The following is a 72,089-nucleotide window of genomic DNA, read 5'->3' on the forward strand; positions in this document are numbered from 1 at the left end:
TGTGCAGACCTTACATCCATCCTGTCTGTCTGGAACTGCTTTGGTTTTATTTCAGTCAAAAATCAAGAGAAAGGGACATGGAAAGGTCTAAGATGGACCAGCAGAGCCTATCTTCTAAATGGCGAGGGATCAGCATGCAGAAAAGGCGCTTCTCTTTAGATTCATTTTGTAACAAGCAAAAACTGCTCTGAGGTCCCTTAGGTCTGATAAGTCTGGATTCTTGGTGCAGTGATTCTTACATGTATAATAACAAAACAAAAGAAAAAAGCTATGTCATTTGAGTTCAAAGGTTTTCTAAGAGTTAAAATCTGTTGAAAAAAAAAAAGGCGTTAGAAACGATAAATATAATGTAAAGTAAAAATTGTCCTAAATGTTTGTCTCAAAGTGGAAAGAAAATAGACTAACAACTAAAGCTCAAGTAAGTGACAAATAGTATATGTCTTAAATTTATAAAATAAAACCTATCAGTAAAGTTAATAAAAGTTGGTATATTAAAATTGGCTGTAATTTAAATAAGGTTAAGATTTGGGAAGGTGGCTCAGTGGTAGAGCGCTTGCCTTGCATGCATGAGGCCCTGGGTTCAATTCCTCAGCACCACATAAGCAAAAAGAAAAAAAAAGCGGGAGTGGTGCTATGGCTCAAGTGATAGAGTGCTAGCCTTGAGCTGAAGAGCTGAGGGACAGCGCCCAGGCCCAGAGTTCAGGCCCCACGACCGGACACCCCCCCCCACACACACACAAATAAGGTTAAGATTAATATGCTGGAAAGTCAACATCTCATTCTTTATGTCCATCCATAAAAGAAATTGTGAACTAGTAAGTTTTTATTAAGATGAAACTGAGAAGTACCTAAACCAAAGTTCACTCAAGTGTTATGTCAAGGTCCAAATGTCAGGCCGCAAGGGGAAAACAGGCTGCTGCTAAGAAAGACCATGTCCCTATTAAAAACACCATCTGAGTCAACCATTTTTTGGGTACACTGGCCTAAGACCACTCAAACTGACAAAACAAGTTACCTGCCCCAAGTCCCCACTCACTACAATTTCTGCTTTTACCCCACTATAAAAGCTCTGCTACAACTACACTCAAGGTCACCTCTCTGATCCTGACCAGGGAGTTCACCCAGGATTGTACCCTAATAAACTTTCCTGTTAATCTTTTTATTCCTCTCTGCATGGCCCTTTTCTCGCCTAAAACCATATGCAACTTTTAACTAAACTGCTTTTACTTTTTAATATTGTTGTAAGGTAAATCATCCCAGAAGCCACATTTTAAAATATAGAATATGGAGTCTTATTATACAGTTAACAGGCTGTAGGCTGTCAGTTGTTACTAAGGCTTGTAGCACGCAAATACACATGACACAGCCAGGAAACATGCTAAAGAGGAAAGAAATAACAAGAACAATATCAACAAGCCAATTCAGCTCCATGACAACTGGAGACAAGCCAGGACACAGGGCACAGGGCACAGGGCACAGGGCACAGGGCACAGGGCACAGGACACAGGGCACAGGACACAGGACACAGGACACAGGACTCGATCACAGAGACACACATGGCATGGACTGCAGCAGCTAGGCTGGTCCCGGCCTAAATAGGTCGGCGTAGGGGGCAGATTCTCAGGCACTAGACTGACAGATTCAGTAACCTATCAGCCAAGTGCCTGCCCCTGCCTCCAGGGGTCCGGGCACGCCCATTACCTGGGAGGCAGGTGCTGGGGGCGGGGGTTCCCCTTCCCCCAGCATGAAGACAAAATGCCAGACCTACCATGCACCATGTGGCCAATATGGCGCCCGCCAGACCTGGCCTCCTTACTTCATTATGTCTGTTTCCAGACATATAAACCACCTTAAATACAGAGCTTCTGCAACAATTACAGACAAGCTCACAGAGAGACAGATAACTTTTACAAGTTTGTTTGTTAGATTTAACTTAATTCTTAATAAGTGAAAGGTATTTCTTTTGAGCTCCTTGCTGTTTATTCTCACAGGACTTGTCAGTCACTCCCCTACTCTTATCTAAAAACCTAAATATCAGTTAAGTCCTTCCTCAGAAATTCTAATCTATAAATTGCAGGGAGATAGTGATCTAAATAATCCTTGAGCATTAACTCCCACAGGCTAAAGAGAAGTTGCCACTGCTACAGTAGCATACTCAAAATATCCAGTTAAGGGCTGGGAAGGTGGCTCTGTGGTAGAGTGCTTGCCTTGCATGCATAAGACCCTGGCTTTGATTCCTCAGCACCATATAAACAGAAAAAGCCAGAAATGGCACTGTTGTTCAAATGGTAGAGTGCTAGCCTTGAGCTGAAGAGCTGAGGGAGGACAGTGCCCAGGCCCATAGTTCAGGCCCCACAACAGGTCACATGGAGTCACGTGACCCCAACCACGTAAACCCATGTCACATAATCCCTGGTCATGTGACATCCTGTCATGGGATTCCCAGTCAGGTGACCCCCCTCTCAATCGTGATCCCTGGTCATGTGACTCCCAGTTACTTGAGACCAGGTCATATGATGCCTGGTCACAGGACCCCTGTGACACGTGACCCCATGTGATGTAATCCCCGGTTGTGACCCACAGGACACCCTGTCGTGTGATCTCTGGTCACATGACCCGCTCCCATGCCGCGTGACCTTCAGGTCACACATGGTCCCCTTTCATGTGGTCCCCAGTCATGTGTGTCCTGGTCATGTGGCCCCTTGTCACATGATCCTGGGACATATGACCCATGTCTCATGACCCCTTGTCATGTGACTCCAGGTTCAGTGACTCCCCTTGTCACATGATTCCTTTTCTTTGTAACAGCCAGTAAATGGCCAGCTGAGCTCAGTGGGTCCATCTCCCTCTACAGCTCCTGTTTCCTTCACTTTGTTAACGGTCTCCTTCCTGACCCTGGAAGGGTTTTAAGAGACAAATATCAAGTGATTTAAAAGGAAATGAGAGAGCCAGACTGGTTGCCCATGCATGTCATCCTAGGTACTCAGGAGCATGAGATTTGAGGATTAGTATTCAAAGCCCACTGCGGCAGGAAAGTCCATGAGACTCTTTATCTCCAATAAACCACCAGAAAACCAGAAGTGGAGCTGTGGCTTAAAGTGATAGAGAACTAGCCTCAAGCAGAAATGCTTAGAGACAGTGCCCAGGCTTAGAGTTCAAGCCACATGTCTGACAAAGGAAAAGAAAGGAGAGAATGAAAATTTTGGGGTGAGAGTAGTGTAAGTTATATTAAGTAGGTAGGTTTCATTAGGTAGCCTATGAAAAGAACACCATGCAATATGCAGGCAGGAAAACAAGTTTATTTATGGAACTGCTGCCCTGCCATTGATGGTGGAGATGACCTTAAAGGGGAGACCCACCCCAGGCCAGAACTTAATGAGGCCAGGGGTAGAAAGAGGTGCGGCCGATGTGGGGAAAGGTGTGGACACATTCAATCTGTATATTACCTCCGGGCCTGGGACCCTCCTATGGTCAGATGGGAGGCGTTACCAGAAGCAGCCCAGGATCTAGCAAGTGGAGTAGTTGTCTGCTTCCAGGTGTGCCAGTTACCTAGGTAACACAGAAACTGGGCAGAAGTTAGCCAAGAGCTGGGAAGATGACTGCACAGGGCCCTGGGCAGACTTTACAAGAAGGAGGAGAGATTGTTGTTGTAATGAGTTGAGGGACCTACAGGCCAAGCTGGTGGACAACCAGCCCCATGCCCACAGTGGGATCTGAGTGGGCATCTAAGAGGATAGCCAATTGTGCTGTGTGATCACAGGCTCCACTCTGAGTTCTCTGTCCTGCACTAGAGATTAGGGAAGTTCCAGCTCATGTGATCACTGTACCTCAGCTGCACACACAGGGAAGACCCCAGAGGGAACTGTTCTTAAGGAGACAGAAGGAAGCTGTCTGGGGAAAGTTGGCAGTTCCTGACACAAGCAGGATTATGGGGGCAAAGGGAGGGGCCTTTTCAGCCCAGCCCTTCTCCCCAGAAGAGCCTTTGGACTCTTGTCTGTAAAACAGAATTCATGCTCACATCGCTCCACCACCTGCCTGAGCTCCTCCTGGCTAAGTACGAAAGCCATCACAAGGGATGGACCTCTTTTCCCTGTTGGGGTAGTAGCTCAGGCTTCCGTGACGTTCCACTGGCTGAGTTACAGGCATCCTTGAATGGTTTGGGCCAGGAGAAGAATTGGATAGATTTATATTTGATTTCCAATTACATTCCAATTTACATTTGATTTCCAGTTTGTTGGGTCAGTACTAAGACTTGAACTCCAAGCCTAGGCAACTGTGCTTTACCTTTGTCACTCAAGATTGGGGCTCTACCACTTGAGTAATACTCCACTTCTGGCTTCTAGATGATTACTTGGAGCTAAGAGTCTCAAGAACTTTTCTGCCCGGGGTGGCTTTGAACAGTGATTCTCAGATCTCAGTCTCCTGAATAGCTAGGGTTACAGGCCTCATGAGTCACCAGTACCCAGCTAGATTTACATTTGAAATATAAGAGAAAACCCAGAATGGGGAAGTGAATTGTTAGGGTGGCTCACATAGCAGTAAAATTAAAACCTCGGACTCCAGATTAAAGTTCAACACTGCTTGTCATGCAGGAAAATCCGATTCTAATTCTAGTCAGCTCTGTGACCTTAGAACAGATCCTTGAGCTCCCCTCACCATTGGCAAGGCTGGACTTGCTGTAACCTTACTGGACTGTGGGAAGGAGGGATGGCACTGATAAAGACTTCCTCAGTAACAGGATTGATGGCCCAGAGCAAAACCTAGCCAGCCTCTTGCTGACCCAGGGAGCTAGCTCCTTTCCCCATGCCCCTGAATTTATTTGATCTCATTCCTACCTATATTCTGCCTTGCACTCTACCACACCAGCCCAAAGAAAGACTCTGTGTGTGTGTGTGTGTGTGTGTGTGTGTGTGTGTGTGTGTGTGTGTGTGTGTGTGTGTGTGTGTGTGTGTGTGTGTGTATTTATATATGTGCCAGTCCTGGGGCTTTAAACTCAGGGCCTGGGCACTGTCTTTGAGATTTTGTGTTTAAAACTAACTCTCTCTTTCTCTACCACTTGAGCCACAGCTTTACTTCTGGCTTTTGGGTGGTTAATAGGAGATAAGAGTCTTAATGGACTTTCCTGATCAGATTCGCTTCAAACCACAATCCTCAGATCTCAGCCTCCTGAGTAGCTTGGATTACAGGCAAGAGCCACTAGGCCTGGTTTACTATGGTGATTTTTAAGTCATTGTGCTTTGTGAACTTGGGCTAAGGACAGAGCAGACACAAAAATATCTCAGGTCATTTCAACCAATAGCCGTGTCTTCCTTCTGAAGCCCCAATGGGCTTGGCTTGTCCAGTTGTTAAGGGTGTCATTTCCCCTTATTCCTAAAATAACAAGTGTGAAGCCCCTTCTCATGAACACAGGAAGTCCATCTGTTCTTGGGTTTCCATTCCCAGAAGTTGCCCTGGCCGTCCACGGCCCATCTCTGCAGGCTCAAGGCAGGGGCATCAGGTCAGTGGTGACTGGCTTTAAGCTTGGACACAGACTGCGTCATCGCTTTGAAATGCTGCTGGACATTTTGCAAGAGACACAAGCCCTCCAGGCACTGTCCTCTGCAGCGGCTCTCCCCGCACCTGCGAAGTCTGAACAAAATATAGCAATTTTAGGTTTGGATTCCATTTTATCCGGGGAATGTGACAGCAACTCCCCTTGATCCCCTGGAGCCCAAATTTCAGGAACAACCCTCTTTACAGTAAATTCCACTAACTACAGCGAATCAGCAGATAACAGGAAAACCCCAAAGTTCCAGATGTTCCTTCAAGTTAAAGACCACACGGTTGCAGCTCAGACCATCTGCTTTAGCCAATCATTTCGCAGAGCATCAACCCCATGAACCAGCCAATCCCCAGTACCTGGTCGGTTCCCACCACTGGTGAGGCTAATTATCTTTCAGGATTATTTTATGATTTTCCTGTGGTATAATATGATTTTTTAAGTGTTGCAATGACGCATAGAAGTCCCTAAAAACCCTATAAAAACCCTGCTAAAGGAAGGGTCGGGGCTCTCAACTCTGAACCGCTGTGTCGGGGACAGTTGTGAGTCCAGGCTCAAGCTTGCAATAAACGACTCTCATGTATTTACATCATGTACTTGGTGGTCTTTGGGGATCCTTATCTGGGCACAAGACACCCACCAGCTCAATGCCATGCTAAGCTTCTCTAACTGAGCACCTGGAAATCTCTATGCTAGTGAGACCAGCACGGAGATTTCCATATCAAGAAAATCATGGGAAAGAGGAGATGAAGATTCAGACATCCACATTAGACTGCCTTTGCTTTAAGCCCCCCATCCCCTGAGCTGCAATATACAGCACTCGCTCGTGCTCTTTCTCTCTCTCTCCCTCCCTCCCTCCTTTCCTCCCTCCTTTCCTCTCTCTCTCTCATTCTCTTTCTCTCAGAGCTGAACAAGATTATGATAGAGATATTTTGACCATTGCTAGTAGCTAACGCCTATAACCCTAACTACTCAGGAGGCTGAGGATCTCAGTTCAAAGCCAACCTGGGCAGGAAAGTCTCTGTGAGATTCTTATCTCCACTTCCAAAACTGGAAGTGGCGCTGTGGCTCAAAGTGGTAGAGCAAAAGAGCTCAGGGACATCCCCCAGGCCCCAAGTTCAAGCCATATGACCAACAAAAAGAAAAATGTTAACCTTGGGAACAAAACATTTGGTAAAATGACTCATTTGCCCACAGATGGGATAAAAAAAAATTATTGGAAGTGGCGCTATTGAGGAGCTGAGGGACAGCACCCAGACCCAGAGTTCAAGCCCCACGACCGACAAAAACAAAACAAAACAAAACAATTCTCTTAAAGACCTGGCTTAAAAGGAATAACGAGTAAAAGCCAAAGGGTGAATTTAGCCAAACCCCAACCTACAAATGTTTTTACCTTAAATATCATGCTGACAGAGCACCCAGGGCTTCTGTTACCCAGGTGCTTGCACCCATTCTTTCTTGGTCTCTATCTTGATGTGTCCTAAAATTCTTTTTTTTTCCAGTTGTAGATAGGGCTTGAACTTGGGGCCTGGGTGCTGTCCTTGAGCTCTTTTGCTCAAGACTAGTGCTCTACCACTTTGAGCCACAGTGCCACTTCCAGTTTTTGAGTGGTTAATTGGAGATGGGGACTTTTCTGCCTTGGGGTGGCTTGAACGATGATCCTCAGATCTTATTCTCCTGAGTACCTAGGATTACAAGTGTGGCCACTGCTGCCGGGCTTGAAAATTCTTTTTGATGACAGTACCATGAACCCAGTACCCAAGGGCCAGGTCTGGCCCTTCCCTTTGTAAGCGCTCCTAGGAGCCTTGGTGATGGCAGTAGCAGGAAGAGAGTTGGCTGATTCTTGCACATGGTTGTCCCTGGCTCTCTGAACACCTTTTTGCCTGAAGAGGAGGAACAAGTGGCCTTTTTTTTCCTGCTCAATTCAGGGCAAGGTCAGCCATCACCATCCTTCAAGAGAAATTTCCAGTCATACTTCAGGCTGTGATCTGGCTCTGGCGGTCCACCTGCGGTTCATTGCTTATTCGTCCTTTGCTGTAAGTAATAGCTTGGGTAGAACAGAAGCGAGGTGCCCAGACTATGGCAGATGAGGCCCAATTCAGGGCCGTTCTTTAGCCGTTCCTCCATGGAGGGGAAGAGATGAGCTTCCTACTCCTCCGGCCTGAGCCTGGACTCTGTGTTCTTTTGCACATATTGTCTGGACCAAGTGTCGTGATCTGCAGACCTGGGACAGCCAGGAGTTAGAAAGCATTTCTGTCATTTCTGCAGGGCACATTGCTATTCAGGAGACTCCCGTTTGCATTGCTGAGCCACACCTTCAGCCCCTCGGCATGGACTCACAGTGGAGAACCAGAGCTCCTTTCAAAGCAACGGACAGGTAGGCAAATATGGCATTGGATTCCACAGACCTATATGAAAATGGAACAAGGTAACTTGAGGGTGTGGAGGGGATAGGGGGGAAGATGGGGGAGAACGATGGAAGGGGTGGCATTGATCAAGATGCAGTGTATCTACAAATGGATGTGTTGAGTTGAAACCTCTTTGTACAACTCCTTAAAAGACGACTAAAGCCGCCAGTGACTCATGCCTCTAATAACTTTGGGGTTGATTCAGACCTGCAATAAATAAGATTAATATGCTATGAGAAGGGTCAGCTTAGGCAGAAAGCATTGTGTACGTGTCAAGTGCGGTGCCAATGTGGTGGGTCGTCTGTCTGGAGGTGAGTTCCCTGCTGAAGCAAGTTGTGTCTAGAAAGTCCCTGGCTGGAAGCCACGTTGTGTCCCCAGCTTCTAGCAAGCCTTGTCGCCTGTATAGAGCTTGGAATCCTTCCTGCCTGGGCCAACTCACTCACCGCCCTGCACCGGTCCTGGTCCAGCACTTGCCCCAGGGCATTCTGCAAGTTAACATTATTATTATTTTTTCCTTTTTCCCAGAGGTCAGCCAGAGGTCAGCCAGAGAGGGCAGCGTGGGGGTCTAGTGTGGGAGAGGGATGGGGAAGAGGGAAGCTGCTGTCTAGGGTGGACTTGAAGTTCTTATTTAGAAGAAAAGGAAAGCCAGAGGGAGAGCAGCCTCAAGACAGTATGGGTTCTCACCTCTCCCCCATGTCTGTCTGTGGCAGCCTGGCCTTGGAGGGCAGAAGAACTGTCAGTCACTCAGGTTCTTTTCACATTCTTTTTCCAAACTCTTTTTAAACCAGACGCCATCGGGGTGATTTTGAAGCAGGCTTCAGGAGTCTCTGCAGATAGCTCCCCTGCTTTCAGTCCTCTTCTTTTCTGAATCCAAAGAAGCCAAGGGCAAAATTCCCTGGGCTGGGGACAGAAAGCCATTATTTCTGCTGCTCAGGCTTTAACATCCTTGTGTTCGGTGAGGTCGCTTTTGCACTTTTTAAAACTTTGGAAAACAAGCATTCATAACCCAGAAGGAATTCTCTGATCAAGTAAATTCGTGTTCCGAAATCCATAGAATTACGTGGTATGAAGTTGTAGAGGGGTGGCTCCAGTGGCCTGCGAGGCATCGTGGAAATGCTGAACTTCCCTTGGGAAAGTGGAAGTCGGTGACTGTATGAGATTCAAGGTGTTCTCATGAACAGTCGCTCTATGGACCCCATTTATAAATCACAGAAGGGTTTCTGAGTATGTACACAACCCACTCTTATTCCTTAGACATGCTCCCTAGCCAGCCACGAGGGTGTATGGTTTATCAAGGGGCCTGCCCTAGCTCAGGGCTGGGACTAGGCCTCTAAACTTCAGTTAACAACAACAGTAGCAATGTAAGAGTGGAGGGCAAGGCAGAGGTATTTTGGGAGGGAGAGTCATGATTCTGTTTGTTGAGGCAGTGGCTGAAGCATTTTCTACCTGGATGACTCAACTTCTGCTGCCCAATGTCTGTGTGACCCTGGGAAAATGACTTACCTCTCTGTGCTTGTTCAGGAGCTCCTAAATCTGGTTCCAGGGAACCAGACCACCTGAATGGGGGGGACCACATACAAGTCACAGCTCTCCAGGAGGAGGGAGATAGAGAAGATGCATGTCCCTGGAGCATGGATGCATCTGACCTTCTTTCCTTTGAGAATGTTCAACACTGTCTACAGAGAATTCTCCTTGATTTACACTAGCCATTCTAATCTCCTAGAATGTTCTACATTTGGAAAGTGCTATTTTGATCAACAATTTTCATCTACACCATTGTTCATTGGCCACTATTGTTAGGTATCGCTACTTGGTGTGTGTGTGTGTGTGTGTGTGTGTGCGCTGGTCCTGGGGTTTGAACTCAGGGTCTGGGTACTGTCCCTGAGCTTTTGTGCTCAAGGCTAGCTTTCTATCACTTGAGCCACAGCTCCATTTCTGGCTTTTTTTGGTAGTTAGTTGGAGGTAAGAGTGTCATGGGCTTTTTTTGCCAGATGACTTTGAACCAGGATCCTTTCAGCCTCAGTAATTAGGATTACAGGTATGCACCATCAGTGCCTGGCTTGATTTTGTGTTTTTAAATGAGAGTGGTTCTGGTCTTTCATCAAACCATCCATGTAAAAATGGCAAGAGAGAGGCAGAGAACATGCCGCTGACTTACTAGATTGTGTTTATTAAATTACTTCCTCTTTAGGTTCTGTGTCCACTATACACTGTGCTGAATTCCTGTAGGGATTCTGGGAAAATCCAGTAAGGTTCTGCATCATGGTGCCCTGCATGAAGCCTCGGGCTGGTGGTGAGGAGGGAAAACCTTGAGCAGTGAGTGGTTGAACTCTAGCCCTGGCGGCACCTTACTAAGTCCAGGATCCCTCCTGCAGAGGCTGCGGTGGGGACAGCGGGTTAACCGTCCAGAGTGGTGAGGGTTGGTTTTCCTCTCCAACCAGAGTGACTTTCGACTCTTTAGTACACTTCCTGCCCTCTCACCTTTTTGCATCTGGGTGGGGGTTTTTGCTCAGGGTGTGAACCAGGACTGCTGAATGTCTCAGGCCCAGTGAAGTGGGAGCATTGCATTTACCCTGTGCGAGGGTGGAGGTGCTGTAGGGGCTGCTATGATGCTCAGGGTCTTGCCGTCTGGGGCTGAGCGTTCAGGCACCTGTGGGAAATCCTGGGACTAGATTCTGGGTTGGGGGTCTACAGTGGCGATTCAAGAAGGCCCAGCAGGGAAGGGAGGAGGGGTGACCATGGAGATAGGTGGAGAAACGTGATGAAGAAGAGGAAGTAAAGAAGAGCTCATATCAGCATCACATCTGGATGGACAAAGAGGCTCAGGAAATTCCCCCAGTCTTCATGGCATCTATGCAAGGCACCCACACAGATAAAATGGAGCTCACGGGCATCTCTCAGCCTTAGTTTCTTTATGCATGAAATGGGTGCAGTTATACTGGCTTCACAGGGTTACTGCAAGGATTAGAGGAAATAAAAGAATGGAAGATGCTTAGCAACAATGCATGGGGCAAGTAAGTGTCCAACAAAAAGAGTTAGATACTGCTTTTTAAGAAAATCATCTGGAGGGCTGGGAACGTGGCTTGGTGGTAGGGGGCTTGCCTAGCATGCTTGAAGCCCTGGGTTCGATTCCTCAGTACTAACATACGCAGAAAAAGCCAGAAGTGTTGCTGTGGCTCAAGGAGTAGAGTGCTAGCCTTGACCAAAGAAGCTCAGGGACAGTGCTCAGGCCCTGAGTTCAAGCCCCAGGCCTGGCAGAAAACAAAACAAAACAAAACAAAAATCATCTTGAGATGGTATCTTCGTGGGGGGAGGGTGGGCACTGTCCCTTAGCTCTTTTGCTCAAGGCTGGCACACTACCATTTGAGCCACTTACAGCGTTTTGGTGGTTAATTAGAAGTAAGAATCTCACAGAATATCCTGCCTGGGCTGGCTTTGAACCCTTGAGTCTCAGATCTCAGCCACCTGAGTAGCTAGGATTATAGGCATAAGACACTGGTTCCCAGCTATGTGTGTGTGTGTGTGTGTGTGTGTGTGTGTGTGTGTGTGTGTGTGTGTGTGTGTGTGTGTGTTGTGTGTGTGTATAATCTGTAGATCGATGGCATGTCATTCAAACCTTGTACTGACAATTTGTGTTTCCTCTAGTTTTGTCCTAGTCAATATAGCTAGAGGTTTATCAAGTGTATTGCTCTTCTCCTAGGACCAACTTTTGGTATTATTTCCTGTTTGTTTTGACTGATTTTCTTTTCAATTTATCCTTTAATCTTTATTATTTTCTTCGTTTAGGGTTAATTTTTGTTCGTTCCCTTCCTCCCTTCTTCCTTCCTTCTTTCCTCTTTCCTTCCTTCCTCCTCATTAATTCCTTTCTTCTTTCCTTCTTTCCTTCCTTTCTTTTTTCAAACTTCCTAAGGCGAAAGATGATTCTATCTGCTTAGTAATTCTTCTGTAAGAAGAAACCCGGTACTCTGAATTTCCCCTAAAGTTCTGCTTAGCAGCCCATACATTCTCATATATGTTTTCATTTTCATTCAGTTCAAACTATTTTGTCATTTCCTTTATAGTTTCTTCGTTGACAAGGGGTTATATAGAAGTAGGGGCTTCAGGTTCTAGACATTTGGGGATTTCTTTTGAGCTAACTTTCTGATATTAATTTCTTGTTTTTCCACTATAGTTGAAGAACCTATTTGCATGAATTGAATCTTTTAGAGTTTATTTAGACTCGTTTTATGGTTCAGAATATGGTATCACATGGTAAAGTCTCTGTGCACCTTTGAAAAGAAAGTATATTTTGCCATTAGGTGAAATGTTCTGTAAATGTCAATCAGGTATTGATTGATAACACCACTCAACTCTATGATTTCCTTTCCTTCCCCCCCTCCCCCCCTCTTTTTCTGGCTATGCTGGAGTTTTAACTCAGGGCCTTGCACTTGTTAGGCAGGTACTCTTCTGCTTAAGGCATGCCCCAGCCTTTATCTGCTTTCGTTTTTTTTTCAGTTAGGACCTCATGTTTTTGTTCGGGACTGGCCTCAGACTGTGACTCTCCCGCAGATGGCTTCCTGCACTGCTGGGATCACAGACACACACTGCCATGTTCAGCTTATTGATTGACATGGGATTTTTCCTCATCTTTTCCCCAAGCTGACCTCCAACCACAATCCTCCCAATCTCTACCTCCCGAGTAGCTGGGATTACAAATATGAGTCACTGTGTCTCTAAACGTACTGCATTCTAATTGATTGCCCATCCATTTAATCTATTCTTTATTGAAAGAAAGGTGTAAAGCTGGTTGTAAAGATAGATTGCCCTATGTTTCCTTGCAGTTCATCAGCCTTGCCTTCCACTTTTGAAAGTGTATAATATAAAGAATTGATCATTTGATGAGTTGATCCCTTTATTGTTATTGAAAGACTTTCTCTGTCTCTGATAATATATATTATATCTATTATTATATCTATTATAAATATATACTATAAATGCATAGTATATATATATATATATATATATATTTATACTCTGAAGTGTATCTTGTCTCATCTTACTATAGCAACTCTAATGTTCCCTTGATTGGTGTATGCATGGTCATCTTTCCCCATCCTTTTACTTTTGACCTATTTGTTTATAATGCATTTTTGTTAGTGGCCTATCTTACAATCACTGCTTTTTAAATTTGGGTATTTAGACCCTTTATATTTAAAGTGATAAATAATGAAGTTATGTTCAAGTCTGCCTTCTTTCTATTTCTTTTCTCGTTATCTCTTCTTCCCTGTGTTCCTTTTCCTGTCTTTTTTTCTTTTTGTCTGAGACCTGGACTCAAACTTGGTTCCCTGACGCTTTCAGTCATTGGCTGACCTTCTGCTGAGCCATGCTCCAACCCCCTGCCTTATTTTTGATGATTTGAATGGTTTTTTAAAAATCACCTTATGCTGGGTGCTGGTTTCTCATCCCTGCAATCCTAGCTATTCAGGAGGCTGAAATCTGAGGATCATGGCTCAAAGCCAGCCAAAGAAGGAAAGTCTGTGAGACTATTATCTCCAATTAGCCACCAGAAAACCAGAAGTAGCACTGTGGCTCAAAGTGGTAGAGCACTAGCCTTGAGCAAAAGAGCTCAGGGAAAGTGCCCAGGCCCTGAGTTCAAGCCCCATCACTGACAAAAAAATGACCTTTATTAGCTTATTAGCTAGAATTGTTTGTTGATGGGGTGATGTTTAGTGATTACTTTTGGGGTCGTGATATGAAATAATGGTTGTTAATGGGTTTGTGGTATGCAATGTTATCATATCACAGCTTACTTTGTTAAGTCACGTAAAGCAAAGTACAAGGACTTTTACAATAGCACACTTGCATTTCTCCCCTCACAGCCTTTATGCTATTTTTTGGTCACACATTTTATGCACCTTCTGAACTCTACAATACATCAAAATTAATTTGGCAATTCATACTCTTTTAAAGAGATTTAAGGGGCTGGGAAGGTGGCTCAGTGGTAGAGTGCTTGCCTTGCATGCATGAGGCCCTGGGTTCGATTCCTCAGTACCACATAAGCAAAAAGAAAAAAGCCGGAAGTGGCGCTGTGGCTCAAGTGGTAGAGTGCTAGCCTTGAGCTGAAGAGCTGAGGGACAGCGCCCAGGCCGAGTTCAGGCCCACGACCGACAAAAAAAGAAAAACAAAAACAAAAAAAAGAGATTTAAATAAATTTTGAGAACATATACTAGTGTGGTCACTAACCTTTTGAGCATCCTTTATTCCTTTAGGCAGATATAGATTGCCATTGGTTTCCGTTTTCTTCTGCCTCTAGTTTGCCTTGACACTCCTAACAATGTGGCTCTGCTGGCTAAAGTTCTTTTAGCTTGAAGATGTCTTCACTGTACCTTTATTTTCTGAGAGGCATTTTTTTGGTAAACAATTCTAGCTTGTGTTTTCTTTTCAGTGCATTAAAGATGTGGCTCCATAGTTACCTTACTTGCTTTGTTCCTGCTGAAAAATCAGCTGTCATGTGAATTTTTCCCCTGTGTATGGAGTCTAATAGTTCAACACTAGCTCCAGAATGGTATCATGGTGGAAGTGTGTGTGTGTGTGTGTGTGTGTGTGTGTATGTGTGTGTGTGTGTGTGTGTGTGTGTGTGAGAAACAGAGAGAGAGAGAGAGAGAGAGAGAGAGAGAGAGAGAGAGAGAGAGAGAGAGAGAGAGAGAGAGAGACTGGATGGGTTATCACAAATTCTTGTACCACCTGTTCAATGTTTCCAATGTTATTTCTGGAAACGCTATCATCTACCTGGGACAATTCCTCTCATCCAACACTTTCATTTGCAACACTCTGATAAACATATTTTCAGGTGCTGGTGGCTCATGCCTGTAATCTTTTCTAAGCCTAGCCACCCAGGAGACTAAAATCTAGAGGATGGCAGTTTGAGGCCAGCAGAGGTGGAAAAGTCCTTGAGACTCTATCTACAAATTAAAGTGAAAAGCAGAGCTAGAGGGTATGTCTGAAGTGATTGACTGCCAAGCCTTGAGTGGAAAAAAAGCTAAGCAAGAGTAAGGCCCTGAGTTCAAGCCCCATTACGAGCGCACACATACACACACACACACACACACACACACACACACACACACACACACACACACACACACACACACACACACTCTTTCATTGAGGGCACTCACTTTGAGCATTTCCATATAACAGAGATGGCTTCATATTATGTTCCAGTTCAAAGAGGACTATTTCTCCCCACACTCACCAAGTCCCAATTATCAAACCAACCTATTGACTAGTGTCAACTCTACTCTCTAAACCACTTCATCTTCCAAACAAGAAGAACCATGTGTCCTGCCCCAAAAGGTTTCCTCTGCCCCAGTGTTTTCAGGGCTACTCCAAGATGGAGCTGTCGTGCTATAGCTGTCCACTCTCACGAGGTGCCTCCATACACACAGAACCATCTGTAGACCAGGCATGAGCTTTCCGGTCCTCATCCATCAGTCACTGGGGATTGATTCCCAGGAGACAGTCGGCTGAGGATAAGAGAGCAGCAGCTGCCACTTGGGCTCTTTCTTGTGCCTTTCAGGTCTTCCAGAGCCCAATTTTTTACATATCACTTCCACTTAATGACATGAAACGACTGTGCCACCAACTTTATGACCTGGTAAGTAAAATCACTCCATGTTCATGATTGGAGCTCAGGACATATGGTAATTTGGTGGCTCATATTTGGTGGTTCACATATCAGAAGATTTTGTATTGTTAACACATCTATCCTCAATTGGTCTGTGAATTCAGTGCATCTCTATCATAATTCTGGCTGACATTTTTTCAGGAGTTGTGAAAGTAATCATAAAATTCATGAGAAAATTCAAGGGGCCCAGTATGGGTGAAACAATCTTGAAAGGGAACAAAGTTAAGCCTCATGCTTTCCAATGTCAAAACCTACCACAAAGTTATAGTACTTAAAACAGTATGGTGGAGTTAGGATGTAGCTCAGTGGCAAAGCACTTGAATTGTTAGGATTACAAGTATGAGCACCAGTGCTGGCTCTTTTTGTGAATGGTATTGAGGATTGGACCCAGGGCCTCATCTTGCTAGGCAGGTACTCTACCACTAGAATCATGTCTCCAGCCTGTCAATTGATTGTTTACAAAGATGCAAAGATTATTTAATTGGGGAGGCTTTTCAGAAAAAAAAATAGTTCTGAGGAAATGTGTGTGTGTGTGTGTGTGTGTGTGTGTGTGTGTGTGTGTGTGTGTGTGTAAAAGAATGAAAGAGGGACCCTATCATATGTCATTTACAAAACTCACTTCAAAATGGATCAAAGAAAAACTGTTAAAATAAACCACAAGGGTAGATTTTTTTATAACAGTGGGTTATATAATGCATCCTTAGGTATATTACAAAAGCTATAAAACAAAACAAAAAAGATAAATTAGAGATTATCAAAGTAAAACTTCTGTGCTACAAAAGATACCACTGAAAAAGGTGAAAAAGAAACCACAGTGGAAAAATATGTGCAAGTAATTTATCTTATAAAACACATGCATCCACAGCATATTAAAGAAAACCTCTCACAAGTCAATAATTAAGGGAGGAACAACCTACTGGGGGGGGGGGGGGAGGAGGGAGAGAGGGGAGGGGAATCTGAAGAGAGTTCTCCAAAGAAGATAGATGAAAAACCATGGAAAGATGCTCAACATCAACAACAATCATCAGGAAAATAGAAATCAAAACCACAGTCAGATGCCACTCCCCACCCATGAGAATGGCTATAATCAATACACAAAGAATGGCAAATAATGCTGGGAGAGAGGAGAACTCTCACCCAGGGCTAATGGGAAGCAAAAATAGTACAGCCCCTTTTGAAAATGTTTGGCAATTCCTCCAAAGGTTAAATGGAGAGTTGTGTAACTCAGTAGCTATATTCCCAAGAATCATACTAAGAGAAATGAAAGCTGAAAGTCCACACAAAATCTTGTGCAGGAATATTTAGAGCAGCACTGTTCATAAAAGCCACAGTGGGAAAAAGACAAATAGTCCACAATGAAATCATGAATAAACAACATGCAGCATCTCCATGAAAGCAATGCTATTTAGCCATTAAAAAGAATGACTACCAGTACAATACTACCACATAGATAAACCTTAAAGGCATTATGTTAATTGAAGGAAGCCAGTTATAGAAGATCATACATTTTTGTTATTCTGCTCATATAAATTTCCCAGAATTAGTAGATTTGGATGTAGAAAACAGACTATGGTAGCCTAGGATGGAGGGGATGAGGAGAGAGGAGTAAAGTTGTCTTAAGGATATCATATTTCTTCTTGGAGTGATTAAAAATGTTTTACTATGGTGATGGTTGAACAACTCTGTGAATACACTTTAAATCATTGAGGTGTTTACTTCAAATGAATGAGTTGTAGGTAGGTTTCATTAGGTAGCTGATGAAGAGAACACCATGTGATATTCAGGTAGGAAAAGAAGTTTATTTACTGAACTGCTGACCTCCACAGTGCTTGGTGGAGAGGCATGGCAGAAAAGGGGAGACCCACCCCCAGACCAGGACTTATCTAGGCCAAGGACTGGAAGAGGTGAGGCCAGGTGGGGGAAAGGTGTGCCACATAGGATCTGGATGTGACCTCAGGGCCTGGGATCCTCCCATGGTCAGATGGGAGGCATGACCAGAGGTGGCCCAGGATGTGACCTAGCAGGAGAAGGAGGCAACTGCTTCTAGGTGTGCCACTTATTTAGGTGCCACAAGTCCCCACTCACTCAATTTCTGCTTTTACCCCGAGTATAAAAGCTCTGCTACAAAATATCAGTTAAGTCCTTCCCCCAGAAATTCGAATCTATAAATTGCAGGGAGATAGTGATCTAAATAATCCTTAGCATTAACTCCCACAGGCACAAGAGAAGTTGCCACTGCTACAGTAGCATATTCAAAATGTCCAGTTAAGGGCTGGGAAGGTGGCTCTGTGGTAGAGTGCCTACCTTCCATGCATGAGGCCCTGGCTTTGATTCCTCAGCACCTCATAAGCAGAAAAAGCCAAAATGGCACTGTGGCTCAAGTGGTAGAGTGCTAGCCTTGAGCTGAAGAGCTGACGGACAGCACTCAGGCCCAGAGTTCAGGCCCCACAACTGACAAAAAACAAAGCAAAACAAAATATCCAATTAAAAAGAGTATAAGGAGATAAATAGCTCTTTCCAGTTACCTGAGACATCTGGACATCATCATCAAAAAGGTAAGGTCTTTTCATTTCTAAAATATGGCCGATGAGTTTTGCCAAAAAATTTGTTAAAAACCATCCCATTTCAAAAACCTCTGTTTTGCTGATGAGAACAAAAAGGGGAAAGCATATTGTTCTATTAGTAATTAACTACCCTTAAGAGTCTTCACAGCAAAATAAACTGCTAGCAGTCATCCAATTGCTTAAAAATAAACCTTCTTTTAATCTCATTAGAACTCATTCCCAATTGTCCAGTTCTTTATCTCAAGGCAGTAAGTTGTTGATCATAAGTGTTCCCTCTACTATTAAAAAGGACAATGCTCTTACCAAACTTTCCTAATTAGGAACAAGGACAAGCCATTGTACAACACAGTAACCTTACACCCATCTCATTCAAATAATAAAAAAGAGGAATTAGGTGTAAGTCACTGGACCCCCAAAGAACAGATAGTAATGGCATTACATAGCCTTAATTTTGAAAATTTGAATTTTTCTATCCAATACTTTAGCAGCAGATAAGTATTGGGAGGATCTGAAAAAATTGCTATCTTTATATCAACCTCTATGGTGGAAGGATGACACTGATAACTACAAACACAGAACTGTCAGAGTATGGCGCCGTGGTTATACTTGTGTGTCCACAAGTTCTGTAGACATCCTGCTACCAGCCCAGAAACTAAAACCCCATCATCTAGATAAACCTCTGGAGGAATTCCTCAAGAGGATGAGGATAACTCAAGGCACTGGGAAAACAGCCTGAATCAGCGCAAGGGACCATTCCCACCTGGGGGAAAATGAAGTTGTTTTCTTAAGAAGCTGAGAGATGCTTACAGGACAATAGACAGGAAATTAATGCAATGTCTTTGTTTGTAATGATGATGGTGCTTATTCATACTGTTAGTGCCTTCTGCACAGTAGTAGCATGGGGGGGGTATGTCTAATACTGGTTAAACCCTAGTACTTAAATTGTACTGTAATATGTAACAACTCAGAAATTCGACCTGTCCTTTGGTTTAAAGCCAGAGGTGAAATATTTAGTCAGAGAAAGCTTGAGTGGCTACCAATTAGTCTAAGAGAGATAATTTCCAGTTTGGTACAGTTAAACTTATGGCCTATCCCTAGGAGGAGGGAAAATTTAATTGTTCCAAAATACAGAAAGGCCACCCATAAGATGGTGTTCTTACAGGAAAAAAATAATCACTGTACATTTGGCCCCTGAGTCAGAATTGACGAGTTCTTCAAACTCATGGCTTCAATTGGCCACTAATACTACAAATAAAACTTCTTTTGCATCAAGGAAAACCCTCCTGTACAAAATATCCTATTGCAAAATTTAGTAGAACTTGCTGTCAGTTTAGAAGGGTATAAAATATATCTTAAGATGAAATTAATCAGTAAGAAAATGAAATATTAGAGAATGAATTAACTTTGCACTTTGAGTTTATAGTCCACCATGAATGTTCAGGTTTCAACTGTGTAGATGACCTTAGTAACTGTTCCTCTGTAACAAGACTCAACTTGTCTAAAGGAAAAAACTTGGTATTGCCTAGTCTTTCTTCTGTAGGGGAAACGTTCATCATTATCTGAAGAAAATTTCTTCAGGACTCAAGTTATGTTGGGAGGATGGTGCCTCTGCTACTTAGCAATTTGGCCCATCAGAATAAGGAATGAATGAAATGTGATCTCCCCCCAAATTTGTGATGACAACCTGTGCTATTAAATACCGCTGATAAGGCTGTAGCTGCCCTTCCCTGGACTTGTAGTTGGTGTCCAAAAAGAACTTAGTAGGTTAGCTTGTATTTTTAGCAAAGTGGCAAATGTCAGGACATGAAGGAGTTGGGAACAGGAATTTTACAAAATCAAGCTGCCATAGATTATTTGCTGTTAAAAAAAATCACTTAGGATTTGAAGGATTGTGTTGCTTTAATATAACTGACAATTCTCAAAAGCTTCAGAACCAACTAGAATAGCTCAAAAAGAAATTTAGCAAGTTAAAAGTCAGTAATAACTGGAGACTCCCAGAATGGTTTTCCTGGCTTTGGCCCCTTCTGGGCCCAATAGCTTCTACCTTAAGGATCATTCTGCTAGCTCCCTGCCTGTCTGTGTTTATTTTCTAGCATCCAGCATATGTTAGCTCAAGCAGAAATGAAATTTATACTGTCTCAGATAATAAAAAAAAAAGGGGGGGGGATTTTGAAGAGCCTTGTGGCCAAGCTGTGAGGTCTGAAAGGGCTGGATGGGAACACCAATCTCAGTAAAGCTCCCAGGATGTTGGAGTTGGGGCCCTGGCAAGACCAAGCAGTCTAGACCAAACAGAGGCTCAAATTATTACCTTAAGATGAGGGTCTGTCAACCATTGGAATGTTTATTGTTTTAGCTTCCTAAGATAAGGAAGTTAATTATCACTTGTATGCAAACTATGCCTCACATTAATGGGTAGCCCTAGCCTTTGCACCAAGCTTCAGTCCCCTCCTCCTGTGCAAAACTCAATTTAAAAAAATGCTTGTTAATGGGGAATCAGATCCCATGGCAGGAATCGCTTTGGGTCCTCTGGTGCCCCAAAATCTTGGTTCTTCAGCTCTGTCTCCCATCATTGTACTCTCTCCAGTCATGGCAGATTATGACAAGAAATGAGAGCCAAAAGTCCACACAAAATCTTGTTCAGGAATATTTAGAGCAGCACTGTTCATAAAAGTCACAGTGGGGAAAAGACAAATAGCCCACAATGAAACCATGAATAAATAAAATGCAGCATCTCCACGAAAGGAATACTGTTTAGCCATTAAAAGGAATGAGGACCAGTACAATACCACAACATAGATAAGCCTTAAAAGCATTATTTAACTAATTGAAAGAAGCCATTTATAATAGATCATATATTTTGTTATTCTGTTCATATAAAACTAGTTGATGCAGAGACAGAAAGCTGATGATGGTGGCTTAAGACGGAAGGGATAGGGAGAAAGGAGTAAAGATGACTTAAGGATATCATATTTTGGGTCTGGGAAAGTGGCTCAGTGGTAGAGCGCTTGCCTTGCATGCCTGAGGTCCTGGGTTCGATTCCTCAGCACCACATAAGAAAAAAAAAAGGCCAGACATGGCGCTGTGGCTCAAGTGGTAGAGCGCTAGCCTTGAGCTGAAGAGCTGAGGGACAGTGCCCAGGCTCAGAGTTCAGGCCCCATGACCGGACCCCCCCCAAAAAAAAGGATATCATATTTCTTCTTTGAGTGATTAAAATGTTTTAAAACTATGGTGATGGTTGAGCAACTCAGAATACACTTTAAATCATTGAGGTGCATACTTTAAATGGACCAATTGAATCTCAATAAAGATTTCTGCCAAAACAAAAGACAGTAGGAAACAGAGAAGGAGAGAAAGAAAGAGCCTGAACTACGTCCAATAGTTGCAATATATACCTAGGTCTCCACGGGCCATTGCATTTTTGTAATAGGTCCCCCAAGAAGCCTTGTGGTAACAGAATTACCTCCCTTTTAAAGACATTATAGGAAGTGTGCTGTGGCTCAAGCAGTAGAGCGCTCGCCTTGAGCTGAAGAGTGTAAGGACAGCACCCAACCCCAGAGTTCAAGTCCCATGACTGATAAAAAAATAAAAATAAAAAATAAAGACATTATAGTTTTGTGCAGTCCTATCTCAACCTAAATCCTAGCTCCAATAGTAGGCTTGGGAGAATACCACAGGCAGGTGCTGTGCCAGGCTCTTCACACACATCATGAATTCACCATTAAGATACCTTAGGAGGCTGGGTAGAGTGGCATACCACTCTAATTCTTGTACTCAGGAGTCTGAGATAGGAGGATGATGTGTTCAAGGCCATCCTGAGCTATATTGTGAGACCTCAAAAAAATACACCCAGAAAACCAGGAAGTTGGCAGCATTGGCCCCATGTTTACAGACAAGTAATCATAAGCTCAGAGAAGTATAAATCCTGTGTGAAAGACTGACCCCACCTTGTTTTCCCAGGTGCATACAGATACAGGAAAGCCGTATGTGCAGACTGCTTGATACAGGCAGGGCAAGCTACCTAAGCCTGGTTGTAAATAGCCCATTGTGGCCCCAACTGAGAGGGCCCCACTCCCGCCCACCTAATAGCTTTTTCATTAACCTCTGCCTCCATGTTCAGACCTCATAAAAACCCAACTCCTGTCCTACCTCTTTGCACAGTCTCCAAGCCTGGGGGAAGGCTGTGCCACTTGCTGCTATATCTCAATACAGTCCTCCCCTGTGGAAGATCGGGTCTGGACAATTATGTTCCTTTCTCCTCCATTTTCTTAATATATGGTGCCAAAACCCAGGAAAGAAGTGCCAAGAATAACTGGGTCCCCTCTACCCGCCTCCTGGCCACCTCTTATCAAGCCTTTTACACTCTTTCTGAGACCTCTCCCCACCAAGAGCACAGAGCCCCTTGTGCCTCTTCATTTTCCCTCTCTTCTGTCCCTCAACTCTGATCTCCAGGCACAAGGCTCTTTGCTGTTTGATGACCGACTCCATCCACCACCGAAAAGCCTTCAGGACAAGGTAACCAGCCATGGAGGCATACTGACACAAATCAGGGAACTCCAAGAAGTCTCCCCACGAACCTGGGGACTCCAAGAAGTCCCCCACTCTTCTGTGGGGTCTCCAGGAATCTCTTTGCTCACCCCTGAAATCCTTTAATTAGAACTTTGGGGATGCTTTCTCCTAATTATTGGAGCCCATTTATTTGCCTTGCCAAAGCTTCAGGGATGCCTGAAGCAACAAGACAGGCCATCCCATAGATCCTACAAAATTTTCCAAAATGGGTTCTCAATTGCAGCCCCTCAGAATTAATTCACTCATGTATATAAATCTGGCCTCAGAACAAACTCCAGCCCAAGTCTGGTACTTTTGATTTTAACTGTCTGACATAAAATGCAATAGCAAGGGGTCCAAGGTCCCCAAACCCATGCCCACCTCTGCTCATCCTGTTTTGCTCACTAAGTACTTCTCTGACCTCTCTCTGCTTGAGAGAAGCCTATCCTGCCTTGTTCATCAAGTCCTTCTCTTCCATAAGCCAGCTACCTCCTCTAAAAAGGTAACTTCCTTGCCTTGTAGCAGCTCAATCTCTCTCTCTGTGTCTGTGTGTGTGTCTCTCTCTCTCCCTCTCCCTCCCCCTCTCCCTCTCCCTCTCTTTTTCAACTTTTGCTCTAGTAACTACATTCTTTCCTTCTGCAGTTGGTAAACTGTCTGTGTTATCCTGACATGTAGTCTATCCTCTAAACAAACTCCCTCTGTGCCTGTCTACAGGCCTGTGTGGCTGACACAAGGTAGGGGTAGGCATAAGCCTCCAAAGGTAAAAACAAGCTAACAGCCCTGCTTAAACTCTCTCTAAGCAAGCCCTGCTCTCCTTCTTACAAATCACTCTTTAACTCCACCAGACAAACAATCCCCCCAGTCCTCAGGAAAGTTGAAGAGAGCTAATAAAATCCTTAAGAAAATTTTAACCCACCTAACCCTGGAGCTCAAACAAGGCTGGGTTAAACTTTTACCCCTATGGCTTCTTCCTCATAAACCTTGCCAAATAAGCCCCTTAAAACTTACACATTTCCCAACTCCCTTCTCTGGCAAATATACCTTCATCCCTTCTAGACCCTAAATAAATGGGCTCTGCTCTTGCTCTTTCACTAATCTATGATTAACAGTGGCTGGCTGGCTGGCTGACTAACACACTGGGGCCAGCTTCTCTCTCTTACTTCTCTCTCTTTTTCCTACCCAAAAATCCCATAATAAAAACAAACAGTCCTTTTTCGTCTTTGGGACTCAGACAATAATCCAATCCTTTTCTCTTTCTTGAGTCCACTCACTTCAGAATCTGGGTTAAAAGAAAAACGAAGTAGTAAAAGAAATGAGACTCCGCCCCACTCCTATCCAGCTGTGATGGAGAACACCAGTGATGAGATAAGGAAATATAAAGAAAGAAGAAAGTTAGTAAAGAAAGTCTTGGGAAAGGAATTGAGAAAACAAAAAATGGATTCCTTTGGATAAAAGAAAAGGATTTGGGAAGAATTACTTTAAATGTTTGTTACAAAATGGAAAGACAAACCCCAGAAGGTTTGAGTATGTAGCAGATGATATGAGTATACCTTAAAAGATAGAGCTTATGAGTAAAGTTGGTATGTAATCAACTTGGCAGTGATTTAACTAAGGTCAAGATTAATACACTGATGTAAAACCAGCATCTCATTCTTTATGTCCATCTATGAAAGTAATTGTGCACTATTAAGTTTGTCACACAAAATTAAGTGACAACTAAACCAAAGTTCACTTCAGTGTTTGTTTATGTTACAGTCCTCAGTTGAACATCTTTTAACCTGAATGCCATTTTTCCCTGTTTAATGTCTGTTTCCCAAGTAATTAGTATCCTAAAGTGCTATGTTCAGTTAAAACCAAACTAGATTGTTTAATCAGTTGCTCTTTTAATTCTATGGTTTACTGAGTTTATTATTACAGATTTTATCCTATGTAGTATTTAGTCAGACTCACAGAGGAACAGGTGACTCTTACAAATTTGTCAGATTTAACTTTGATTCTTAGTAAGTTTCAGGTAAGCCCTACTTAAAAACTATTTCTATTGATATCCTTGTTGCTTAATTTAGGAATAACAGGGGCACAAGTCTCCATAAACCCCTCCAATGTGGGATTCAGCCAACTGGGACAGCAATCAATGAGCAACACTAAATATCATCCCAGTAAGGAGGAGAGGCCCCGCCCCCAGGACACACCTGGATGGTTCTGGAGACCAGGGACCACACAGAGGCAGTTGGGAAGAACTTCTCAGCTAAGAGGGGATGGTGTCAGATCCCAAATAGAGTCACTGGTGCTTGTCCTTTCAAAAGTGATCAAAAGCCAGGAAATCAAAAGAAAATAGTTCATAAGCATGCCTATCTAATATCCATACCTGTTTACTTTCTAACTGGAGAGGAACTTATATTCTTACCTTTGTTACTTGGTATTTCTATTTCCTTTCCATACTATACAGTCCAGACATCTATAGTCCAGTTATATGGAAGTTCCTCCTTCCCTAAAATAGGCTACAACTGGGATTATGCTCCAAATGGAACTTTTCTGGCATGTGTCCTGGGTCTGTTTTCCTGTGTCATTCATACCAACTAGTCCTACCACCTAGTCAGCCTTTTGCCTGATCTCACCTTTTTCAAAAGTTTCTCTTTAATAGGATAATAGCCCTCACTCAGGCAACTAGAGACTTCACTTCTGCTGTCCTGCCCTACCAAGCCCAGACCTGGACCTTGAAGACCCCAGTGACTCGGACGCCCCCATGTCAGCAGGAAGTAGCCAAAAAAGACCACAACACCCCTCAACTTTTTATACTCCTTCAGGGTTTCAAATGATGGGACTCTGCTTTGTTCTCATAACTCCATGTATACATCCAAAGACCTTATATGAAGGACTTGCTTCTCCCTTCTTGGCCCATTTTTCTATGTATCCAAAGATGGAATATGAAGGATTGACCCCACTCTGGTCTCTGATAAACAGTCCTCTCCTATAGAGGATTGAATCTGGCCTTTTTCCTTCCTTTCTCCTCTATTTTCCCAACAGTATGTCTATAGACATATGGCTATGATAGCATAAAGAGTAGGATTTGAGGTTAGTTCAGTGGATACCATTGCTATTTCCCTTTCCATTATGTTACTCCTGATGCCAGGATCCAAGATCTGGGCCCTGGAGTGTCCCTACTCCCACCCCTACACCCTTCTGAGCCCCATGATGCAGACTGGGTGGGTGATTTCTGCCCAGTTCTCTTGCTGCCATCCTGACTCTGCTCCCACTGTGCCCAGAGAATAAAATCTGCTCTTGGCACTGCAACCAGCTGGCCCAGGTCCTCAGGGGAAGGAGCTCCAATGTGAGAGTGCTTAACTGTGCCTAAGGAGGTCTTAGAGGGCTCAAAAGAAGGGGCTAAAGACATGCTACAAATAAGCCAGCCAGGCAGAAGGACAGGAGGGCTTAGGCTGTAAGGAGCCCTGTAGCCAAGCTGTGAGGTCTGAAGGGACTGAGAGATTGGTGTTCCAATCTCTCCCGGGACGCTGGGGATTGGGGCCCAGGAAACCAGCAGTCTATGCAATGCAGAGGCTCAAATTAGTACCCTAAGTGTGTTTAAGACAAGTTATGCCTCATGTTAATAGTTGTAACCCTAGCTTTTGCACCTATCTTCAGTCTCCTCACCCTGTACTAAACTCAATAAAAAATGCTTATTAATGGAGTCATCAGGATTCCTGATGGGAGGAATTGCTTCAGGTCCCATCATCTCTTAAAACCTCAGTTTTTGGCCTTGTCTCCCATCATTGTACTACTCCTGGTTGGAAAATATTGGGACAATGTGCCCTTCCACGAAGCTACTGGACAGATCTCTGCTATGGACAGACTCACAGTAAAACAGAAGGATCCACAGTAGAGAACAGTGGGAACAGGAAGATCCTCCATCTGAAGCTTTGGCCTACACTGGGAGCTCAAATGCTGAGTGTATAACCCAGCCTTCAACATATCTGGGAGGTGATCACAGCTGCTGTTGGATGGCCCATGTGCTCCCATACCCCTTCTCCCCATTTAATGGGAGCTAAGGTCTGGGTTGGAAAAAGAAGCATTACCTAGAAGGATCAGAAGGTGAGGCTGAGGGTGGAGTCAATTACTGCAGGCATCTCACCTGACAGACCAGGCCTTGAGGGCAGGGCTACTCTGCTTGATCCAGCCAATAGGACCAGGGGCAGATTGGTGGGATAAGGGCCAATTACTGCTGAAGTGAAGCTGGTTTCTCATAAATAGAGGGACAACTGTTTGGATCTCAGCATGAGCTGCAGAGCCATGGCCAAGATGACCGGTAAGTGACAGCACTCCTCTAGATCTGAGCAAGAAGAAGCTGAGGAAAGATATGTTGGATACCAAAATGAGGCAAGCAACCCAGTTGGAGAGAGGGATACAAGTCAAGAGATTTGGGCTGGGTCTGAGGACAAGTCTTGAGTAGAGGGCCATGCCAGAAGAGAACTGAGACTGGGTTGGATCTGGACTGAGGACCAGGGATGAGTTGGAGGTGTTAAAAATGACTTGATAGCTGGGCACCAGTGGTTCATACCTGTAATCCTAGCTACTCAAGGGTCTGAGATCTGAGGATCTAGTTCAGGAAAGTCCATAAGACTCTTATCTCTAATAAACTACTCAGAAAAAAGCCTGAAGTTGTACTGTAGCTTAAGTGGTAGAGAACTAGCCTTGAGCACAGAGAGGCTCAGGGACAGCCCAGGCCCTGAGTTCATACCCTGGAACTAGCAAAAAAAAAAGTTACTTGATAGAATGGAGATGGTCTGGAAAATAAGTCTGGAGGTTAGGGCCATTCAAGGAGAAGGACATGGGGGCTGAGATGGATATGGTGACCTCTCAAAGAAGTGGGAACATTTGTTGGGTGGAGGGTTGAAGTAGGTCTGGGGATGGAGAGTGAAATGTGGTTTGAGGAGTCATTTCTCCAGGCTTGGTCACCCCTCTCCTGTTTTCTGAGGGTTTGTCCCAGTGGAACATTCTCTTGGCATTGAGAAAGATTTGCACTGGGAGCCAGATGGATTTCCTGTATCTTTTCAGCAGGTGCCCCCTTCCTTCTGGAAGCTCCAGCTGTGCCACATGTACAAAGATCAGAATCCCCCCCATCCACTCCCCTAAAAAACTAGAGCTACTAGAAAGAGTACAGTGTATACAGTTTCTGCCCTTCCCACTTAGGGGCAGGTGACACTGTCAAACTCTCAGGTGAATTTGTACATCAGGATGTTTCATTGTACAGAAGATGATCAAGTGCCTTGGGACATGTTGCAAGGTAGTGATCAACAATAAGAGCAATGGTTTCTGATCTTAGTGTCATAGTCCAAACCTAGAAACTTTGGGGGAGCACCAGGAGGCCAAAGAACAATAGGACTGCTCACTTACCACAGGTTACTCCCCCATTCCCCATCCTCCATGCGACTATGCCTTCCTCTCCCTTCTTCCCTTCTTCTCCCTCCCTCTCTCCCTCTCTCCCTCTCTCTCTTACACAAACACAGTACATATATATATATATATATATATATACATACATACATACATACCCCACATATCACACTCATCTCCACAAAGTCACAAATATACCCATCTGTAACCACATACTTGCAACACATAGCTCTAACAACTCACAGATGCATGCAGCTATACCCATCCTGCACAGAGAAGGCAGAGTCTAGAGCCTGGGCCCCAGAAAGCTAACAACCATGATTTTGTCTGCCCCCAGGAATTCTGATCTTGGGGCTTCTTTTGGCCACCTCCAGCTGCCTGGCCTACTTTGAGGACCTGGCCAAGTGCTTTCAGGACCCGGAGTATGAGTCCTTATTAGCCACAGCCCGGGGCGGCCTTCACTCCTCCCCACTGCCCAAGCATGTGATTGTAGTGGGAGCTGGCATGTCAGGCCTGTCAGCAGCAAAGACCCTACAAGATGCTGGCCACCAGGTGAGACATCCTTGAAGGGGTTCGAGTCATTTACTCCCATTTTCTTCCTTGTATTGTAAAAGAAAAAGTAGAGTGACAGTCAACTTTTGGCCAACTACAGATAACCCACTGGGTCTCCAATGCCCTTCAACCCTAAGTCATGGCCAACTGCTATTTGTGTCCTCACAAAGTGAAGAGCTGTGCTAGCAGGTGGGGCCAAGAAATGAGAGGTACCCTCTCCTGGCCCACCTGGAGCTCTCCTGGAAGCAACAGCCTCAGCAGTTATCCTGCATGACTGGGACCTGGTGATGGGGATTTCAGGCCAGAGCATGTGGCCATGTGGAGTTAAAGAGCAGAGGCTGGGGAGAAGGAATAGCAGGTCTCTGAGATGACAGCACCTTCTCTGGCCTCTAGGTAACCATCTTAGAGACCAGTGACCGCATTGGAGGTCGAGTGTTCACATTCAGGAACAAGGAGGAGGGCTGGTACTATGATCTGGGGGCAATGAGAATTCCAAAATCCCACAGGTAAGTCTGAGAAGAGGGCTGGAGCAAAGGGCACATGGGAAGAGGAAGAGGTGGGAGGGTACCTGACACCATCATGTCAAAGCCCTTTCAGATTCCCTGTGTCAGATGATTTCACTCGAAGTCAGGACTAATGCCTGATCCCCCACCTAACAGACGAGAACAAGGCTCGGGGCCTAGGATCTCATAAGAACTAACAACTATAATCATTACCATTAGCGCATTAAACAATGAGCAGTTTCTTATATGTCAGTTATTATTATTAATTATTATTTGTTGAGTGTTAACTTTCTGCTAGGCTCTGTACTAAGCATTAGATTTATATTATTTGTCATTTTATAGTAATTATAGGGTTGTTGATCTTCACAGCCTTATAAGCAGGTAGGCAGACAGACAGGCAGCAGGCAGATAGACAGACAGACAGACAGACAGACAGACAGATGATACTATTTTTGTGCCCACACTAGGGCTTGAACTCAGGACCTCAAGCTTTCCCTTTGCTTTTTCACTCAATACTTCACTCTACACTTAAGCCAAACCTCCACTTTCAGCTTTTTTTGCTAGTTAATTGGAGAGAAAAATCTCATGCATGTGTCTACCTGGACTGGCTTTAAACCATAACCCTAAAATCTCAGCCTCTTGAGTAGCTAGGATTATAGGCGTGAGCTACAGGTATCTAACAACCATATATTTTGATTCTCCTCCTCTCGTTTATGAATCAAGAAACTGAGCTCAGAAATATTAAGTGGTTTACCCATGTTTCACCTAGGAGAAAGTGACAGAGCTTCTCCTTAAGATCAAATCATATGACCAGCCCCCAGCCATTTTTTGTCTGGTGTTCAGACTTCCAATCCAAAAAGATCTCCTGGCTGGTATCCTCTTTTTGTGTGTATGTGTGTTTTAATGTAAATTAAACACAGGTTTCTCTCCAAATCACTGAAAGAAAAAACCAACCTAACTAGCCCAAACTAGAATCACTGAATGTGACCTCAAACTTCCTTAGAAATACATCTGAAACAAAAGGACTGTATGTCTACTATCCATACTTACAAATTAGTATTTCCTAAAGGATCTTAATTCAGTGATGTGTGAACACCCCTCACCCTCTATGTCCCCCAGGACAAAACAGAAATTCAAAAAGGAAATAAATGCTTACTGCAAGAGGAAAAGGAGATCTGAGTTGCAAGAGTAATTAGTCTAAGTTCCCTGGGCACAAGAAGAAACTGGTTTCCTGGAAGTACATTCCACTGCGAAGCCAGCAGAAACAAGGAGGGGGGGGGGGGAGGGATGGAAAGGGCGGGCAACATTGTGTCTGTCTCTGCTCCAGGCTGGCCCATTTCTTCATCAAGAAGTTTGGCTTGAAGTTGAACAAGTTCATCCAATCTGACAACAACACTTGGTATCTTTTCAACGGACATCGCTATCGTGAATGGGAGGTCAAAGCCAATCCAGGGCTCTTGGGCTATTCTGTGAAAGCCACAGAGAAGGGCAAGAGTGCTATGGATCTCTTCCACCAATCCATCATGAAGGTGCCTACTGCATTATCCCAGCTAGGACTAGAAGGAAGAGGGTCTGACCTAAAGTCCCCTGCCAACTGGTGAATGGCTACAGGTCCCCTGCTTGGTGCTCTTCCTTCTAACATCCCATAACAATATTACTACCCTCAATCCCTCCTCCAGTCCCTTCTCTTTTCCTGTCCCTGGGTGGGCCAATGGCCTAGTACTTGATCAGAATTAGGGGCCAAGGGGAATAGTAGATCAGACAATCTTTTAGAATAACTCAGTCCTTCTGAGTCACATTGAAGATCTGTGGTACCCTAAACTTAGTTTCTAAAAGGTCTTTGAATGAAAAAGAGATAATTGGGGGTGGGGAGGAGGGAGTAAGGGGCATGTAGAAATACCTGGAGCTAGGTTCTCCTAGTGCTTCCTTGCTTCCAACTCTTCAAGGGACATCATCCAGAGAATCCAAGAGTCCTGGCCTGGAATCTAACCTGTTCCCTCTTCCATTCCTCGTGGCCTTCTCCACAGCAGCCTGGCTGATCTTGGCAGTCCTCAGGCTCCACTTGATGGTAGTACCTTTCCTTCCCTTCTGCAGCTCAAGCGAGGTCTAAACACATTCAACTGCAGCCACCTGCTGTCCTTTTATGATTCCTACTCCACCAAGGTAAGACAAAGATGTCCCGAGATGGAGGTGGGCTGGTGGGTTCTGAGCAGTCCCCTGAGAGAGCAGGATACTCTCACTGCCAAAGCCTTTGTCTCCTGATGACCAGGAGGACTCCCCTGAAAGTGCTCACCCTCACCAGGCCCAGACCCCACTAAAGCCCTTTCCTCTATCCCCACACTCCCACCTCGGGCACCCCTCTCCCACCCACAGGCTTACCTGCTGAAGGAAGGGATGCTGAGCGCAGAAGCAGTGAGACTGATCGGGGATCTGATGAATGAGAACGGTGGATACTACAAGTCCTTTCTGGAGTCCCTGCGGAGTGCTAGCATCTTCTCCAAAAGTGACGAGTGAGCTAACCTGGTGCCAGGATGATTCTTTTTCCCAACACTGATTTATCAACTATGTACTGTGTGCCAAGCACTTAGCAGGAACTATCCCATTTAATCCTTTGGATCAATCCTTTCTATTGTTCTGTGCCAGTTCTCCAGTAAAGGTATGAGGTGTTAACTTACCCATGTTCATACAACATGGACTTGGACTGAGGTCTGACTCCAGACCTGGGGTTGTAAGACTCCTGAGAAGCAGAATTGCTGTATGACTGAGTGCGTGGGCTCCAATGCTAGAGACTGCCCATGTGATCTTGGGAAAGTTGCTTCTCTCTGAGTCATTAATTGAGAAGGCAGAACAGAGCTGGGCCCTGGTGGCTCACACCTGTAATCTTAGCTACTCAGGAGGCTGAGACCTGAGGATCATGGCAGGAAAGTTTGTGAGACTCTTAACTTCATTTAACCACCAAAAAGCCAGAAGTGGATCTGTGGCTCAAGTGCAAGAGCACTAGCTTTGAGTAAAACAAGCTCAGAGACAGCACCCAATCCTTGAGTTCAAGCCCAGGACTGCCCCCCACATACACACCACACACACACACACACACACACACACACACACACACACACACACACACACACACACACACACACACACACACACACACACACACACACACACACACACACACACACACACACACACACAAGCTAGCAATGTAAGAAGTGTTCAGCCCAGCGTGCAGGGAGCTAGTTCCCTCTCCTTTTAGACTAGCAGCGAAACTAGCAATGAAGCTAGCTGTCATCCACCTCTCCTCTTCTCTTCGCCCCTGCAGATTTTTCGAGATCACCGGTGGCTTAGACCAGCTCCCCAATGCCCTCAGTGCCAGCCTGAAGCCTGGCACCATCCATCTGGGGGCCAAGGTGGAAAGGGTGGTGAGGGCTGGGCCTGAGGTCCGAGTTTTGTACCGCACGGATGGGCCGAGTTCAGAGCTGCACAACCTCACCGCTGACTATGTCATCATCTCTGCCTCCGCCAAGGCCACGCGGCTCATCGACTTCCAGCCACCACTGTCCCCGGAGAAGAGAGACGCGCTGCGCTCCATACATTACACCAGCGCCAGCAAGGTGGTTTTGGCCTGCAATGAGCGCTTCTGGGAACGCGACGGTATCCGGGGAGGAGCCTCCATCACCGACCGGCCCTCGCGTTACATCTACTACCCCAGCCACCGTTTCCCGGGGGGCAAGGGCGTCCTGCTGGCCTCCTACACGGTGGACGACGACTCCTCCTTCCTCACCGCCATGAAGCCCAAGCAGTTGGTAGACACTGTCCTGGACGATCTGGCGGCTGTGCACCAGATACCCAAGGAGGAGCTGCAGCGCCTGTGTCCTTCCTCGGTGATCAAGCACTGGTCGCTGGACCCCCTCTCCCTCGGTGCCTTTTCGGAGTTCACACCTTACCAGTTCGTGGACTATTCCAAGCCGCTCTTCCAGACAGAGGGCCGCATCTACTTTGCAGGCGAGCATACCTCCCTGCCCCATGCCTGGATCGACACTGCCATTAAGTCTGGCCTCAGGGCTGCCAGGAACATCCAAGCCGCAGTGGACCAGGAGGTCGTAGGCGGGACAGGGGCCTCTGCAGAAGGCTCTCGCTAACATCCAGGAAAGCTTCTTCCCCAAGAGCAGTCTCTGAGGGAGTCTGGCAGGAGCAGGCAGGAGGGAGGGAGGAGAAGGCAGAGACCCAAGAGAGAGGTCACCATTGGTCCCTTGGCCCACAAGCAGGAACCCAAAAAGCGCCAGGCAAGGAAGCCAGATGGCGAGTTAGCAAGAAACATCATCCCCTTTCCTGTGTTCCTCCCCTGCCAGCCCCTCTTCAGAAAGGAAGCAACAGAGCCCAGAGTGTATTATCTCCCCAACTACACTTGCGGCAACCTCACAGGCTCAGATTGTATCTTTTCAGTTGTCCTGAATTTTCCATGATAAACGCTATGCACCTGCAACTTCCTTCTGCCTGTCAACATTTATTAAGCCTTTACCAAATGTCTGGCACTGTACTGAGCACAGAAAGATAGAGAACGAATCACGCTATGAATCAAACTTCCACTTCACCTTTGTCCCTATAGGTGCAAAGGCCAGCTCCAAATCTGGCTCCGTTTTTTTTTGTATCCCAAGTTCTTGGAGACCAAGGGATATTCCTGGATATTTTCATCCAATTAGGCAAAAGGGGAAAGTAAATCAAGTTTTTACTTCTTTGTCTCTCTCTGTCCTTCTGTCTCTCTGTCTCTCTGTCTCTGTCTCTCTCTGTCATTTCTTGTCTCTCTCTCCCTCTCTCCCCCACCTTTTTCTCTCTCAGAGAAGACCCTGTAGGTAACGCCGTAAAATATTGATATTGAGTTGTGTTAATGATTATAGGAAGAGGAATAGAGAAAGATAATGTACATTTTCAGTTCTAAAGCCCTGGACTAATTTTTTTTCTAGTTTTAAATTCACTGCTACATTGGTCAGGACTTTTTTCAGTTTTAATTGATAGAAACCAAACTCAAACGAATTTGAGGACAAAGAAAATGTTTGGGCTCCTATTTCTAGGAAGTTCAGGATGAATCTGAACTGTTTCCCTTCACCCAGAGTGACAGGACTCAGGGCAGAAAAGATGTCATGAAAATTTTCCCTCTTCCTGACTCAACATACTAGATTGAACAGAGTTTCCCAAATTCATGTCAGAGTGAGCAAATGTGACTGGATCTTGAAATATGATATTTGCGAATGTAATCAAGCTAAAGTGATATCAACTTAGAGTAGAGAGGCCCTAATCTAATGATTTATGTCCTGATAAGAAGAAGACAATCTGAGTCTCTACATGTAGAGGGAAAATAGCCATGTGAATGGAATCAGAAAGATGTATCTACAAAGCAAGTAACACTGAAGATTTCTAGAAACCATCTAAAGCTAGGAGACATACATAAAACCAATTCCTCAGAAGCCCTAAAAGAGCCAGCCCTGCCAACACCTTGACCTTAAACTTCTTCTAGTCTATAGAATTATGAAAATAAATTCCTGCTGTTTTATGTCATCCAAGATTGTGATACTTTGTTATGCCAACCCTAGGAAATTGATATAGCTTCCTTCTTTTCTCCTCCAGCAAACAGCATTGTCACAAGCAATTCAATGATTGTTTTTCCATATAAAGAAAAAGAAATAATTCCTCTTTCCTGTCTCTCTCTAATATATATACATATATATATTAGAGTCTGGGCACTGTCCCTGAGCCTCTCTGTGCTCAAGCTAGCTCTCTACCACTGAGCCACAGAACCACTTCTGGCATTTTCTGAGTAGTTTGTTGGAGATAAGAGTTTCACAGACTTTCCTGCCTGGCTGGTTTTGAACCACAATCCTCAGATCTCAGCTTCCTGAATAGCTAGAATTAACAAACTTGAGCCACTGGTGCCAGGCTATCACTACCTTCTTGATCAGGGGCATACACCTTAGTCTAGATTAACAGCTCCAGTAGCCACTGCAAGCGAGGAAAGAGACAGGCTCTTAAGAATCTTGGGCAGAAGCTGGGTACTGGTGTAATCCTAGCTACTAAGAAGGCTCCTAAGGATCGTGTCTTGAAGCCAGCCAAGGCAAGAAAGTCTATAAGATTCTTATCTCTAATTAACCACTGAAAAGCCAGAAGTGGAGTTGTGGCACTAGAGTGCCAGCCTTGAGCATAGAAGTTCAGGGACAGCACCCAGGCCTTGAGTTCAAACTCCAGGACCAACACACACACACACACACACACACACACACACACACACACACACACACACACACACACACACATTAGAAAAACCAGGTGCCAGTGACTCATGGTGCCATCAGAAATCTGTGTGTATGGTGTTGCACTGTGAGGACTGTGGTTCAAAGCCAGACATGAAAGTCTGTGAGTCTCTAATCTCAATTAGCCACTAAGACAAACAAAACAAAACAAAAAAGCCAGAAGTGGAGCTGTGGTTCAAGTAGTAGAATGCTAGCCTTGAGTATAAAAACCCAGGGACATGGACTAGAAAGGTGGCTCAGTGATAGAGTACTTGTCTTGCATGCATGAGGCCCTGGGTTCAATTCCTCACCACCACATAGACAGAGAAAGCCAGAAGTGGAGCTATGGCTCAACTGGTAGAGCACTAGCCTTGAGCTGAAGAGTTGAGGGACAGCGCCCAGACCCAGAGTTGAAGCCCCACGACCAACCAAAAAAACAAACAAACCAGGGACAGTGACCAGGTCCTGAATTAAAGCCCCAGGACCAGCCCTGCCCCCCCACAAAAAAAAGAATTAGAAAAGTTGTTTTGCTTTAAGATATATAAAAAAACAATTCTTATAGAGTCCGTAATGTCTGCGTGGGTTGTTTAGTCTAATTTACAAATTAAATAAAAAGAACACATAGATCTTTTGTAGTAAAATGTGTGCCAAGGCTATTTTAAGTGTATCTCAGTGCCTAGTATGTGTGAGATCCTGGGATTAGTCTCAACAAAGAAAAAGCAAGCAAGGAAGGAAGGAAGGAAGAAAGGAAGGAAGGAAGGAAGGGAGGGAGGGAGGGAGGGAGGGAGGGACAGAAAAGGGTGGAAGGAGAAAGGGAAGGTGGAAGGGGAGGAGAGAAGGGTGAGGAAGGAAAAAAGGAAGGAGGAAGGAAAGAAAAAGAAAGAAAGAAAGAAAGAAAGAAAGAAAGAAAGAAAGAAAGAAAGAAAGAAAGGAAGGAAGGAAGGAAGGAAGGAAGGAAGGAAGGAAGGAAGGAAGGAAGGAGAAAGAAAAAGGAAGGAAGGAAGGAAGGAAGAAAAAGGAAGGAAAGAAGGAAGAGAGGGGGAGGGAGAGAGAGGAAGAAAGGAAGGGAGGGAGGAAGGAAGGAAGGAAGGAAAGAAGGAAGGAAGGAAGGAAGAAGAAGGAGGGAGGGAGGGAGGGAGGGAGGGAGGAAGGGACCACAGTTAGATCTAATATCTTCAAAATTGCCTAAATCAGAAGAACTGAAAAGCTCATTCCCTTGAACCTACGAACGTCTGATTGCCCTACTTCACACTAGGGTTCTGGCTCTTACCTGTCTCACCAGGGCCAAAAAAAAAAAAAAAGTAAATAAACTTGTGAGAACCCCTGGAGCTGAGCTGTAAGGCCTAGAAAGAGTTAAGAGATCCGAATGCCATCTCTGACAGCATTCAGAAGGCTAAGAACTGTGCCCAGGAAACGTCAGACAAACAGAAGTAAAAACTACTGCCCTAAGTGTGTGTTTAAGTTACAGCTGTTTGGACACTAATAGCTTAAACCTTGGAGGTAAGATGAGAATCTGTACTAAGGCTGGAATATTTATTGCTTCCCTCCACTTCCTAAGATAAGGAAGTCAGTGGTCACTTGTATACAAACTATGCTTCATGTTTATGATTATAACCCTAGCCTTTGCACGTATCTTTAGTCTCCTTGCCCTGTACTAAATTCAGTAAAAATACTCATTATTGGGATTCCAGGATCTGACAGTAGGAACCACATTGGGTCTCCTGGTCCCCTAAAATCTCGCTTCTTCATCCCAGTCTCCCATTATGGTATTGCTCGTCATGGTGTGTTGTTACAAAACTGGTGATGCTGTAGGAAGATGAAAAGGAAAAGGACTACCGTTCCTGGGAAGATTAGGAAATTGCTTTCTGTGGAAATGGTCCCATGGTAAGGTGGCATGGATGTGGGAGCAGGGAGGCGAGAGGCTGCCTCTCCCGGTCCCCCAGGCTGCTCTGCCACTGGCAAGCATCTGATACTGAAGATCTCCCAGCTCAAGTACAATGGGAATGTTGGCATCACTCTGGGACTTCTCCATCAACTTGAGCTCCCAGGCCTACTCACAAGAGGAGCGCAAGGCAAGACAGTTCTCTTTTAAAAGACTGCATGCCTGACTTTACCAACAGGAGAAAGACAGAGGGCACCCACCCAAGGGCACCCACTTGGAGAACGTGGAGCCCAGCCCCCATTTTGGAAAAAAGAAAAAAACTAACAGTAGGAAAAAACCCAGAGGCAGATCACAAAGCCGGTCAACATCAACGCCTGGACAGAGTCTGACTGTCTCTGCTGTTTGTCTGTTAGGTTCCCCTTTTCTCCCTGATTAATTCAAGGTCTAGGGCAGAGTTTGCTCTGTTTGGGCCTCCTCTTCAGACCCCTTTCTGTGCTATGGCCCCATCTGTTCAGTTACATAGAAAAGAGCATACTCCCCCAGTAATTCACTGACCTTCCAGAGGAGCAACACATGCTTACATCAAACCAAACGGACTTTAGAAAGCCTGGGGGGTACCAAGTCAAGGGGAACACTCAGGTGCTCCTGACCCTACCTGTTCCTAGCCTTCCCATTACTCCTCTCCATTTCCCCACCACCCACTGCTTAGGAAACTGAGATCTGAGGACTGCAGTTCCCTGGCATCCCAGGCAGCAAAGTCCCCTTCAATCCCACTCTACTGGTGGGTGGGAAAAAAAGCAGAAAAAAAAAGAAAATGTCATTGCATATTACATTTGAGAACAAATTAATACTATTTATTTTAATATGATTTAATATATTTTAATGCTATTTATTTTAATATTTGATTTTAAACTATATAAACACAGGCAGAAGAGTACACACTGACTTGAAATAGGGCTTCCATTTAGGGAAGGAGGGCTGCAGACAAATATAGAAAAAGCTAAAATGTGTTAAGTATGCCAGAGAGGGCAGAGGTGGGCATAGAATGATGATTATATTCTTTTTGTTTTCAATTCCATATTTTTAAGCATTAAAAAATTGCAGCACTGTCCAAAATGCAATATACTCATAAATCAACATGTTGGATTAAAGCCACTTTGTACAACTATTTAAAGATAATAAAAATTAATGATATATTATATATACACATATATATTCCATTGTTTTTAAATTAAATATATACACAGAAAAGAGGAAAAACTGCCCACTTAAAGTAAAACAACCCTCCAAACTTCCTTCAATACTCTATCTTTCCAAAATTGAATCTCAGAGCCTGGTTCATATTTTTTTATTTCAGTTCTTGGGAGAACTAAGTATGGAAAGTCCTTTGGGATTCTGGGAAATGCTACACAAAACAGTGAGCCTTGCCCCCAGGAAATTCTTGAACAAGGAAGACTCCGGAAGTTTCCTCAACTTACTAATAATTAGATCAATAAAAATACTGACGTGAAACACAATGTATCCAAACAGGTATACGGTACAAATAAGGAAGTGGAAGGGAAGGACAATCACATTGGTTTTACACAATAGAGTTCACTGTCCAAACCCTGCCCGTTTTTCTCAGGACCCAGCCATCAGGATCTTCAAGTGATGCTGAGAAAGCTGAGCTTTTTCTCAGACTTCATTTTTTATGCCAGTCCTCTCTGAGCTTCCAGGGCACCAATGGATCACTGGATCAAAAAGGTATAAAAACATGGAAAGCAAGTAACATTTATTGGCAGCATCCTGTTTTCCAGTCACTTTTCTAAGTTTTCTACATAAATACACATAATCTTCAAATCTCCAAGAAGGCAATATTTACTTTGCCCTTCATCTGACTGATAAAGAAATTGAGACAAAGAGCCAGGCCAAGCCTATAATTCTAGCTACTCAGGAGGCTGAGATCTGAGGATAAAGATCAGTAGCCAGCTGGGGCAGAAAACAAATGAAGACAACTTAAAACAGCTCTAATCTGTGTGAAATCCACCACAAACATCATACTCAATGGTGTAGGATTTTTCTTCAGACCTTGTGCACTGTGGTTAGGAATGTGAGTCAATCACCATGGAAATTAGTGTGGAGATTCCTCAAAACACTAAAGCATGGATCTTCTGTATAATCCAGGTCCTGAGTTCAAGCCCCAGGACAAGAAAGAAAGAGAGAGAGAAAGAAAGAAAGAATGAAAGAAAGAAAGAAGGAAGGAAGGAAGAAAGGAAGGAAGGAAGGAAAGAAAGAAGAAAAAAGAAAGAAAGAACGAACGGAAGGAAGGAAGGAAGGAAGGAAGGAAGGAAGGAGAGAAAGGATTTTCATACTCTAAGAAATTTTCTTTTATACTCTGTAACTTTTTTTCCTACTTCTACCACAAGAAGGACAAAAAAGTTTTCAAAGAAAGAAAGAGAAATATGTCCCTTCTTAAAAGATGAGAAGGCCCTGGGTTCAAATTTACACTCAGGGGTCTAACATCACATCAAACAAACATAGACAATCCAAGATAAAGTAAATAAGCAAAAAAAAAAAGGCCCTGTTTCACATACTCTGAGCCCACAGAAAAAGAGAGACAAAAATAGGAAAAAAAAAAAAAAAAACCCCACTTAGGCTCAAATGCACAGAAATAGGATAAGTGAGACTGGAAACGAAATCAGACATTATATGTGGGAAAATTCTAGAATTGAGTTCATTGCGAGTTCAATACAGGCCCAGAGTTGTCTAATAGTAGACAACTATTGGGAATCTCCAGATAGGAGAAAGTCCTGAGCATCCTGAGACAGCGATGAAACTCAAATGAGAAAGAAGACTGATGATTTCAGACGTACCATTTTAAGAAGGGATCTTTACTGCGTAAAATATAAAGGATGGAGATAGCAACAATAACTAGGAAAAATATACATTGTTTAATTTATCTGAAGAGTAATATCCAGTTATCTTGAAGTAGACCAATGAGCAAAAGTTCAAAGGAGACATATTTCAGCTTTTTTAAAAAGATTATTTGCATGCATGAGTGTGTGTGTGTGTGTGTGTGTGTGTGTGTGTGTGTGTGTGTGTGTGTGTGTGGATTTGTGTGTGCCAGATCTGGGACTTGAACTCAGAGCCTGGGCATTATCCCCAAGCTTTAGTGCTCAAGGCTAGTAGTGCTCTACCACTGAGCCATAGCTCCACTTCCAGCTTTTTGGTGGTTAATTGAGACTTATGACTCAATTTATTGGTTCAAGAGTCTCATGAAGTTTTCTTTTTCTCTTTCTTTCTTCCTTCCTTCCTTCCTTCCTTCCTTGCTTTCCTTCTCTTTTTTTTTTTTTTTTTTTTTTTGTCAGTCATGGGGCTTGAACTCTGGGCCTGAATGCTGTCCCTCAGCTCTTCAGCTCAAGGCTAGTGTTCTACCACTTAAGCCACTGCACCACTTCCGGCTTTCTGAGTGGCTTATTGGAGATTGGACTTTCCTACCTGGGCTGGCTTTGAACTTCGGTCCTCAGACCTCAGCCTCTTGAGTAGTTAGGATTACAGGCATGAGACACCAGCACCTGGCTCATGCACTTTTCTACTGGGCTGTCTTAGAACATTGATCCTCAGATACTCAGCTTCCTGAGTATCTAGGATTATAGGCATGAACCACCAGTGTCCAGCTAAGATTCTGTTTTTAATATGATTTTATAGTATTGTATAGAGGGTTTACTATTTCATAAGTCACATGATGAGTACATTTAATAATTTTTTTTAGAAAATTCAAGTCCATACTTGAATGGAGAAGATTACACCACTGAAGATCTATTAATGTCCCAGGTAACTGAGAACTGGGAATGAGGGAGAAAGGATTTGGAAAGAACAAAGATGTGGAAAGAACAAGGGTATGTTGGTCTGGCCAGTTTCCATTCAACTCCATTACTTAATTACTGTTATTTGACTATGTCTGAAGATTAATCGATAAATCACTTTGAACAAGTCACTTAGCTGGGTGTAGTAGTATACACTTCTGCAATCACAGGACTCAGGAGGTTGAGGCAAGAAAAAAGCATGAATTTGAAGTCAGCTTGGGCTACATAATGGATTTGAGTTCAGCCTGAACAATATAGTGAGACCATGCCTCAAAGAAAAAGTCATTTCTCTAAGTATCCAAATCCACATCAATAACTGCAGACTATGATAGTGTCATTATAAAAACAATAAGTATAAAAACAGTACTTAGCAAAAGGCTTGACACAGCCCTCCACAAATAAGTCATTATGATAATTAAATCACTTATTTGCATAGCTTGCTTTGAAAACAACATCTTTGTATATAATGAGTAAGAGAGTTTCTGCTTAGATTTCACAGCTCCACAGAAGGTTCTATTTTTGTAGCGCTTTGTCTTTCTAATGAATGGAATCTTTGTGGCAGCTGTGAGATCTTTTGTACAGTTCAGCTCGAGGCACACTGATGACACCTGCTGGTAGCTATCATCACAGCACAAGCAAATACTGAGAGATTTTAAAGGACAGAAATGTCCTTTGAGACAATAATCCTTGGGCACAATGATGAATCACAAGAGTGGTGTCTGTCACTGGAATGGGCAGATGTCCTTGTATAGATGCTTTCTGTGGAAGGTTCTAGTGATCTGTCAGCAAACTTGTGATCTAAGGGAGTCTTTTGTGATAGTTACTACCAGACAATGATGGGTAAAAATCCACCCTTTATACTTTCCAGCTTCATTTTCTTTTCCTTCCTTCCTTCCTTCCTTTCTTCCTTCCTTCCTTCCTTCCTTCCTTCCTTCCTTCCTTCCTTCCTTTTTTCTTTTTTTTCCTGCTCTTTTCCTTCATGCATTCCTTCCTTTCTCTTTCTTTCTTCCTTCTTTCCTCCCTCTTTTTCTTTCTTTCCTTCCTCTCTCTCCCTCTCTCCCTCTCTCCCTATCTCCCTCTCCCTCCCTCCCTTGCTCCCTGCCTCCCTTCCTTGCTTCCTTCCTTTTCTTCTTTCTTTTCTTTCTTTCTTCCTATTTTCTTTGTCTCCATTATAATTTTTCTAGGAAGAGAATGGTACAGATGGTTAGCCAACAACACAGTCTGAAATATGACAGCAGGATTCAAAACTAGTCCCCAAATCACAAGCTATGTAGCCTTGAAGAAATCACTTATCTGATTTCCTAGTCTATAAAATGAAGATAACATTGGCCTTGTAAGGTTGTAGAGAGCAATAAACTATGTCCATAAAATCTTAGATAACACCTGAGAATTATTGATAATCACAAATCTATTGACTCTCTTTCCTAGGTGACTGAAATAGCCTTACATTTGCCTTCTTCCACCCACATTTACTCTCCTGGACATTCCACACTATTACCAAAGGGGTTTTTGTGGAATCCGACTTTCTCCTGATTTAAAAATCTTTCTATGGACTCTATTCCCGTCAGGATAAGCCCCATGGGGATATAAAACCTTTGATCCTGCTTACCCCCCTCGCCAGCTCTGCCAGGCCATGAGAACCAGTGATAGTAGGAAGGCAATAAGGCTCATGCATATGCATTTGAAAGTTCAAAACCCTCCAGAGGAAAGAGACGGCTGCACAGAGAAAGCCTTGAAGCTGAACTCAGCCACATCAAAGAATTCAACTGTTAATACCAATCTTTGATTATTTCTGTGTATTTTATTTATTTTTATTTTATTTTTTTGGGGGGGGGTCTGGTCAGGCTCTGGGCCTGGGCACTGTCCCTCAGCTCTTCAGCTCAAGACTAGCACTCTACCACTCGAGCCACAGAGCCACTTCCAGCTTTTTTTTTTTCTGCTTATGTGGTGCTGAGGAATCGAACCCAGGGCCTCATGCATGCAAGGCAAGCGCTCTACCACTGAGCCACCTTCCCAGCCCTCTGTGTATTTTAATATTAGATGACACTCATATTAAATAAACATATTTAGTAAAAAATATAGAGAGCTTATTTATATGAGTTATCCAAGTGGAATAATAGACAAAAAAATGTATAACCCTGTAACTCAGCCAGGCTCGGTGGCTCACATCTGTAATCCTAGCTACTCAGGAGACTGAGATCTGAGGACTGAGGTTCAAAGCCAGTCTGGGCAAGAAAGTCCATGAGACTCTTATCTCCAATTAACCACCAGAAAACTGGAAGTGGCTCTGTAGCTCAAGAGGCAGAGCCCTTGCCTTGAGCTGAAGAGCTCAGGGACAGCGCCCAGGCCCAGAGTTCAAGCCCCACAACCAACCGAAAAAGAAAGAAAGAAAGAAAAAAAACCCAAGACCCAGCCTATTTATTACACACACACACACACACACACACACACACACACACACACACACACCCCATACATGGAGAATATGTATATATGTATGTGTGTGCATGTGCATGTGCTTGCTGGTACAGGGCCTGAACTCAAGTCCTGGACCCTGTCCTTAGCTGTTTCACTCAAAGCTGGTCCTCTACCACTTGAGCCAGAGTTACACTTCTGGCTTTTGAGTGGTTAAGAATCTCAAAGACTAGCTTTGAACCATGATCCTCAGCTCTCAGCCTCCTCAGTAGCTAGGATTATAGGTGTGAGCCATATGCATCTGATTTGATAGCACTTCTTAGACTAGAACAAGGACAACACGATTTTCCTCACCCTCCTTTATCAGACTTTTTCCTAACACTGACTTTTTAGATGTGTTTCCTACAGCTTTTCTAAAGTTTGATAGTAGAGATTATGATAAGGAATATTACATGTTAACTCTAATTTAGCAGCCTCAATAATAATGTTAACAATAATAATAGCTCACGCTCACATGTTGTCAGGGCTGTTCTAAGCATTTCATATTATTCCTCTTTTCAACAACCATAAGCGGTAGAGGTGCTGTTATCTTCATTTTGCAATAAGGAAACCAACGGAGAAAGCTTAGGTTCTTAATCCAAAGATACACAGACAGAAATGCTGAGTTTGAAAACGTTCCAAAGAGAAAATGCTGGCTTTCCTGTTCTATAACAGAGATCAGTTATATTTCTTTTAGACTGAAAAAGTCAAAATTTGCATTTCCTAATCTTAATGGAGAAATGAACCATCACTATGAATTTCTAGAATGTGTCCATTTATGAACATTTGGGCTTCTTACTGTTTTCACAACTGGTTTAGAAATAGCCAGTACTAGTCTGTGACTCATGCCTGTAATCCTAGCTACTCAGAAGGCTAGGATCTGAGGATTGCAGTTTGAAGCCAATCCAGATAGGAAAGACTGTGAGACTCTTACCTTCCATCAGCCACCAAAAAGCCAGAAGTGGAGTTGTGGCTTAAGTGGTAGAGTGCTAGCCTTGAGCACAAAAGCTCAGGGACAGCACCTAGGCCTTGAGTTTAAGCCCCCAAACCAGCATGTGAACATGCACACACACACACACACACACACACACACACACACACACACACACACACACACACACACACACACACACACACACACACACACAGTCCTTCCCTGCACCAGCTGGAAAAGGTGGGTCAAACCTTCATTTCCCACTTGCTGTACATAGAGATGCCCTCCCTTCTCTGAACATTCATGGGAAAGGAAATGTTTTCAGAAGGCTCTGGAAATGGACATTCCAATATTCTCTAATGCCAATTTTGGAGTCACACATCCTGCTCCTAATGCATGTTAGGGTTAATGGCATACATGCCTTTCCTGTTTGTCTTGACCTACGTGGAAAAGTGACCTCTCTTGCTTATCATTACTAACTGAACCTTTGCTAATGAAATGATTGTCCTTACATAATGAGCTTTTTTGGGGGAGGGGGAGTCCGGTCGTGGGGCCTGAACTCTGGGCCTGGGCACTGTCCCTCAGCTCTTCAGCTCAAGGCTAGCACTCTACCACTTGAGCCACAGAACCACTTCCGGCTTTTTTCTTTTTGCTTATGTGGTGCTGAGGAATCGAACCCAGGGCCTCAGGCATGCAAGGCAAGCGCTCTACCACTGAGCCACCTTCCCAGCCCCCACATAATGAATTTTCATACTAATAATTTCTAATAAAGCAAATCAAACTAGCAAATAAACAAGTGGAAAAAATTAACAGTGGTAATCCAAGAAAAACAAATGACAATAACAATTCTCCCCTAGTTTGTGTCCCTTTCTCTTGGAGAGCAATTTGGCCTTCTCTCTCAACTGAAATGCTAAACTATTGCCATCTCTCCTAGCAAGTTATCCCATCATAGCAATCCAAAATCATAGAAAAGATATTCGCATAGGTCAGATACTTCATGCCCAGTCTACAAATGAAAAGTTGAAAACTTCCTAGATGAAAGCCACAGAAAAATGTCCATTCTGTGGCATGTTAAGCACTATTGAAAATGAAAATTTAAGACTGTGAAACAATATAGAAAACTGTTATGAAACATTAAATAAGAATGCAATCTTTAAAAATTATATCTAATCTTAACTGCAACACACTCCTTTATGTACCAAATATTGTCTACAGAATAATTAACATTCAAACAAAAGAGTTACTTCAACCTTACTAAAATCCATTCATTCTTTAAAGTTGGAAATCATCCTGGAATCCTTGAACTTTGGGGAACGTGGGAAATACTGGAGTTTGTGTTTTTCTGAGGAAAAGGTCAAGTATTTTCAACATATTCTTGTATATACTAGATTTTCTTTGCTTTCTTTTTTTTTTTTTTTTTTTTTTGCCAGTCCTGGGGCTTGAACTCAGGGACTTGGCATTGTCTCTGAGCTTCTTTTGCTCAAGGTTAGCACTCTACCACTTGAGCCAGAGCACCATTTTCAACTTTTTCTGTTTATGTGGTACTGAGGAATCAAACCCAGTGCTTCATGCATGCTCGGCAAGCACTCTACCACTAAGCCACATTCCCAGGCTTACGCTAGCTTTTTAATTAATTAATTAGTAGTACTAAGGATTGAATTTAGGGCCTCAATCTTGATAGGTAAATGTTCTACCACTTGAGCCAGAATTCATGCCTCAGTATATTCTCTGTCTGTCTGTCTGTCTGTCTGTCTGTCTGTCTGTCTCAATCAACCTTTTTTTTCTTCATACGTATTTGGGGAGGGTGGCATTTTTGGACACCTGAAACGCACTCCACTCACTATCCCCACCTGAGCATAGCCCAGACCTGAAGCCCCCACAGAGTTCATGTTGAACGTGGGAACTGAGGCCTGGGCACAGAAAGCTGGAACACAAAGGGGAGGACAAGAAATTGTTGATGATTACAGGATTGGAAAGTAGCCACTGAGCCCCTGACCATGGAGAAACCTGGAAAGAGGGTAAGAGAATTGGATCAGAAAGCTGGTGTTTCCATGTCTACTGCCCAACCAATCTGGCTTTAGAAATCATGGAAATACACACACTTAGGTATCTTTTTTATTTATTTCTCCTGCTTAGTTGCTCTGCCTCTGGTTTCCAGTTGTATATTGAATATAAATGGTAGGAGTGGACATTTTGCCTTGTTGCTGATTTCAAAGGAGACGCTTTCTTTCTTTCTTTTTTTTTTTTGTCAGTTGTGGGGCTTGAACTCTGGGCCTGGGCGCTGTCCCTGCACTCTTCAGCTCAAGGCGAGTGCTCTACTGCTTGAGCAACAGTGCCTCTTCTGGTTTTCTAGTGGTTTATTGGAGATAAGAGTCTCATGGACTTGCCTGCACCAGCTGACTTTGAACCATGATCCTTAGATCTCAGCCTCCTGAGTAGCTAGGATTACAGGCGTCAGCCACCAGTACTTGACTTTTTTTTTTTTAATCTTTTCTTTTTTGTGTGCCAATCCTACAACTCAAACTCCTGGGTGCTTTCCCTGAGCTTTTTTTTTTTTTTCCTCTCAAGGCTAGGACTCTACCACTTGAGCCACAGCTACACTTTTTTGGTGGTTAATTGGAAAGAAGAGTTTCATGGACTTCCCTGCCAGGGCTGGCTTCCAACCACAATCCTCAGACCTCAGCCTCCTGAGTAGCTAGGATTACAGGTATGAGCCACCAGTGCCAGACTCAAATCTGATGTGGGTTCAGAGCTTGCTGTATATGGCTTTGAGTATATTGAGTTAGATTCCTTCTATACCTACTCTGCTTTTTCTCATCAACAGATGCTAGAGTTTGTCAAATTTTTCTGCCTCTGTTTAAGTAATCATATGATTTTTGTCCTTTATTTAGTGAATATACATTATATTTGGAAATTTTCCTATATTAAATCATCCTGATACCCTGTCAGATTAAACCCCACTTGATTCTGGTGAATAATATTTTTAATGTGATATTCTATTTGTTTCTGTAGTGTTTTGTTGGGGTTTCTTGACTGTGTGTTCTTGAGGAATTTTGACCTGTACTTTTCTTTCTTTTTTCTTTCCTCATAATGTTCCTGTCTAGGGTTTTGGCATCAAGCAAATACCAACCTCATAAGATTGGGAGTAGTGCTTCTTCTTTGAGTTTGAGAAGAGATCGAGCAGGATGAATATTAATTTATCTCCCAATGTTTGGTAATAATCAGTAGTAGCATCATTGGTAACTGCTAGGAGACATAATTGATTCTATCTCTTTACTAGTTGCTGATCTGCTTAAATCTTCTTTTTCTTAATCACTCAGTTTTGATAAACTATATGAACCTAAGAATTTGTTTTTTATAGATTCTCTCATTTGTCAGATATCTAGTTAGGCTCTTTTGATCTCTGTATTCCTGTTGTGTACATTGTAATGTCCTTTCTTTCATTCCTGATTTTATTGGACTTGAGTCTTTTTTTGCTTAGTCTAAAGATTTATTGACTTTACCTTGTTTTGTCAAAAGCCAACTATTAGTTTTGTTGATCTTTTCTATTGTTTTTCTAGTTTATTGTTTATTTCTGCTCTGATCTTTATTTCTGATCTTTATTATTTCCTTCCTTCTATTAACCTGGGGCTTAGTTTGTTCTTTGCCTAAAAACATTAGGCTGTTTTTTTTAGGATCGTCTTTCTTTTTGATGTAGGTATTTATTGCCATAAACTTCCCTCTTAAAACTACTTTTATTGCATTCCATAAGCTTTGGTATGTTGCGCATCCATTTTCATCTTTCTCAAGGTATTTTTAAATTTCTCTTTTAATTTCCACCTAGCCCCACTGAATGTTCATGAGCAGATTGCTTAACTTGTATATATTTGTGAATTTTTCAAAATTCCTACTGCTATTGGTCTCTACTTTCATAGCAGGTTGTTGTTAAATTTGTTCAGACTACAAAACAGGAATTTCTGATCAACCTAATAGACGTCAACAATATGTCTCATATCCGATTTGCTAATATCTCTTTTCCCTTTCCATGTTAGAATTTTTATGCCTCTCATGTTTGGATTTTTTTTCCACTGCCAGTGACCAGAATTGCCCTGCTTGGCCTTCAAACTACATGTCCTTTTGACTACTGGTGAAAACTCAGCCAGGTAAGAAGAAAAGTTCCTTCTCCACAGCTGTTGCTCAGCAAGAAGTATTGTGCATCAAACAATGATTAATTGTACATGTGCCTTCTAAGAAGGTAGCTACCATTAGTCATTTTTTATCACTTTGACAAATACCTGGCTCCCTGAAACAAACAAATAAGAGCGGGAAATGTTTATTTTAGCTCACCATCTCAGGGATTTCAGTTCACAGTCACTTGACCCTATTTTTCTGAGTCTTGATGGTGCATGTACATTGAAGCGGGGGCATGTGGCAGAGGATGCTACTCAGCTCACGGATGCCAGGATGAATGTGAAGACGTAATCAGGATTCCCATATCCCCTCTGATGGCATTTCCTCAATGTCCTTCCTTCCTTCCACTAGTCTTCACCGTCCAAAAGTTCCCCCATCTTCCATATCTCTCCAGTGACCAAGCTTCAACACCTGGGCCTTTTTAGGATGCTTCCGTATCATAGCATTAAGCCATGGAAAACATCAGCACTGGGGGGGGGATTACTGCTCTATGTCCTATGCAAGTAATCTTTTCTCCCTAAAAATGATTTTCATGTTTGTCTTCCTTAGTAGTTGTTGATATAGCTATTATCTGGAAGGCAGAAATATCTGTGACATGTCCTTGGTAAGTCATGCAAGGATCATGGACACTTTCCTCTTCTAAATACACAGGTGCAAAAATGAATGCTTGGAAGTAGAAACATGTATTGGGGGTGGGCAAAGTGAGGAACTCAGAAATGCAAGGAGGAAGGGTGAACCAGTATAGTCATTATATTCCGTGTACATTATGTAAAAAATGAACTATGTAACTTAAGGGGAGGGATAGAGGGGGAAATGGAGGAAAACAAATGAAGGGGTGACATTGACCAAGAAATTTTAACCTCATTGTACGTCTACTTAATAATAAACAAACAAACAAACAGAGGCAGAAACAGGTACCATGGTGCTATGAAATTTCCAATTTAAACAACTTGAGCACCTGCATCTCATTTAAATTAAGCAACGTAATAATCCCTGAGATAGGAGTGAGCATAGAGCACCTCTGGAGCCCCAAAGAATATTCAGCCCCTGTGCTGTGTTCAGAGACTGTGTCCTTCTTAGAGTTGAAAATACTTGCACTGAATGAAATAAAACAGCAGACAACTAGTGGATCAGCATTCTAGGCAAGGAACCGAATGTGTAAAGGCACAGAACAGAGAGTAGTATGTCTTTGAATAACAAGAAATAATTATGCTTGGAGGGAAAGTTTGATGATTGGTTTTAACATAAATTTGGAAGGGGGGAGGTAAGATTATGAGCCTCTCTTTTGCTCTGGCTAGTTAAGAACACAATTCTTTACCCCAGCCTCTTGAGAGATCATCAGAAATTGTCTTAAAGGTGGCTCTTACCCTTGATTTGGCTTGTTTTCCAACAGATATATGCTAATCAGTACTTGAAGACTTCACAGAGATGCTCACAGATTTTTCTCTGGGCAAATCTCTTCTCTGATTTTTTTCTCTTGGTACATAAGTACATAGAAACATTAGTGTAAGACTTAAAAAATAATTACAAACAGACACTGGTGGCTTGTGCCTATAATCTTAGCTACTTAGGAGGCTCAGGATCATGGTTCAAAACAAGCCCAGTCAAAAAAGTCCATGAGGTTATTATGTCTAGTTAACCATCAAAGAGCTAAAAATGGAACTGTGGCTCAAGTGGTCGTGTACAAGTCTTGAGTGAAAAAGCTAAGGGACAGCACTCAGACTCTGAGTTTAAGCCCCAGTAAAGGCACTAAGATAACGATGATGATGATGATGATGATGATGATGATGATGATGATGATGATGATGATGATAACTACAATGTAACACTCGTCTAAGCATTTGACTCAGAACATTAGTGGAGTACACACTAACCCTGTGCTGGGACACCCAGTTGAGGAGCAAATGGGGCCTGAAATCTATGAAGAATCCAGTTAGAACTGTCAGATGAGATGTATATTAGCTCTCCTCTGACTCTGAAAGGACAAATGCTAGTCCCCTCTTGGTGAAGATTGCTACTTTCTTCCCTTCCAGGGTATATCACATACCTGTGGTCTGGTGGTCTATCACCACCAGAGGGCATCAGTTGCCTGCAGGTAGGGCTAAACAAGGCTCTGTGCCTTTTGTACTAAGGAGACCTGAGCAAGCTTGAATCTTAACTCTCTACTTAGTACCTCGGAGCTTGAATAAATAATTTCATCTCTTCAAGCTGTGATTTTCTTATCAGGAAAAATAGGACGCACAATGGAACCCACACCATAAGTTTGTTGAAAACGATGGAATGAAATAATGTATATAAATGGCAAAATATTTTCCATCTATTCATTGTTCTAAGGCCTTCAAATAATGAATCTAACAGGATTGGTGCTACAATGATTGTAATACCAGCACATGGGAAATAGAAGCAGGAAGATGGCAAGTTCAAGGCCATCCTGATAGATCTAGTCAGACCCTGCCTCAAAAAACTAATAATGAATCGAATGTGGTTCTCACCAGTCATGGCAGACAGGAAATATAAACATGATTGCCATTTTTTCAGATGAAAAAACAAGATGCAAAGGAGTTCTGTACCCTCCCAAGTCAGGTTGAGAACAGTAGCTTCCTTTTCCAAATCTCTACATTTTACAGTAAGGGCAGCTAGCCATGAGAAAACTCATCAGTAATCCCGTTAGATTCCAGGCTACAAGGCAAAGAGAGAGCATGCATCTTACCCAAGGCCATACATCATGTCAGTGGACAAGTCAGGACCTAAGGAGTCAGCCTCCTGCGTCCCCAGTGGTCCACCACTGTCTTGGCATTGTCAGCACCACCATCATCCCCCACTTACTCCTGTGTGCTATAGGATCCCATCTGTGGGTGTTGTTTCCCTGATTCCTCTGTGAGATTAAAGAGGGGAAATTTTTGCCCGGCTCCAGTGGATCACACCTGTAATCCTAGCTACTCAGGAGGCTGAGATCTGAGGATCGTGGTTCAAAGCCAGCCTGGGCAAGAAAGTCCATGAAACTCTTATCTCCAATAAACCACTTGAAAACTGGAAGTGGTGCTGTGGTTCAAGTGGTAGAGCGCTCGCCTTGAGCTGAAGAGCTGAGGGACAGTGCCCAAGCCCAGAGTTCAAGCCCCACGACCGACAAAAAATATAAAATAAAATAAAATAAAAAATTAAATTAAATTAAATTAAAAAATAAAAAAGAGAGGAAAAATTTCCAGGAACATTTATAACTATGGAAAAGCATTTGTAATGTTTCTAAATGAAACAGGATCTTCAAAGCAGCAGGTACAGCAGAATCCCAGTATGTGCTTATTATGTATTCTATTAGCAGAAGAGAGAGTGACACTCTTAACCTAAAATGGAGAAAGAAAGAAAGAAAGAAAGAAAGGAAGGAAGGAACGAAGGAACAAAGGAAGGAAGGAAGGAAGGAAGGAAGGAAAAGAAAAGGATATCTCTGTCAGGTAAGCTTTGTTTTTTCCTTTATTTTTTTGTGTTTCTAGATTTCTCTGATGAACGCTTTAATTCTATGACTAGAAAGAGCAATATGTGTGTACACATGTACATATATTATTTCAATTGTCCATTTAAAATGTCATTAAAAATCAGGACTCTCCAGGTGCTAGTGGCTCACACTTGTAATCCTAGCTACTCAGGAGGCTGAGATCTGAGGATTGTAGTTAGAAGCCAGCTGGGACAGAAAAGTCCCTGTGAGACTCTTATCTCAATTAACCACTCAAGAACTGGAAGTGGAGCTGTAGCTCAAAGTGGTAGAGTGCTAACTTTGAGCAAAAGAGCTCAGGGACAATGCCCAGGTCCTGAGTTCAAGTTTCCTGATAGAAAAAAAAAATCAGGAATCATAGGCTGCCTCCTCATGAATATATTGTGACTTTGCACAAGTCCTTTTGCCGCTGTGAGCCTCTCTTTCTCTACCTGAACTATAAGGAAACCGAGCCCTATGCCCATCTTCATCTGGAGGCTCAGAACCTTCCCTGTCTGTCTCCAGTACTCCCTTGGTTCAGTCAAGTTTCTGGGTGGTCATAGAAGACTCTGCCTCACTTCCCTATGCCATTTAGTGCCCTCCCCCCCCCCCCCCCGCCATGCTGCCATCTTGGGTTTTGTCCCTCATCTGCAAACTGGATTCCACAGAGGTCATTAGTGGCCTCTCCTACCAATGAGGCTCAAACCAGTGGCCTCTATCCTGTCTTCCTTCTGTCCCCATTCCCTCTCTGTATCCCTCATGATCTTCCAGCATAGTTGTCTGAGTGTTCCCACTTCTTGATGCACTCTCTTCCTGCATTGTTAGCGAAACGAGCTCCCTTCCCATAGCTTAGTCCACTCCTTTCCTTCTCCTAGGCAACACTAGGCCCATATAGTAAAGGCAGTAAATAATCAGCCTCCAACCTCCTTTACCTTGGGATGGACTTCTCTGGGGCAGCTACCACCATATAAGGCAGCAAGAGCCCCTTAGAGTGACCTTCAGGTCTGGGCAGCTGCAGGGCTCCTTATCTACTATTTGGATAGCAGCCATAAATTCTAGTCTGCCATGATGAAGCCCTGGCCCACACCTGCACACTAGGGTCTCCGCCTCCTAGCCCCTTCTAGCCCCTCCTAAACCCCCTAGGTTATATAGGTCACCACAGACAATAGCAGGTGCTTCTTCTCACTTCTCCCTTGTGAGAAGGGGCCTTGCCGGCCCTCTTTCCTGGCAATTAACCTTTCTTTGTTCTCTGTACCGGGATGTCTGCGTGGTTCTCTGGCAAAGTCTAATTAATCTTTTTTTTAAGCTTTCAGGCATGTTTCTGTATTACTCCCATCTTGGTTCTTGGTTTCCTCCTCTCCTCTGCCTGCTGCTTCTCCTGGGCTTCTGGCCTTGCACAAGATGGCTTCTGGGTTCTGGGGCCCTTTCCTCTCTCTTGAATCTTTTTTTTTTTTTTTTTTTTTGGGTCCGGTCATGGGGCCTGAACTCTGGGCCTGGGCGCTGTCCCTCAGCTCTTCAGCTCAAGGCTAGCGCTCTACCACTTGAGCCACAGCACCACTTCCGGCTTTTTTCTTTTTGCTTATGTGGTGCTGAGGAATCGAACCCAGGGCCTCGGGCATGCAAGGCAAGCGCTCTACCACTGAGCCACCTTCCCAGCCCTCTCTCTTGAATCTTGTAGCACCACATACTTGTAGCACCACATACTTCAAGGGGGTCTTACTCTCCCGTCAAGTCAAAATCTGCTTTTGCAGACCTGGTGGGAAATCCACAAGGCCTACCTTGCACTAAGTTCATAGAGAACTGAGACCCTTTTCTCCTCAGGCTTCTCAGGTTCCACCCCACCAATCCTTCTCCACTATCCACTCCAAGCATGGCTTTCCAGGTGTTGACACCCAGGACCAAAATCCTCAGCTACTCAGTGAGATGGTTCTCCCTTATTCATCAAGGGATATCCTCATGGACCACTAGGGCTCACATGGCTTCCATGGACTCCCCACAGATCTCCTTGCCTTTACTCTTTCCTTCCAGGCTGGCCTCAAATATGGGTTGCAACATCAGGATCATCATTAGTATCATTGAGCAGTTACCATGTGTCAGGCCTAGAGCACTTTAGCTAGATCTTCACTTACGCATGTCTTCCTCACAGCCACCATGTGAAAAAAGTATTAGTATTATTTCCATATCACAACTGAGGAAAGCAAGGTGTAGCATTGAAGTGATCCCCTTGCAGTTATGCAGTTCCACAGTTACCAAAATCTTAGAGCTGGGATTTGCATGCATGGTCTGGTGCAGCTACAGAGCACTCTGCCATGTTGCTATTTTGGCTCTGAGCAGAACTGCCCATAGGATGAAGTCCTTACCTCTCACCTAGCCTGTGAGGACTCTGCAGCATACCTCAGACACATCTTTTTGGTCCTAACACCCCCACAGACCCACCCACCCCCTTCTGCTTCTCTGCCCTCCCCTGCCCACTTCCATACTTTAGCCAACACCAGCTCAAATGCCCATCCGCTCAACCCAACTTCCTCAAGTCCACATGCTCCCATCCTTCAAGCAATCTCCAGTGCCTTGTCCTCCAGGCAGAGCAGATGGTGCTATAAGCAGCCACTATGGGAGACGGACCCAAGACTAGAAGACAGGGAATCTGAGAACTTGGTTCTTGCCTTTCTGGAAGGGAAGAAGGGGATCCGGACCTCTCACTGTGAGCCTCAGGTTTGCCATGAGTAAGATGGAGGAGAAAGGATCAGATCATTTGGAGGAGACTTTCTTGCCCTAAAAGTCAAGGGATCCTGTGTTTTCAAGAGGCCCTGAAATGGAGGTGAAATTGCCCTTTCAGGAATCCCTTTAACATTTACAGAATGAAGAGAATGTCAGGTCTGGGAAGAACTTCAGAGAGAAAAAACAAAATAAAACAAAAAAACCCAAAACAAAACAAAACAAAAAAAACTTGCCTTGCCCCCAGGGATGGCAACACCCAGGGAGGAACAGAGGCCTGGCCAACAGCTGGGGAGTGGGAAGGCCACCTCTCTGCCCAGTGGAGGTCCCATCTCAGCAGGTCCCCAGCCTGCAGAGAATAGAGTAGGAGGAGCCTAGAAGGGCAAAAGCTGCAGAGCCTGGCTCTGGGCCTGGCTTGGCCTGTTCAGCTCAGGGAGGCCTCAGTAGTTTTCCATCACCAGCAGGCCAGCAGTCCAGGACATGTGCTCTTGTCTCCTCTTGCCCTCCACATTCCTCTGCACATTCAGGCAGCAAAGTGGCATTCAGGGGCCCAATTTGAGGGTGGAAAGAGATGAGGGCATAGGGGCAGAGACCCAGATAAACACAAAGACTTCCAGATAAGGGTCCCACCACAAATACACAGACCTGGAGAGATGATACAGATCCAGATAAAATGAAGGATCCCAGACCACAACCACACAGATACAATACCGCCACACTTCCAGAGAGATCCCAGAGACCTCAGAGGAATGCACACATTCCATAGACAGAGATAGCCACCTATACACAGACACACAAGCACATTCTCACCTCTGGTCTGGGTGAGCAACCAGCAGCTCCTTCTCAGCCGCCGCAGCCTCCCCCCTCCCTATCCCCTCCTGCCATTCTTTCTCCTGCTCCTGAGTTCTTGCACTGCCGGTCTATAGCAATGGTTGATCAGGGAATGGGGAAAAGTCCTCAGACAAGCCAGCCAAGTTCTCCCAGCACCAAAGAATTCACTGGACAATCCTCACTCTGTTTCCAGGAGGCCAGGAGCATATTTTCCCTTCCACCCCCCGCCCTCCCCACGCACAGACCCTTTCTCCAGTGTTGTTCAGGCAGAGTACAGGGGCATCTATGAAGTCATCTCCTTCATTTATGGCCCTTCCAGTCCACAGTCCACCTCACCTAAGCCCTCTGCCCACTTGTCACCTCTGTCCTCACCCTATTCCATTGCCTCCCTTCAGCCATACAGTTGTCATCCAAGAGACGGATGGGCCTATTTTCTGGGTCCACCATCCTTAGCTGGAGCACCAGACACAAACCCTGAGCACAGGAATCCTGTGCCCATGCAGGAGCACCAGTGTGGGAGGCAGGTGGCAAGGGAAGGCTGCTAGATGATTGCATGCACATGACTCTAGGGTGCCAGTGGGCTCCAGGTCCCCTGTCCCCCACCAACCTTGCTGGCTCCCTGCCTGGAGCAAAGTGGCTTCAACTCATTGAGTCTCAGATCCCTACTTTATACATTGGAGTGACCGTCCTGGTGAACGTGGCTTCTGGTGATTCTGCTTTTCCTAGTCTCCATTTTCACCTTGAAAACCAGGGATGCTGAAACATCGCACGCAGAGCAAAGGTCTCTCATGGGGGGACCCCCCCCCAGGGCTATCCCTCCTCAGGGCCCACCTTGTTCCTAGTACCACTACCAGTTCCCACGCTGTCGGGCCCAGACGCAGGGCTGTCAGCCGGAAGGGATTTGCCGCCCGATGGGATCAGCTGGGTGGACACAGAGGCCGCCTTGTCCCGGTGGGGCCCCCGCAGTCACGTTGCTTGGGGAGCCGCCACGGTGCCAGCACCCACCCCGCCCGACACGCCGCTTCAAGGGCCGGCTCCGGATTTCCTGGCCCCACACCCAGCGCCCCACAGGCTGTCTGGGGGTGCGCAGTGTGGGCGCTGCGGGGTCTCCCAGGCACCGGGGAATGCCCAGTTCCACACTTATCGCTGCCACTCCCACCTCAACCCTCCAAACTGGACCACCCTACTCCCCTAACAGCAATGTCTTGGCCGTCTGCTCTCTCCTTACCCGTCCCGGGTAGCCTGATGGATGGCAACTGATCTCTCCATAAAAGACCTTGGGACTTCGGAGATCTGTCTGGATGAGCTCATCTGGCCGGGGGGGGGGGGGGGGGGCAGAGGGGAAGATGAGAGGGGCGTGTCCTGGCCCCTGGGTGTCTGGGTCCCCGCTGAGAAGCAGTCCAGGTGGACCCGGGGCAGGTGTTGGGATGACCATTCCGTCCTCGGGGTGTGAGAGTTGGGTATTGGGATCTGGCTATTGGGATCGTCCGCTCTAGGGATCCACAACTGGGTTGGATCTGACCCTGGCCTGCCTCCATTCTCCTTGTGCACAGGCCAGGCACTGAGTTCTCTCCATCAGGAGTTGGGGATCTTTGTGGGACAGGGGGTAAGGCCCAGCCAGTGCATATGGTCCGAGGTTGCTATCTTCTGTGGGCCTCTGGGATATGGGTTTGGATCTGCCCTGGCCCAGAGATGGGCAACCATTACTATGGGATGATTTGGGAATCACTAGACAGAAATGTGGTGTCCACTTCACTCCCTTACAATAGCTACTGTCAGTCCCCTGATCTAGTTCCTAAGTCCCTCTGGACTAACAAAGGGAGGGACCATGGCAGCTCAGATTGTTACGATTCAACCTAGGCATAGGGGACAGACATTTTACTTAAGCTGTGAATCCCTTATGACCTCATTCTTACTTGGACTTTAGTCAAAAGTTCGAGAAGTGACAGTCATGACTACCCTCTGACCACAGTGTACCCCCAGTCTCCTTACCAAAATGATGTAAGAGTTGGATCTAACATTCACCAAGAATTCTGTTGCTGTTTTCTCTGTCTCTGTCTCTCTCCCTTTCTGTCTCTCCCCACCCCCTCTCACACACACGCACCCCTGTCTCTCCAGCCTTCCCACTTTTGCCCAATGCTGATCCTCCCGCCTGGAATGCTCTCGCCTCTCCTTTCTCTTCCATGTCTCCACAAGTCCTGCAAGCTCTTCCGCCTCCCCCTCTTTCAGGTCAGGGTTTGAGCTGTTCCTGCCCAGAGGCCATAGGCAGCCGCAGCACCAGCCTGACTGTCCATGGCTGGAAACTCTCTGAGGTCAGGCTCCTGTGTACTCGTGGCTCCTACTCAGAAGCCTCATTGTGAAAGGACATTGGGTTCCATGTTTGGCTCACCTACCATCCCATGCTGGCAGGTGACCCTTTAAGAAGAATCACTTTGGGCTCTAATGCCCCGGATGTGGGGTGGGTACTAATCGGATTTGGGGGCCTCTCTCCTGCTCACACCAATCCTCCTTTCCAGGCCACTGCACCCATGTGACAGCCAGTCTGGAACAGCAGGGTGTCTTCAGGACCACACGGGCCCTGGGCAGCAGCTGGGAGGCCGTTTGCCCAATTCTACCTCTTCTGGTACCCAGCACAGACACAAATCAGAGGCCCCCAAGGAGCAGGAATGATCTAGCACAGGCACCTCCCTCCTCTCTGAGTCACCCAGTCCAGTCAAGCATGTGAGCATGACTGTCCACACGCAGGAATGCACACATACACATATACACATGCACCTCTGCAGACAGGATCTGATGCAGATTCTGAGCGGGGCAGTTTACAAACAGTATTGCAAAGGCCTTCAAAACAGCCTTGTAGGAATCATTAGAGCCCTCTGATAAAAGAGGAAACGGAGACTCAGACAGATGAAGAGGGCTGATGAGACACCACACAGCTGTTAAGTATGAAATCAGAATTCTGGATCATGCTCTTTACACAGAACCATGCTGGTGCTGGGCACTGGTAGTTCATGCCTGTAATCCTAGCTACTCAGGAGGCTGAGATCTGAGTGCAGTGCAAAGCCAATTCAGGCAGACAAATATGAGAGACTCTTATCTCAAATTAACCACCAAAAAGCTGGAAATGGAGATATGGTTCAAGTAGAAGAGGGTCAGCCTTGTAGAGAAAAGCTAAGGGACAGCACAAGGCCCTGAATTCAGGCACCAGTACTGGCACAAAACTAAATAAATAGGTAGGTAGGTAGGCAGGTAGGTAGGTAGGTAGATGATAGATAGATAGATAGATAGATAGATAGATAGATAGATAGATAGATAGATCACCACGGTGCTCACACACAGCCATACCTACAGGACAACACAACTTCCATACACTTGTGCTCAACACCTAGACTAGTCTTTAAATTCCAAAACTAGAAGGGAAATGAAGGAGTCGTGTGGTCCTGAGCACCATTTTACAGAAAGAGAGTGGGGAAGGGCGTTCTCAACAATTAACCAAGAGTAGCACCCATACCTCATAGTCACACAGTCACAAACACACAATAGGCACACATAATCATACATGATGCCCCTCTGTGTACACTCATTCACACACAGTCCTGCCTATTCTCCCACACACGCAGAGTGCAGCCCTGGGTTCGTTCACTCCCACTCCATGTTACCCACCCTCCTGTTGCAGAGAAGACAAGCCCATCGCCTGGACAGCCAATGCTGGTAGAAGCTAGATCCTGATCCTTTAAGAGGGGGTGCCCTAGAACCAGCTTGGCACTGCGTGGGTGCACCCTGGCATTGCCATCGGCAGCCATGGGGAATGTGTTCTGCCATCAATTTCTCACAGGCCCAAGCAACTTGCCCCACATTGTCTTGGCTAAGCCCAGCAGGTAGCCCCTGCCAAATCATGGGCCAGGAGTAGCCAAGCCAGGATGGCAGCAGGGCTGGTCCCAGCTTGTTCACCATGTGTCTTCTACCTGTGATTCTACCCAGGGATTTCTTTTCCCTCAGCAAGCCAGACCCTGAGTCATGAGACCTCTTTCTATTCCCACTAAAGATGCGGGTCCAGATTCTAGGATTTGGAGACAAAGCACCAAGACCAACTAGTGGGATTTACTAAAGTTTTCCAGTCTGCTAAATCAGGCTTTGAGATGTGGGTCAATGAAGCCAAGTAAGTTTTTCTCAGTGACTGAAACACAACAATCAGATTGAACCATAGATAGGGTCCCTCTGTTACAGTCTTGAGTAGTGAGAAGCTCTTTGAGAAGCTTTCCAGGCAAAGGGAAAATTGTTTCAAGAAATTGGGAACAGCTTAAGTGTGGGATGAAGTCTACGGTGGACTGAATGTGTGGAAGTTGAGACCAACAAACATTTGTCAGCCATGTCTCTCATGGCCTTAAAGTCATGTACTTCAGCCAGACATCAGTGGCTCATACCTGTAATACTAGCTACTCAGGAGGCTGAGATCTGAGGATCGAGGTTCGAAGCCAGCCCAAGCAAGAAAGTCTGTGAGATTCTTTTTGTTTGGTTTTGGTTTTTGGTTTTCGGTCAGTCATGGGGCTTGAACTCAGGATCTGGGCACTGTCTCTAAGATCTTTTGCTCAAGGCCAGTGATTTATCTCTTTGAGCCACAGCACCACTTTTGGTTTTCTGGTGGTTAATTGGAGATAAGAATCTCATGGACTTTCCTACCCAGGATGGCTTCAAATCGTGATGCTCAGATCTCAGCCTCCTGAGGAGCTAGGATTATAGATGTGAGCCACTGGTGCTTGGCTTTCTGTGAGATTCTTATATGAACTACCCAAAAAAAAAGCTGAAAGTGGAGTGGCTGAAGTGGAAGAGTGCTAGCCTTCAGCAAAGCAGAGCTCCAGGATGGCACCTAGGCCCTGAGTTAAAGCCCTAGGACTGGCGCGCACACACACACACACACACACACACACACACACACACACACACACACACACACACACACACACACACACACACACACACACACACACACACTCAAATACTTCAGGTGTGAGGCAAGTGATGCCAATTAGTGAAAAGAGAAGACGTAAGGAGTCTTGGGTCTAATAGGATGCTCCTAAAGCATTTAACTTCTAGAACACAGTCTTTTGGCAGGCAAGAAATCATTTCAAAACGAAACTGAATTTGCAAGCCTAGGTTCTGTACTCTAGAATGAAACTCTAGAATCCGGAGGAAGCCAGATTTTGTGTGGAGGTAAGGACTGTTAGCTGTGACCCTGTGGATGGGCCTGAGACTTGTGGGAAGCTCTTGTTGTGAACGGGCATTGGTCTCTGGAGCCTCCCAGGACAAATCTTTCACCCTGCAGTCATTGCACCCACAGAGCTTATCCTAGCCCTGTAATCCCTCATGCTTCTGTCCCTTTCCCTTCTCCTACCCGTGCTCCCCAGTGCTCCTTTATCTACCCACAGCTGACACCAAAACTGGCTAGATTGGATCCCTCTATATTTCCCTCTCTGACACCATAACCACTACACACACACACACACACACACACACACACACACACACACACACACACACACACACACTTCTATATAGGGGAGATGAAGAGATGCTCTATTCAGTCTCTGTTCCTGGCCTGCCTTGTATGTCCTTTGGAAGGCTGGGCTCCATGGAAGCAGCCTCCATTCCACAGAGGTGGGGGATCTAGGAAGAAGGGAATCACCTGGGCTCAGAAGTGGAGGTCTCAAATGAACAACTTTGCCATTTGCTGATGCTTATGGAGTTGGTCCTGACCTTAAATTTGAAAGGTTCCTGGATTGGGATTCGAGACCTTGAGACTCTAAGCCTGGTTCAGCCTCCATTTTCACTGGTGACCTTAGGAAGTTCCCCGCCCTTCTATAGGTCTCAGTTTTGCTCTGTAAGGTGAGTGAGGTAGGCTGGTTGGTCTAGACTGCTTCTGGGCCTTCCATCTTGTGGATATATCATAAGAGTCTAAAGGACCAGGCTAGTATTTGGGCAGAGATGGGCCATTCCTAGGTTCTGTCGTTTTCCCATTGCATGGGACATGAAGGGGTCATGGCCAGGTATCCAGGCCAGCCAGCCTTCTCCCTCCCCAACAGACATACAACCCTAGATGCCAGGCCATGGAGCCTGGGAGCAGCCCTGGGCTGACACCCCTTTCCACCTCCCAGCAGCCAAGCCTTCCTCCTGGATTCTCATTAAATTATTCTGCCCCACTGGTCCTGGGCTCAGGCTGCCTTTGATGTGTGCCCATCTAGCTTCTGCCGCCAAGACAGGCCCCTCACACCAGGCTAGGCTGATGGGTTCTGACAGCTTCCCCAGGGCCCCATGGATGCAGGAATAGCAAAGGCTCACACTCACATGCTCAGATCCTCTCCCTCACTCTGACCCTTTTCTCCCTCCCCCCCGCCACCATGGGTGCACACAAGCACAACCCATCCAGTTTCACAAAGACACACGGGGTCATCTACTCTGCAGCATGAACACTCATACATACCCTGGCACACTCTGCACTCAAGACTACTCAGGAACACACCCAGATTTACCTAGCAGCAAAGCACCCTCATAACTCATAGTCCTCCAAACTCACCGCCACGTAAGCTCTTCCCTGGGACCCCTTGTTGCCTTTTCCCTGCCCCTCCATTGTCACCCCTGACCTCCTTACCTTTCTTGTCCTTTCTCACATTTGTATCTTTATGATCTTTAAGTAGTTGTACAAAAGGGTTACCATTTGACAAATCCGTTTATAATTTCAATGTATCTTGATCGATATTCCATTGTCTTCCCAGTTCTCATCTTTTAAAGGTCTTAATTTGTTATTATGAGCACACACAGCCCAATTCAGTTCTTGAGTATCCTATTTGTAAGCTGTGTGTCTGTGGACAAGTTACTAACTTCTCTGGGGTGTTTGTTGCCTTGCAACAAGAAATGGTAACAGCACCCTCTTAAGGTTGTGCTGTGGCTTCAAAGGGGCTCAGTACTGAGACACATAAAATGGTGCCTGAAACATAGTAAGAACTCAACAAACATTGGCAGTTGGCATGGAGAGTGGTGGTACACACCTGTAATCCCAGACTTCTGGAAGCTGGTGTAGAAGGATCACAAGCTGAGGCCAGGCTGGGCCATAAGGTAGTGAGACGCTGTATCCAAGAAGAGAAAAGAAAAAATCATAAGGCTGTTGTCTCTGGTCTCTTCCTTTTTTGTTTTTGTTATTGTTGTTTTTGGGGGTTTTTTTCTGGGGGGGGGTGTTGTCAGTCATGAGGCTTGAACTCTAGGCCTGGGCACTGTCCCTGAGCTCTTCAGCTCAAGGTGGGCACTCTACCACTTGAACTACAATGCCACTTCTGGTTTTCTGGTGGTTAATTGGAGTTAAGAGTCTCACAGACTTTCCTGCCTTGACTTTCACAGACTTTCCTGAACCACGATCCTCAGATCTCAGCCTCGTGAGTAGCTAGGATTACAGGCATGAGCCACCAGCACCCAGCTGGTCTCTTCCTTTTTATACCTTTTGCCTCTGCCTTATGGAATCTTTAAGTTTCCTAAGGATGCTAGACTGCTACACACTTCTAAACCTTTGCATATGGTACTGGCTCTCCCACTTCCCTGTTCTGCTATCTACCTGGTGAACTCTCATTCTTCTTTTTTCTTTTCTGTTCTTTTTTTTTTTTTTTTGGTGTTTGTACCAGGGACTGAATTTAGGATCTGGGCACTGTCTCTGAGATTTTGTGTTCCAGGCTAGCGATAGCACTCTACCACTTGAGCCATAGCTCTACTTATGGCTTGTTGTTTTTGTTTTGTTTTGTTTTGTTTGGGGGGGGTCCTGTCATGGGGCCTGAACTCTGGGCCTGGGCGCTGTCCCTCAGCTCTTCAGCTCAAGGCTAGCGCTCTACCACTTGAGCCACAGTGCCACTTCCAGCTTTTTTCTTTTTGCTTTATGTGGTGCTGAGGAATTGAACCCAGGGCCTCATGCATGCAAGGCAAGCGCTCTACCACTGAGCCACCTTCCCAGCCCCCTTGTTTTTGTTTTTGTTTTTGTAGTTAATTGGAGATAAGAGTCACATGGACCAAAATCCTCACATCTCATTCTCCTAAGAATCTAGAATTACAGGCATGAGCCACTAGTACCCAGACCATTCCAGCTTTTTGACAGTTAATTAGAAACAACAAGTTTCACAGACTTTGCTGCCTGGAATGGCTTCGAACTGTGATCCTCAGATATCAGCCTCTTGAGTAGCTAGGATTACAGGCATGAGCCTCTGGAACCTGGCTTCCCATTCTTTTTTCTTTCTTTCTTTTTTTTTTTGGGGGGGGGGGTCCGGTCATGGGGCCTGAACTCTGGGCCTGGGCGCTGTCCCTCAGCTCTTCAGCTCAAGGCTAGCGCTCTACCACTTGAGCCACAGCGCCACTTCCAGCTTTTTTCTTTTTTGTTTATGTGGTGCCAAGGAATTGAACCCAGGGCCTCATGCATGCAAGGCAAGCACTCTACCACTGAGCCACCTTCCCAGCCCCCTGGCTTCCCATTCTTTAAAAACCCAGATAGCCCTGCCCTTGGGCAGCCTTCCCTGCTACCCACCAGGCTGAACCCATCGCTGATCCGCTGAGTCAACCCTTGTTGTGAAGTATCTGAGTCTTCAGGCTGTGAGCTCATCCAGGACATGGGCCTTGTAAAATTCATCTCTTGAACCCTGTACACAGGCTAGGCATGGGTCACAGGGAACACCAGTGGTCTGTGAAAGGGTAAATTGTGCTGATCTTGTTGGGTATAACAAGAGAACTCACGCAACCGATTGCTAACTGTTATGGAAACAGCAGAGCTTAGAGGGCAGATATAAACAATAATCATGTGCCAGTAACGACAGCTGACTTTATTGAATGGGAACTCTGGGCCGGCTCTGGATTAAGGGCTCTCTGTATAATGCTCTCAGTAATTCTGTCAGATTGTAGTAGAGATGTGTCTGTCACTTAGGGAAATGAATTTGTGCAGTGTGCTGGATGCTTATGATAAAATACCATGCTGCAGCAGTAAAAAGTAGATCTACACCCAGCAACATGGGTGGATCTGAAAATCATGGTGTTAAGAAAAGTGTAGAGTAGAAAACTTGGTAGCAGAAATAACTTATTGTTTTTTTTGCAAATTAACCCCATCAATGCACATTTTATAAAGATTATCTGATTTTTTTGCAGGGGTGTGTGCCTGGTTATTTAGCTCTCAGGAGTTCTTAAGCACCCTGTGTGCCTTAATCCATCTGTCCTCATGGCTGTCTGTGAGCAGCACAGCTCACCCATGGCCCAAGATACACAGCTCGCTGTGGTGAAATCTGGAAATTTAGATTCAACGGTCTGACTTGAGCTTATTAGCTTTACCTCAGGAATGCCTTTTCCAAAGGAGAGCTGGGATGTGAACGTAAGGTAAACCAGCCATGTAGTATGGGCTCGGTTGGGGATGGGGGAGGGCAGCTACACCTTTCATATTTGAGGAGTAGGCCCCCTGCCAGCCAGATGGGGACCTGTTGAGAATGATATCAAGGGTGCATGGGGCCCATTCTACCTTCTAGGCTCTCTGGTTTGTTTAGAGCTTTCCCAGGTGCCCCTAAGCCTGGAGAGATGGAAGAGGCCACCTCCCTCCCCCTTTCCCAGCCAGAACCCTGTGAGCTAATCTGGGGAAAAGACAGGAGAATTGGTCCCAGCCTGCTCCGCTGAGTCAGCAGGAAGTGCAGTCCCTGCTTTGCCAGCTACGTGAGCCCCTGCACACCACCCGCCACCAGCCTCCCTGCCGCCCCGTGTAGCCCCCACCCCTGACATGCCCTCACGAGCCTCTCTGCACTGACCTGCCCTCCCAACACTCTCCAGCTCAGCAATCCTGAGCTCCCTGCCTGTCCATCTCCCCAGGCACAGGCCTGCTTCTCATCATCATCCCCACGGAGCCCCCTCAAAACAGACAGCTCTCCTGCACAGAGAAAGAATCCCAGCTAGGACTGCAGCAAGGGGGAAGCAGAGCTTGGGAGCCATGTTCTCCCCATTCAGCGTAAGAGGACAGCTACTGTGATCACTGCCACTAGCACTGACAGGATCTTCACCACCATCCTGCTCGCAATCCGGGCTCTGCCACATCTGCCACCCCACTGCCACCACGCTCCCTATTGCTGCCACCATTGCCCTAGCCACCACCCCGTGGCACCACTACTACCATCAGCTAACCAAAACAAGGCTACAATCAAGATCGTCATACCACCACCCGGTCCACTTGTGCCCCTAGGTTCCAAATACTCAAGACTGGGAAACTTATAAAGAAGTTTATGAAGCATTGAAGTTTATTTGACTCCCAGCTCAAGAGACTGGGGAGCTCAAGAGCAGGGCACTGACATCCCTTGGGCATCTGGTGACAGCCTTGTGTGCTTCACAGCAAGGAGAGCATCGTGTGGCAAGACCCAGAGGATGTGCTTGCTCAGATCTCCTCTCTTCTGACAAAGCCACAATGCCACCACAGGGGTCCTGCCCTAATGATCTCATCTAATCTTAATTACCTCCTGAAGGCCCCACATCCAACGGCATTAATGTATGGTTTGAGGATTTCTTGTGTTTTTTTTTTTTTTGAGGATTAAGTTTCTAGCACATGACCTTTGGGGAAACACATCCAAACCATAGCAGTCACAGCTAAGACAGACAGGTGTCACCAACGTCATCAAAAACAGAATCACCACTTGCTGGACACCAATACCACCATCATCATTGCCAAGAAAAAATACCATTGAAATCATTTTGATGGACACCAAGAGCCATCTTTTTTTTGGGGGGGGTCCGGTCGTGGGTCCTGAACTCTGGGCCTGGGTGCTGTCCCTCAGCTCTTCAGCTCAAGGCTAGCGCTCTACCACTTGAGCCACAGAACCACTTCCGGCTTTTTTCTTTTTGCTTATGTGGAATCAGACCTAGGGCTTCAGGCATGCAAGGCAAGTGCTCTACCACTGAGCTACCTTCCCAGCCCCCAAGGGCCATCTTTACTCTCAAATTCCACATCCTGTCACCACCAGCCAAAAGCATTGTCGTTTTACCACCAAAAGAGATGTCATTTTACAATACCAACACTGTCATCTTTACCATTATCACCGGTACCAAAATCATTATGTGCATCATGGTATCACAATCAATCCCACCATCACGTTACCTCTACTGCTTTCCTGGCTTCCTTCTCTTCTTACCATCGCTACAATCATCTTTGGCTACACGAGTACCCCATCATCACCAGCCAAAACTGCCACCAGTTGTAACCAACACTCATGTCATAATTAAGGTCAACACCACCTCAATATAACCACCATCTAATTGTAACCAGTCCCTCCACCCCTATGAATACCCCAGTATCTCCATGTTGTCACCACTACCATTAGAATGAGAAACTTACTGATTATCTGTGTCTATTTCTATGCTATGTAGAATATGAACACAACAGTTGGAGAAAAGTAAAGTTAGTCTAAGCTGTTGCACAACGTTATGCCCACTCACTCCTCATCAATGTCCCCCTCTTAACACTCACGTCAGCTTCACTAAATTGGTCCATTTAGCAATTCACAGATGAACAGCCATGCATATCTGGAAAACATGGGAGAGGTATGGAGTCACTATGGAGTCACCCCAACTGCTTGTGACATTGAGAAGCCCAGGTCCCAACCCTACATATTCTTTTCCCTCCCACCTCCTTCCAGACAATCTGGGCCCCTGTAGATTTATCTGTAGAGTTTTCTCCCTTTGCTCCCCAAACTTTACCAAGAGTCTGAGTCAGAGCAGAATCCTAGCGTTGGTCCCACCACTAACCCTCAGTGTGCCTTTGGAAAACTCACTTTCTCCTCCACCTGTTTCCCCAGCTATCATCAAGAAACAGCCTTCTCACTGTGGTGCTTTAAAGATTCTGAGAATTGAAATACTCTCAAGACAGTCCTTTTTTTTCCAGAAGGCTCTTCCAAATGGGAAAACAGAAGTCAAATTGGCTTTCACATGCCATCAATCTGATGCCCCTGCTCAGCATATCCCGGGATCTCCACAAAAGTCTCCAGGATCCTTGAGATGCCATCTCTTGGGCAGGGTGGAGTCTGAAGGGTTAAATCAGGCAGGGTTTTGTGTGAGCAAGTATCTCAGATGAAAGGTTGGTCAGAGTGAGAACGCCATGTGGCTGTTGTGGTTGGCAGGTCAGGGGCAGTGGGACCAGGCTAGGTCCCGAAGGAAAGCCCCTCCTGCTCACCCCAGAACAAAGTGGTGTTTTGCAAAAATGCCATTGTTCTTGGGCAAGTCTTTCCCATCTCAACATAAACCAGGAAGCAGTGCTTCCTTTCTTGGGCGAGACCCCAAGGTTCCCCCCCCCATACCAGTGGAGTGGGGGGAGAAGAACAGAGTTTTTCCTGGCTTGAATAATCAGCCACAAAGGTCTGGCTAAAGAGCAGTAGCCCCTACCTGGCCAAATCCAAGATTCCCAGTGTCGGGGTGTGTGTGTGTGTGTGTGTGTGTGTGTGTGTCGGGGTGTGTGTGTGTGTGTGTGTCCTTCCCCCTCAAAGACCAGAGACAGCCACCTACTCTGGTCTCTTGCCACCAAATGGGACTCTATAATCTAGGATGTCCTTCCCAAACTTCCTCTGTCTCCTAAACATGGTGGTCCACCTATGGCCTTGCACATGCCCTTCACATGTAGGCTCCTTCTTGCTATTTGGCCTCTGTTCTAACCTCAACGAGGCATTTACTGTTTGGTTGTTTATTCAGTGTGAACCCATGCTGACATTCTGTTGGCTCCACAGAAGGAGGACTAAGAACTCTGTTACTCACGGCTATATTTCTAGAACCTGGCACAGATTGTGTGTGTGTGTGTGTGTGTGTGTGTGTGTGTGTGTGTGTGTGTGTGTGTCTGTCTGTCTGTCTGTCTGTCTGTCTGTCTCTCTGTCTGTCTGTGTCTGTGTCTATGTGTCTATGTGTCTATGTGTTTGTGCATTTTTCACCTCATACCCTATCAGGTAAATAGGTCATAGTCTCCAAGGAAAGAAAGTGCCATTTCCTTTTCAAGTATGAATCAGAGCAGTCTCAGACCTCCAGCCAATCTACTTTTGATAAGAAGAAAATGAGGCTTAAAGCATGGAAGATTCTGGTCAAAGGCAACCTTTAGTTGGTCAGTAGAAGAGCTGAAGAGCTGAGCTAGAAGCAAGTCTCCTGACACCAAGCCATCTGGACAAGCCCCATCACCTAGTTTCAACACTGAGGCACAACCTAGCTCTAACATTTCACCCTGCACGTACAGGACACCGCACATCCAGGCTCCTGCCTCTGGCAGTATCCAGAAATTCATCTAAGCCACATTCCCTGCCACTTCTGCCCTTTCCTAACCCTGTTGGTCACGTCATCCCACTCCATAGATGCTGGTGGGGGCCAGACAACCCTCTGGGGCATCCACAATGGGCTAAGGGAGCCAGAGGCCCAGCATTTTTGCCATTAACTCCATTTTTCCTTTCTTGGAGTCAACATGTTTACAGCTTTTGCTTACACCAGGAAGACTGGTTTACTTAAATATTTGTAGGTGAACAAACAGACAAAGGATAGCAATACTTCCTCAAAGGGGCTATTAGGAGGGTTATATGAATTGTGCCCCTAAACAAAGGAGGTGCTTACTTAATGTAGGATCCCTTTGAAAATATCAATTGCTATACAAATTCAAGCCTAGGTAATGGATTTCCACATGGCTTTGCTTATACATGTTTTTAGTTATACTGTAGAAAGGAGGTAGAGCCCCATGCAAAGTTTATTTGCTTATAAATTCAGTGGTAGAGGCCTTGCCTAGCATGAGCAAGGCCCTGGATTTGGTCCCTAGCATTGCCAAAAAGGAAAGAAAAGAAAAGAAAAGAAATGTTTGGAGGGCAAATGTACTAACTAGGAAGAACAGGCTGAGGAAACGGTGGTATTTTTTGTTTGTTTGATTGATTTTTTTCTATCCTTTACAAAATAATATATACTTGCAGGTAAAACACGTTAAACAAGGCAAAGAAGTAGATATAACCAAGTTGATACCAACTTTGTTTGAAAAAGGAGGGAACCTTCTGGGAGGTAGAACAGTGCATTTTCACCCTTTCTGGTTTTATCTCTTATCTGGGGCTGAGGTGGGTCTTGAAAGACTACCTAAAGGGGAAATTTTGTGTCCCTAGACAAGAAACAAGATAAGGAACAGATGAAATTCCAGCCCAAGAAAGCAAGATAAACAACTAGTTAAAGGGATGTAAATCAGGAGAAGAGGCCTCAAGCCCCCAGCTCCAGACCCTCTCAGAAGGTTCTAAACAATAGATACGATGCACAGGAATTTCTCACGTCCTGGCAAAAGGAGAACACATAGATTCCACTTGGTAAATCCATCCCCAAACAAGAGGAGGGTCAGTAACCCTTGGATTCCCATAAAGAAGACTCTTAACCTGGGCAGCCTTTATGACTTTATAATAAATAACTCAAGTGTGCTGACCCTTCCAGATAAAATGAAAACTGATGGGGCATCCCTTCACTCTGGGCTCATGGAAATTCCAGTTCTGTTGTTCTTGGGAGGGTCCCTGCTCTATGAAGGCCAGAATTCAGATAGCCCAGATTGCACACTCTTCACTACTGAAAGTATGTTCTGAAGACCAGACACATCAGAGTCCCTGGGATCTTGTAAAAATGCAGAATCTCAGGACTCCAACCAGGCCCGCCAAACCATACATACCCTGCATTTTATCAGAATTCTCAGGGTTGTTTGTGTGTGCTTTAATGTTTGAGAAACATAGTACACTTCAAATCATAATAGTCCTCTGTAAACCTCAAATTCCTCCCATCTCCAACCCCTGGGCTGACAACACTGTGACATTTGAAGATCAAAGGGAGGATCAAAAGAACCTGGGTGCCTGGGGTCCCTCCTCCCCAAAGGGAACCCAATAGATAGATACCACCCTCTGGCATTCTTCCAGGACCCACCCATTCTACCCAACTCATTCCTTTTTTCTTTCTCCCAGCACAATCCCCTCAATAAACTCAAACCATCCATCAACATAAGCCTGAAAAACCAGTTGTCTACTAGAGATTTCTGATCAGCACCCCAAAGGCAGATTCCCAAAGGCATGGCTCTCTGCTTGGAATGAAGGACAAAAACCACCATAAAAAACAGCATCTCATTCTCTATCCATTATCCTGCCACCCTCGGCCTTCTTTAAATCTTGCTCTCAATTATGTCTGGATTTAAGAGTGCAAAACAAAGGCTTAGGCTGTGATTTTAATGGACTTGTTTTTTATAGAGAGAAAAAATGACTCTCAGAATCCTAGAAATGATTGCTTCTGAGACTCACAGGGACTTAATGAGCTCCTAGTTTAGGGATTATTTTCTTTCAATGACAATGGAAAATGTTCTCTGAAGTGGTGAGGTCTCTGTCCAAAACCCAAATTAAACAAAACACATGGAGAATCCCATCCATTGTACAAAACTGTTGAGTTGATTTGATTGGAAAGTGGGGGCACAGAAAATTACAATTGCATGGTTTCCTCTCCATCCCCTTAGCAGGCCAGGTAGTAATTCAATTATCCCACCACCACAACCATTTATCCCCAGCTCAATGGAGTTGAGAGTGAAGGATCAGCCTCAATTGGCCATCCACCCAATACCCAAAGCCTTCTCTATACCCCCAGTCTTCCACTACTGATCACAACTCTTGAAAGAGAGGCTTTGTAAAGCAACTAGATTCATGACCCTGGGTCTGAAACATTCTTCCAATTCATCTGTCACTTGCACCCATTTCTGTCCAAGAACTGCCAGTAAGGAACAAGCATATTTCTTCTTTCTCTTGGTCTACAGAGCGTGATCCTTTCAGGAATCTCTTTTCCAGGTGAAACAGGAACTTTAACCTGTGGAAAATGGCTAAGTGATGAATGAAGTAAGAATGAGAGAAAAGGAAGAGAAGAAAGAATGGAATAGACTGGTCATACTCTTCCAGACAGGTTCTAGTTTGAAAATGTTCACTTTAATTATGACAGGTGAAATGGGGCACTGGTGGCTCACGCCTGTAATCCTAGCTACTCAGGAGGCTGAGATCTGAGCATCACGGTTCCATGTAATCCTCTGTGGCTCAAAGTAGAGAGAGAAAAAATTCAGGGACAGCACCCAGGCCCTGAGTTCAAACCCCACAAAAATAAATAAATAAATAAGTATGACAGGTGAAATAAAATTATAAGCATTTGAAACTGAACTTGTTGCTCCAGCAAGACATAACTTAGTGTTTCATAAATTGTGGGCAGGGCTAGGAAGGTGGCTCAGTGGTAGAGTGCTTGCCTTGCATGCATGAGGCCTTGGGTTTGATTCCTCAATACCACATGAGCAAAAAAAG

The 72,089-nt window shown here is 44.9% G+C and overlaps 1 protein-coding gene across 1 annotated transcript; it reads left to right on the plus strand.

Moving 5' to 3' along the window:
- The first annotated feature begins 26,937 nt into the window (after positions 1-26,937).
- Positions 26,938-34,721, plus strand: LOC138823663 (L-amino-acid oxidase-like). Its single transcript, XM_070017145.1, has 7 exons — positions 26,938-27,022; positions 28,448-28,662; positions 29,056-29,168; positions 30,493-30,694; positions 31,260-31,328; positions 31,539-31,675; positions 32,488-34,721. Exons 1-7 carry the CDS (start codon positions 26,992-26,994, stop codon positions 33,305-33,307), a joined length of 1,587 nt encoding a protein of 528 aa, XP_069873246.1. The 5' UTR covers positions 26,938-26,991; the 3' UTR covers positions 33,308-34,721.
- The last annotated feature ends 37,368 nt before the right edge of the window (positions 34,722-72,089 follow it).

Source organism: Dipodomys merriami, unplaced genomic scaffold (assembly GCF_024711535.1).
Source record: "Dipodomys merriami isolate MVZ:Mamm:240054 unplaced genomic scaffold, mDipMer1.0.p SCAF_121, whole genome shotgun sequence".
Classification (NCBI taxonomy): Eukaryota; Metazoa; Chordata; class Mammalia; order Rodentia; family Heteromyidae; genus Dipodomys; species Dipodomys merriami.

Coding starts and splice junctions, on each gene's coding strand:
- LOC138823663 (XM_070017145.1), top strand. CDS start 26,992: ATGAGCTGCAGAGCCATGGCCAAGATGACCG. Junction 31,329..31,538: donor ATGATTCCTACTCCACCAAG/GTAAGACAAAGA, acceptor TCCCACCCACAG/GCTTACCTGCTGAAGGAAGG. Junction 31,676..32,487: donor ATCTTCTCCAAAAGTGACGA/GTGAGCTAACCT, acceptor TCGCCCCTGCAG/ATTTTTCGAGATCACCGGTG.